This window comes from Ammospiza nelsoni, chromosome 30 (genome assembly GCF_027579445.1).
Source record: "Ammospiza nelsoni isolate bAmmNel1 chromosome 30, bAmmNel1.pri, whole genome shotgun sequence".
Classification (NCBI taxonomy): Eukaryota; Metazoa; Chordata; class Aves; order Passeriformes; family Passerellidae; genus Ammospiza; species Ammospiza nelsoni.
In genome coordinates, this window is record NC_080662.1 from 656,743 (window position 1) to 726,547 (window position 69,805).

A 69,805-nucleotide genomic window follows, 5' to 3' on the forward strand; every position below is an offset into this window, starting at 1 on the left:
GCAGCTTCTCAGGAGCGAAGAGCTTCCTCCCCTGCCTTTTCTCACTCCTGAGCAGCGCCCAGCAGTTCCTGTGGTCACCAAAGCCTGCCCCAAATCCCCAAACTCCAAAGCCTGACCTGTTCCAAGGAAACCAGAGGAGAATATAAATCAATGTACACTCACCTCTCCTTCCACAAACAGCACCCCAGGCTCCACGGCAGGCAGGGGAGCTCACAGCGAGCACCAAGCCCGCTGAGGGAGCCCCTGGTGCCTCCAGCCGAGCTTTTATTGCTGCAGGGATCCCAAATTCCCCGCGGGGCACACCAACAGCCCCAATCCCCTAAATGCCAACACCTGGGGAGCTCAGAGGGGCTGTCAGGGGATGCGATGCGCTGTGCCAGGCTTTCCAGCTGTGCGACTCGAGGCTGACACTCAGCGGCCAAGAGGATTTCTTTCTTCCCTGGGCTGCTGTAATTGTTCAGAGATTTGAGCAACAGGAATCCCAGCCTTGCTTTGTGTCAGGGACAGAGCTGTTCTAAATCCCACAAAGGAGACTCCCCTTCCTCTAAAAAAGAGAAATTCGTTGTTTTTCACTGATTTCTATCTGCCTTTTGTGCCCCATAGGTTTTTAGTGAGCAGCATCTTTCCCCAGGCAGGGAAGGAAGGTCCAAACTGTGAATTCCCTGTTTGTACCACACACACCCAGCTCTCTGGCTCTGCTGGGATGAAAAGAGCAGTGAAAGGGCAAATATGGGACAAAATATTTTCGTGGAGGTGCTCTTAGATGAAAAAAGGGTAGAGTAATGACAAACAGGCCAGAGTTATTCCATGATGAAGGAATTTAATTGATAGCTCTGCTCACCAACTGATCTGTTCCAGCACCCAATCCTCAGGAAGGAATCTCTTGGAAGAAGAGATGCCAGGGAATGATTCCAGCAGGGCTGGATTTGGGCAGCAGCTCAGGAAAGGCAGGAATTACACAAAGTTATCGTTGTGGCAGTAGGTGAGGGCCAAATATTGGAGGACGTCGAGCTTGAGGCACGATCCAAGATTGAATTGGGGTCCTTCAAACACAAGGAAAGGAAAACAATGACCATGAGACAAAGATGCTGTTAGGTGGTCTGGGTCAGGGCAGCTCTGAGCTGAAGGACAGAGGTGCTTGGAAACACCCTTTTTATTAACTGGGCATTTCACGGGGGGCCAAAACACTCTGAGCCCAAAATTAAGCCCCATTAAGCTGTAAGGGTTTGGTTTGGATCATTTTTGGGGGCTGTGACCCCACCCTGGCCCAGTCCTGATTGCAGAGATGTCAAACCCTTTGTACAACTGCTGAAGCCCCTGCGTGCTGTGGGTTCTGAGGTGCAAGAGCAGCAGTCGTGCATTGAACAAATGTTCAGAGACAGAATTCCTCTGCTTGCGCTCACCCTGAACTTCATAGGCCACATAAGTTGAGAGCCCTCTGCACGTGGAGATGTCTGGTCCATAAGATTCCAGGTCACGGATGGCTCTCCTGATGAGGGTGAAGGTGATCTCCTTGCTAGGGGGTCTTGGGTGCCTCTGGTTCTAAAGAGCAAACACCAGCACTCAGCAAGTTCAGTGCCCTGCTCTGCTCAACTCCAGGCACACTCCTCGTTTTAGTTGTTATAAAATAATAATAACAACAACAATAACAATAGCAATAACAATAACGTTGTGATAATGTAAACAATGTAAACAATGTAATAAGAATAATCTAACTGAGCTACAACACTGGCCAAACATGTAAACCCTCCACTGGAAGCATCTGAACAAGGGTATTCCAATTTTCAAAAGCTGAAAGTCACATTGTTGTAAAATGTCATTGAAATTGATAAAACTATCTAATTAATGGTGTGACAAATCTGGTCTTTAAAGTATGTGTTGCTTTTGGAAATAGCAAGGTTTCACTTTGCATTAAGTACAACTTTCTAATAACTGTTCCTTTTCAATCTCACCCTGAGGTCTGCAGCCAGCTGGGGAAGTCCATCAAAGCTGGGCATCTCTGTTCTGTTCATTATGGAAATGTAGCAAGCTCTCTCTGGCAGCACTTTGGTGGCCATAAAGCCCTGTAAAATAAAGTTGTTGACCACATGGAGTTTAATCATTAATATTGGAATTTCATACCTATTAAAAAAAGTAAAAATCCGGTTTTTACTGAGTGTTTGAGCTGCTCTGAACAAGCCCCTCCCTGCACTCACTGTGTCATAGTTCCAGATGGTTTTCCAGTACTCATGGTCGGTCTTCTGCTCAATACTTGCCACCAGCCATTTCCTATTGATGGTCATAATTTGGTAGCCTCCACTAATGGAGATTTTCTTGCTTATTTCAGTCTGCTGGTGCTAGAAAAACAAATGAAAGAACACAGGCTTTCAAGTGATTGTCTCCCCAAGGCTTTGGAAAAATGAAAGGTTCAAGGATATCTCATGAAGCAGGGAACATAGAAAGAGCAGCATTGTGGAATTGTTCATTTGTACTCACATTATCAGCAAGGGCTGGAGTCAGGACGAGTCCTAGAAGGACTGCAGTCAAAATCTGAAATGAAAACCAAATACAAAAGTGTAACTGCAGCTCTGGCTGACAAATCTGGTTATGGGAGTCCTCCTTCCCTTTTCCTAATCTGATGTTCAAGGGTCCTCCTTGGATCCTTTTTTTGGTTTCAACCTGGGATTGCATCAGTGCCCCCAAAGGGAGGCAGCCTTGCTTTACCCCAGGGGCTGAGCTCTCCTTCTGGAGGAGCACGATGTCCCCAGAGAAATCCTCAGTGCTCCAGAGAGGCAGGAGCCCTTCTGAGAGATAAAGGAATGGGTTTGAATCAAAGTTTCAGTTCATAAGGTAGAAAAGCATGCATACTTACAGTGAGATGCATCCTGACTGCAGAGCTGATGCTGCTGAAGGCAGAATAAGTGATGTGAGCCTCCCACCTTTTATTTGTTTTCAGAATTAGGTGTGGAAGGGCTGAATGTTGCAATAAAATTATTTTGTCGTTTGTTTGCCTGCTGCATGTCCCTGATAATTATTTCCTGGTGTAACTACTTGATCAATATGAGGATTTTACTTTTGGAAATTTTGATCTGTTGGAGTCTGATGATTATGAGGTAGGAATCTGTTGGTAGGAAAAAAGAATAAATAGGTTTTATTGCCTCCTCCAGCAATGCCACGTGTATGATGTTTCTCCTGCTCAGGCATAACCCCAGTGCCACAGTGGTGTGAACTTCCATTGTGGTGCTCCTGGGAGCTTTTCTTGATGTTCCAAATTCTGGGATAGATTAAAGGAGGTAAGGATTGAGCTTTGTGGATTCCCAGCAGTGTTTCTCTCAATAAAGCACTGGCTGCAGCGGCCAGGTTTTGGGGGATTATTGCCCTTGGAAATCAGATTAAAGGGGAGATGGTCTGTGGCCTCAGAGGGGCGGCTGGGAAGCCCATCTGGGAACTCCAAAGAGCCATCAGTGCCTTTGTGTTGGCTGTACATCCAGGCTTTGCCCCAGCCTGGTTTTCACGGCTGCTCTGGGAGCTCGGAGAGGCAAATGTGGGAGGGACACTGCTTCTGTCAGGAGCATTGGCTCCCTGACCCAGGCGGGGAACAAGGGACAATCACTCAGCCCTGACAGCCTGGGAACATGATCTACCTGGATCACAGCCTGGGTGCAACGGGGCCATTGTTACCAACTGGGACAGGCCAGGGTGGAAATCTCCTGGCAATGAAGGCCAACCATCTCCTGACCCCATCAACAGCAGAGCTAAGGGGCCCTTTGAGCTGCCCTGCACTGCACTGGGCTCCTCAAGCCTCTCCTGTGGACTGGGATGTGTCCTGCAGCTCACAAAGCCTCAGGTTTGCAGTCAAAATCTGATTTCCTGAAGGCTGGGCTGGAATCCCCCACTCCTGGAGACTCAACCCTCACCCACTGCAAAGGCATTTGACCCCTTCCAGTGAACTCAGGGGAATTTTTAACAGGTCCTTTTGCACACACAGATAGAGATGCAAACAGCTCTGGGCCTGTGTGGGTGCATGAGCAGTGATTAGGGTATGAATGTTGCTATCTAGAATCTATATTTCAGTCTTTGTTGTAACTGTAGTAAACACCATTGAATCACCTTGTAAATGAGTCAGTGTTTAAATGCTCTTAAACCCTTTGCACCCTCACCCTTTGCAGCCCTGGGCTCTGTGTGTGCCATTCTGAAGGGCTTTTAATTTGATTTTCCTTTGCAGGTTTCATCTATGCAGTAAGCAACAGACCAACACTTGCCACTGAATTCTGTTAACTTTCACAAACTGATGTTGAAACCTGCTGCTAATTGATGTGCACTCTTGCTTTTTATACATAATATCCCAAAGTTAAATCTGAAAATGGGTTTGCCTTATTGGCAGGTGCCCTGTGTTCACAGAAGCATGACGAGTTTCCTGGGGAAGTGCTCTGATAAGAGGAGGCTTTGATACCTGGCTGATTGAATTCGTGGCATACAGGGAGGTGAGAGAAAAGTGCTCATGGTAAGCTCAGTGTATTGAGCAGCCACCTGTAAAGGAACAACAATGATCATCAGAAGCAGAGCAGAGATTCCCAGCAAACTTGCAGTGATGCTTTGTGCCAGTGTGCACCAGATAATGGACTAAGGGCTGATTTGAGTCTGGCAGAACCTGAGGGATGTGGCATGGCTGGTTCTGGCACTAAAGACAGATTTGTATTCGCCTGGATAACCTGGGGCATCCTGCCATTTTTGTTAGAGAAAAGGAAATAATCGTGATTGTAAAGATTTGAGCAACCTTGCCTCATTCTAGGAGTAGAACAACTCTGCAAATCCCACAAAGGAGACTCCCCTTCCCCTAAAAAAGGCAAATTCAATGCTTTGCCCTGCTTTCTTTCTGCCTTTTGTGCCACCTGAATCAAGATTCTTAATGGGAGGCATCTTTCTCTGAACAGGGAAGGAGGGTCCTAACTCTGAATGCCTTGTTTGTACCATCCACACCCTGGGGCTTGCCCAGCTCTTTGTCTGTGTCCTGTGTTGGGAGCTGGCAATGAAAAGAGCATCAAATGGGGCAGAAGGGAGACAATAAAAATATTTTTGTGGAGGAGTTCTTAGATGAAAAAGGGTAGAGTAATGAGAAACAAGCTGGAGTTAATACATAATGAAGGACTTTATTTGAAAGTTGTGGTCACCAGTTGATGTGTGTCAGCATCTAAATCCCCCAGGCCATCTCTCAAAGGAGATGTGAGGGAAGAATTGCATCAGGGTTTGCCTTGGGCAGCAGCTCAGATCCTCTGTTCTTGATTGAAGAAAGATAAGGTTTTCAGGCCTTGATATTTCCACCACAATAATTCAGATCCACAAGTTTGAGGACATCAAGTGAGATACATGATCCCTGGTTCAGTTGAGGTCCTAGACAAACAACATCAAAAATATTTTAAAAAAAGAGGCACTGGCTAAGATGATTTTAAGTGCTCTGTGCATTCACTGACAGCCCTTAAACCTGGCACATTGCACTTGCCTTTTCAATCCCATTGAGCCCTTTCAGCTGCCAAAGCAACCTTAAAGCAAAGCAAGCACTGAGGACGTGGAACTACTGCTAAGCCAGAATGCAGCAGCTGGAGCCTGAGCTGCAGAATGTTTTCCAAAGGAGGGTTGGAGACCATCAGCTTGGAGAGAGGCTCAGAGTACTTGGATGGTGCCTGAGGATTAACTGCTCTGAGTAAAAGAATTACTTGAATATATTTCAAAAGAATATTGGCTTTGACCTCAATAGAAGAACCTCTGTGATTAAGAAACTGACACAGATTCAGTAGATTCATACACATCTCCATAACAAGAGCTGCTCTTCTACAAGGATGCATGTTCGTTGCTTACTTCGTGTCAATGTCAAGGTGGAAAAGCAGCAATTGTGCATTGGTCATTCCCCAAGGGAAACAAATGCCAGGTCTGTTAGAATCCCTTGGCTTGCACTCACCGTGAACTTCATAAGTCATGTAGGTGGTGAGTCCACTGCACATAGCAAAGACATCTGCTCCATAGGAGTTGAGGTTGCTGACCAATCCATTGGTGACAAAGGTGATCTTCCTGGTAGGTCTTCCCAGGCCAACCTGGTTCTAAACAAAAACCAGCATTCAGCAGGGTCAGTGCCAGGATTGGTTCCTGCTAGGGCTGTTCCTCGCACTGGAAGGATGACTCAGGGCTGGATATTTCAGTCCCAACTGATTTTAGGGACAACTTTCAGTCCCTGGGAGACTGTGGGACCACTGGCAAGCCTTGGGGCAGCTCCAAAGGTGGATGGTTCTGAGGCAGCCAAGGTGCAGGGAGCCTGAGGGGCAGTGGCAGCACAAGGAAAGCGCTGTGAGGAGGAGTGTGGCCACTCTGTGGAGCCAGAGCTCCTTCCAAGGCATTTGCTCAGTCCCTGCCCTCGCCTCTCAGGTTGGCTGGCAGGAGAAGTCTCATCCTGATTCCCTTCTGCCCTACAGAAATGTGAAAATGCGTTTTTTTCCTGCTATTGAAAATGTGGTTTTTTTACAGACTCAGTTCTCAGATTTCAAGGGAATCTTCAGCTTTTAGCAAAGGTGAATCTCCTGAATGCTGAGATAATTTGTATAATGTCTGTGCCAATGTGAATCGCTGAACTTAAACATGGTGTATAGTCCTCTTCAAAAAGTTTGAAAGCTTACCAAAAGATTTTTTCTATAAAATTGAAATATTTTTTTCTCTCTCAATTAGATCTTCTGAAGAAAAATATTTTTCTAGCCTTTGAGAATGAGAATTTATGAAACATACTTAGCAAAGAATTTAAAGTCTGGGTTGCTAAGGTAGTATAAAATATCTATTGAAATAATGATTTGAATAATTGTAAAAATGACCTAACTAATCTGAGACTTGGACTCAAAATTAACCTTCACTAAAGGCATCCAAATGAGAATATTGTAATTTTTGAAAGCCTTCAAATGATGTATCTGAAAAATATCACAGAAAATAACCAATAAAAAGGCTTTTAATTGCCATTTGGTTAAGAGGGTTTTGAAAACAGCAGTGCTTCAGGAAAAAAAAGGAATTTCAAATACAGCACAATGTTCCAAGCAACTGCTGACTTTGAATCTTACCTTGTTGTCTGCAGCAAACCTGACGAGAGCATCAAAGGTGGGCATCTCACTCCTGTTCATGGTGGAAATGTAGCACGTTCTCTCTTGCACCAGTTTGGTTGCAATGATGCCCTGTGCAAATAAAATTTATTGAGCACTTGCAGTTTGGTTTTCCACCCAAAAAGAGGGGATAGACTCTGACTCACAAGAGTAAAAAATGCTGAGAGGTTGCACCCCTAATCCTGGACTCAGGATGGTGACAATACAGAAACGTGCCCTGTCCTTGGGCCAGCTGTGCCAAGAGCCAGGCTCCCAGCAGAGCTTTTGAAGGAGCCCCCTCCCTGCCACTCACCGTGTTGTAGTTCCAGATGGTTTTCCAGGAGAACTGCTCGCTCCTTTGCTGGAAAATCACCTCATGGGTTTGACTGCTGAGGGTCATGTTTTGGAAAACACAGGCACCAGAGAAATGGCAGTTGTGACCTGGAATCTGCTGAGACTGAAAAGCCAAAAGAAAGCAGATGTTCCACCTTTGAAGGGAGACAGTGATCTCCCCAAAGCTTCTGGAAAATCCCTGCTGCCCCCTGGGAAGTGCTGGCACTGCCCTCAGTCTTTTCCAAAGGACCCAGAATCAAGGGTGCAAGCATTCCTTTTTAAGCATTCTGTGAATCGTTGCTGCATCTGACAGCTGCTGTCTGGTGCCTTTAGAGGTTGATGCATGCCAGAGCACTGGCCAGAGGCAATCCATGGTTACATTCCTGAACAGAAACCTCTGCTGACCCATTGCCCTGTTTCAGCATTGGCCCCTCAGCAGAAACTTCTCAAAAGAGGAGATGTCAGGCAAGAAGGGCATCAGGGTTGGCTTTGAGCAGCTTTGAGCCCCCCAAATTGGTTCAAGAAAGGGAAGGGCTAAGGTTTTCTCACCTGTCCATTGCCATGGAAATTACCACTGCAGTACTGCAGGTCCACAACTTGCAAAACATCCAGGGTAATGCATGATCCCAGATTCACCTGGGGTCCTTGCGCACCTGGAAAAGAAAAGACAAAACCCCATGAGGTGGTGCCTAAGACATTGACTGACCTTCTACAGGAGGATGGTGGTGTTGCTCAGAGCCAGCCAGGTTCTGAAGAATTGCTGTTCTGGGAATATTTGAGTTGTATGAGGGACAGATTCTCTTGGAGTCCCCAAAGAGCACTGGCTCTGTGACTGAGCCAGGAATGCTCACCAAGACCTGCTCTTGAACACCCTTAGGGATTTCCTGTGCAGAAATTGGGGCTCTATTGCACTTTGTTCTGAGAGTCCCAAAGGCAGGGCATTGCATGGTGAGGCTGCTGCCAATCCATGGGCCCAGACTCATTAAGATTACTGGAAAGGAGCTGTAGGGTTTGGTTTGGGTAATTTATGGGGGCTGTGACACCACCCTGTTCCAATCCTGATCTGCAAAGATGTTGAAACCTTTGAAGCCCCTGGTTTCTGTCTGACTCGAGGTGAAAATGTAGCAATTGTGCACTGGTGATTCCTCAGGAGAGAAAATTCCTTTGCTTGCACTCACCATGCACTTCATATGCCATGTAGGTGGTGAGTCCACTGCACATAGAGAAGACATCTGATCCATAAGACCTCAGGTTGTTCACCAATGCACTGGCAACAAAGATGATCTTCTTGGTAGGTCTTCCGAAACCAATATGATTCTAAACACGAAATTACAGCAATTAGCCAGATAAGTGTCAGAGCTGTTTTCTGCTAGGCATATTCCCTAGGGGAAAGGCTGTGGAATAGGGAGATGCTCTCTCACACCCCAAAGGCAAAGGGAGTCTGGCCAACAGCAGCTGCAACACCAAGATCTGAGCTGACCAATGCAGTTTGGTACTGAATAGTCTTTGAAGGACTTTGAGATATTGGAATGCAAAGGGAATTAAGGCACTTGAAGGGCTCCTCATGGATAGCCTTGGCCCAGCAAGCTGCAGAGCTCAACCTCATCCTCAGAAAAACTGGAGATGAGAAAGGGGCTGCACCATTCTCTTTCTTCTTTCAGCAAAGCATTCCTCTGAAAAAATCCCACTAGTGTTGAGAGAAAGAAAATCCTGCCACTTGTGACAACATTCTCCTGTCCAGAAGGAAAAAGCAAATGAAAAATGGGGCAGTGAACTCCAGGGTCAGGCATCTGCTACACCTTGGGAACCTTACCTTGCTCTCTTCTGCCAGGTGAGCCAGGTTATCAAAGCGAGGCATCTCATTTCTGTTCATGGTGGAAATGTAGCAGGCGTTCTGCTGAGTGACTTTGGTTACAATGACACCCTGTGAAATAAGGTTATTGAGAATATGCACTTTAGTCTTTCAAGCCTTAGGATTGTAAAAAACCTTTCTTAAAACCGGAATGTGTGCAGGAAATTTCTACTTGAAATTGTGCACTCAAAATGGTCAAAATAAGGAAACAATCGCCATCCCTGGGCCAGCTGTACCAGCAGCCAGACTCCTTGGATGCTTTTGAAGGAGCCCCCTCCCTGCCACTCACCGTGTTGTAGTTCCAGATGGTTTTCCAGGACCCACTGAAGCTCGTTTGTTCAATGATTGCCACACGCCATTGCCTGTTGATGGTCACAATTTGGGACTGGCCACCAATGATGACGACATGTGTTTGGCTGCCCTGTGTGTTGTTGAAGATGCCACCAGGAATCTGCTGAGACTGAAAAGCCAAGGGAAAGCAGATATTTAGCCTTTGAAGAAAGGCAGTGATGTCCCCAAAGCATCTGAAGCCCTCTCTCCATTTGGTTCAAGAAATGTAAGGGTCAGGTTTTCTCACCTGTCCATTGCCATTGCCAGTGCAGTACTTGAGATCCACGACTCCAAGGACATCCAGGGTAATGCAGGATCCCAGATTGACTTGGACTCCTTGGGAAGCAAGAAAGGAAGAAACAAAACCCCGTGAGCTGATGCCTGAGACCGGGGCTGCCATTGAAATCATCAGTCAGCTCTGACCTGAAGGACAGGGGTTCTTAGGGAGACACATTTTATTGCCTGGGAATTACAGGGGAGTCCAGTGTCAGCTGAAACAATCTACACCCCAAAATTCAGCCATCTTAAGCTTCCAGGGAAGGAACTGCAAGGATTTGGTTTGGGTCATTTATGGGGGCTGTGACCCCACCGTGTTCCAGTCCTGATTTGCTAAGATGCTGAAGCTTTTGTATAACTGCTGAAGCCCCTGGTTTCTGCCTGATTCAAGGTGGGAAAACACCAATTGTGCATTGGTGATTCCCCAAGGGAAACAAATGCCAGGTCTGTTAGAATTCCTTGGCTTGCACTCACCGTGAACTTCATAAGTCATGTAGGTGGTGAGTCCACTGCACATAGAGAAGACATCTGATCCATAGGACCTGAGGTTGCTGACCAATCCATTGGTGACAAAGGTGATCTTCTTGGTAGGTCTTGGAAGAAGATACTGGTTCTAAACATCAAATACCATCATTTAGCAAGATCAGAGCTGGGATCTGGTCCCTGCTAGGCATAATCCCTAGGGGAAAGGCTGAGGAAAAGGGAGATGCTCTCTTGTGCCACAGAGGGAAAGGGATTGTGGCCAAGAGCAGCAGACATGCAAAGTTCTGAGCTGACCAATGCAGTTTGATACTGAATAGTCTGTGTAGGATTTTGAGAATTTGCACGTCAGGAGAATCAAGGCCCATAAATGGCTCCTCAGAGAAAGGCTGTGGCAAGCAAACTGCAGAGCTCAACATCCTCAGTAGAAGTGGAGATGAGGAAGGGAATGGTGCAGAAACTTTCAAGTTTCAGCAAAGCATTTCTCTGAAAAATTCCCAAGCCCCACTAATGTTGAGAGAAAGAAAATCCTGCCACTTGTGACAACATTCTCCTGTCCAGAAGGAAAAAGCACATGAAGAATTGGGCCAATGAACTCCAGGGTCAGGACTACGCTACTCCTTGGGAACCTTACCCTGCTCAATTCTGCCAGGTGAGCCAGGTTGTCAAAGCGAGGCATCTCATTTCTGTTCATGGTGGAAATGTAGCAGGCATTCTGCTGAGTGACTTTGGTTACAATGATGCCCTGGAAAATAAAGTTATTGAGAACACGCACTTTAGTCTTTCAAGCCTTAGGATTGTAAAAAAACTTTCTTAAAACCGGAACGCATGCCGGAAGTTTCTACTTGAAATTGTGCACTCAAAATGGTCAGAACAAGCAAACAAGCCCCATCTCTGGGACAGCTCTCCATGCTGCCAGACCCCTTGGATGCTTTTGAAGGAGCCCCCTCCCTGCCACTCACCGTGTTGTAGTTCCAGATGGTTTTCCAGGACCTGCTGAAGCTCCTTTGCTCAATGATGGCCACACGCCATTGCCTGTTGATGGTCACAATTTGGGACTGGCCACCAATGATGACTTGAGTGTTGTTCAATATGTTGCCTTGGGTGTTATTGAAGATGCCACCAGGAATCTGCTGAGACTGAAAAGCCAAGGGAAAGCAGATATTTAGCCTTTGAAGAAAGGCAGTGATGTCCCCAGAGCATTTGAAGTCCCCTCCTATTAGGTTCAAGAAAGGTAAGGGTCAGGTTTTCTCACCTGATCATTGCCATTGCCTGTGCAGTATTTCAGATCCACGACTCTCAGGACATCAAGGGTAATGCAGGATCCCAGATTGACTTGGACTCCTTGGGAAGCAAGAAAGGAAGAAACAAAACCCCGTGAGCTGATGCCTGAGACCTGGGCTGCCATTTAAATCGTCAGTCAGCTCTGACCTGAAGGACCGCAGTTCTTAGGGCAATGCTTTTCCTTGCCTGGGCATTACAGGGGAGCTCAGTGTCACCTGAAATACTCTGGGTCCAAATTTAAGCCTCGTTACGCTTCCTGGGAAGGAGCTGTAAGGGTATGGTTCATTATTCAGGGGCGGTGACCTCATCCTCTTACAGTCCTAATCTGCAAAGATGCTGAACCCTTTGTGCAACTGCTCAAGCCCCTGGTTTCTGTGGGTTTTGAGGTGGAAGAGCAGCAACTATCCATTGGTCATTCCCCAAGGAAAACAAATGCTAGGTCACTTAGAGACAGAATTCCTTTGTTTGCACTTACCATGAAGTTCATAAGTCATGTAGGTGGTGAGTCCACTGCACATAGAGAAGACATCTGATCCATAGGACCTGAGGTTGCTGACCAATCCATTGGTGACAAAGGTGATCTTCTTGGTAGGTCTTCCAAGACCAAACTGGTTCTAAACATCAAATACCAGCATTCAGCAAGATCAGAGCTGGGATCTTGTCCCTGCTAGGCATATCCCGTAGGGGAAAGCTGTGAAATACGGAGATGCTCTCTTGCACCCCAGAGGAAAGGGAGTCTGGCCAAGAGCAGCTGCAACAGCAAGTTCTGAGCTGACCAATGCAGTTTTGTACTGAAATGTCTGTGAAGAACTTTGAGATCTTGGCATGCCAAGAGAATGAAAGCCCTTGAAGGGCTTCTCAGTGAATGGCTTTGCCCAGGAATCTGCAGAGCTCAAGATTCTCAGACAAAGTTGAACTTGGGGACAGAGTATTGCAGCCCCTTTATTTTTTCAGCAAAGCATTCTTATGAAAAATTCCTAAGCCCCACTACTGTTGAGAGGAAGAAAATAGTGCCACATGTGAAATTCTTGCCCTCTCCTGCAGATACAATCACACGGAGATATTTCCCAGATAAATCCAGGGTCAGGACTACGCTACTCCTTGGGAACCTTACCTTGCTCTCTTGTGCCAGGTGAGCCAGGTTATCAAAGAGGGGCATCTCATTTCTGTTCATGGTGGAAATGTAGCAGGCGTTCTGCTGAGTGACTTTGGTTACAATGATGCCCTGAGAAATGAAAATATTAAAAAATCGCACTTCGGTCTTTCACTCATTGGAATTGGAGAAAACCCTCTGTTACAACAGAAACAATTTCCAAGCATTCCTACCACAAATTTTGCACTCAACTCGGCCAGAATAAGGAAACAATCCCCATCCCTCTGCCAGCTCTGTCAGGAACCAGTCTCCTCATATGCTTTGTGAACAATCTCCTCCCCGCCACTCACCGTGTTGTAGTTCCAGATGGTTTTCCAGGACCCAATGCCAGCCTTTTTCTCAATGATGGCCACACGCCATTGCCTGTTGATGGTCACAATCTGGGACTGGCCACCAATGATGACGAGGTGTGAGTTGCCCTCGCCACCGGGAATCTGCTGAGACTAAAAAGCCAAGGGAGAGAAGATGTTCTACCTTTGAACGGAGACACTGATATCCCCAAAGCTTCTGAAAAATCCCTGCTACAGTGGAAGAAGTGCAGCCCCCTGGGAAGTGCCATCCCTGCACTCAGTCTTTTCTAAAGGACCCAGAATCAAGGCTGTGGTGTTGGGCAGAGGGTCTAAGGAGGACTGGCCACAGTTCATCCATGCTCAGACTCCCGGATGGAGTCCTGTCCTGACCGATTTTTTTGTTTCAGCATCTGCACCCTTGAGCAGGAACATCTCAAAAGAGGAGATGCCAGGAAAGAAGGGCATAAGGGTTGGCTTTGGGCAGCAGCTCAGGTTCCCCCCCCATTTGGTTTAGGGAAGGCCAGATTTTGTCACCTGATCATTGCCATTTCCAGTGCAGTATTTCAGATCCACGACTCTCAGGACATCGAGGGTAATGCATGCTCCCAGATTGACTTGGTGTCCTTACAAAGCAAGAAAGGAAGAAACAAAACCCCATGAGTGAATGCCTGAGACCTTGGCTGCCATTGAAATCATCAGTCAGCTCTGGCCTGAAGGACAGGGGTTCTTAGGGAGACACATTTTATTGACTGGGAATTACAGGGCAGCTCAGTGTCAGCTGAAACACTCTGGCGCCAAAATGTAGCCGCCTTATGCTTCCAGGGAAGGAGCTGTAAGGATTTCATTTGGGTCCTCTATGGGGGCTGTGACCCCACCGTGTTCCAGTCCTGCTTTGCTAAGATACTGAACCCTTTGTAGAATTGCTGAAACCCCTGATTTCTGCCTGATTCAAGGTGAGAGAACACCAATTGTGCATTGGTCATTCCCCAAGGGAAACAAATGCCAGGTCTGTTAGAATTCTTTGGCTTGCACTCACCATGAACTTCATAAGTCATGTAGGTGGTGAGTCCACTGCACATAGAGAAGACATCTGATCCATAGGACCTGAGGTTGCTGACCAATCCATTGGTGACAAAGGTGATCTTCTTGGTAGGTCTTCCAAGACCAAACTGGTTCTAAACATCAAATACCAGCATTTAGCAAGATCAGAGCTGGGATCTGGTCCCTGCTAGGCATATTCCCTAGGAGAAAGGCTGAGGACCAGGGAGACACTCTCTTGCATCCCAAAAGGAAAGGGATTGTGGCCAAGAGCAGCAGACATGCAAAGTTCTGAGCTGACCAATGCAGTTTGGTACTGAGTAGTCTGTGTAGGATTTTGAGACTTTCCATGTCAGGAGAATCAAGGCCCATAAATAGTTCCTCAGAGAAAGGCTGTGGCAAGCAAACTAAAGATCTCAACATCATCAGAGCATGTGGAGATGAGGAAGGGAATGGTGCAGAAACTTTCAAGTTTCAGCAAAGCATTTCTCTGAAAAATTCCCAAGCCCCACTAATGTTGAGAGAAAGAAAATCCTGCCACTTGTGACAACATTCTCCTGTCCAGAAGGAAAAAGCACACGAGGAATTGGGCCAATGAACTCCAGGATCAGGACTACGCTACTCCTTGGGAACCTTACCTTGCTCTCTTGTGCCAGGTGAGCCAGGTTATCAAAGAGGGGCATCTCATTTCTGTTCATGGTGGAAATGTAGCAGGCGTTCTGCTGAGTGACTTTGGTTACAATGATGCCCTGAGAAATGAAAATATTAAAAAATCGCACTTCGGTCTTTCACTCATTGGAATTGGAGAAAACCCTCTGTTACAACAGAAACAATTTCCAAGCATTCCTACCACAAATTTTGCACTCAACTCGGCCAGAATAAGGAAACAATCCCCATCCCTCTGCCAGCTCTGTCAGGAACCAGTCTCCTCATATGCTTTGTGAACAATCTCCTCCCCGCCACTCACCGTGTTGTAGTTCCAGATGGTTTTCCAGGACCCAATGCCAGCCTTTTTCTCAATGATGGCCACACGCCATTGCCTGTTGATGGTCACAATCTGGGACTGGCCACCAATGATGACGAGGTGTGAGTTGCCCTCGCCACCGGGAATCTGCTGAGACTAAAAAGCCAAGGGAGAGAAGATGTTCTACCTTTGAACGGAGACACTGATATCCCCAAAGCTTCTGAAAAATCCCTGCTACAGTGGAAGAAGTGCAGCCCCCTGGGAAGTGCCATCCCTGCACTCAGTCTTTTCTAAAGGACCCAGAATCAAGGCTGTGGTGTTGGGCAGAGGGTCTAAGGAGGACTGGCCACAGTTCATCCATGCTCAGACTCCCGGATGGAGTCCTGTCCTGACCGATTTTTTTGTTTCAGCATCTGCACCCTTGAGCAGGAACATCTCAAAAGAGGAGATGCCAGGAAAGAAGGGCATAAGGGTTGGCTTTGGGCAGCAGCTCAGGTTCCCCCCCCCCATTTGGTTTAGGGAAGGCCAGATTTTGTCACCTGATCATTGCCATTTCCAGTGCAGTATTTCAGATCCACGACTCTCAGGACATCAAGGGTAATGCATGCTCCCAGATTGACTTGGTGTCCTTGCAAAGCAAGAAAGGAAGAAACAAAACCCCATGAGTGAATGCCTGAGACCTTGGCTGCCATTTAAATCATCAGTCAGCTCTGGCCTGAAGGACAGCTGGTGACATTTAGAGTGACACTTTTACTGACTGGGAATTACAGGGGAGCTCAGTGTCAGCTGAAACACTCTGGCCCCAAAATTAAACCTTCTAAAGCTTTCTGGGAAGGAGCTCTGAGGATCATTTATGGGGGCTGTGACCCCACCCTGTTACAGTCCTGATCTGATAAGATGTTGAACCATTTGTGCAATTGCTGAAACCTCTGGTTGCTCTCTGAATCAATGTGGAAGAACACCAATTGTGCATTGGTCATTCCCCAAGGGAAACAAATGCCAGGTCTGTTAGAATTCCTTGGCTTGCACTCACCGTGAACTTCATAAGTCATGTAGGTGGTGAGTCCACTGCACATAGAGAAGACATCTGATCCATAGGACCTGAGGTTGCTGACCAATCCATTGGTGACAAAAGTGATCTTCTTGGTAGGTCTTCCATGACCAAACTGGTTCTAAACAAAAACCAGCATTCAACAGGATCAGTGCTGGGATGTGGTTGTGGCTGGGCACATTCCCCAGGGGAAAGCCTGAGGAATAGGGAGACGCTCTCTCCACATCCCAAAGGGAAAGGGAGTCTGGCCCAGAGCAGCAGCCATGCAAAGTTCTGATCTGACCAATATAGTTTGGTATTGAAAAGCCTGTGAGGGACTTTAAGATCCTGACATGCCAAAAGAATTAAGGACCTCATAGAGCTGCTCAGAGAAAGTGTTTTCAGCAAGCTCCACAGCTCAATATTCTCAGGGAAATCCAAAATCAGAAAAAGAATGTACAACCCTTTTCCTCTTTCAGCAAAGCATTCCTCTGAAAAAATCCCAAGCCCCATTAGTGTTCAGAAAAAGAACATCCAGCCACTTGTGAGCAACTCATCCTGTCCAGAAGTTGAAAGCACATGAAGAAATGGATCAATGAACTCCCAAGTCAAAGCCCCACTACTCCTTGGGAACCTTACCTTGCTCTCTTCTGCCAGGTGAGCCAGATTCTCAAAGCTGGGCATCTCATTTCTGTTCATGATGGAAATGTAGCAGGCGTTCTGCTGAGTGACTTTAGTTGCAATGACGCCCTGTAAAAGGAAATCATTGAGTACTTGGATTTCATTTTTTCATGTCCTGATATTGGAGAAAACCTTTTGTTAGAACAGAAGAGCAGGCCAAGAGTTCCTACCCAAAATTTTGCACTCAATACGGTCAGAATAAGGAAACAAGCCGCATCACTGGGACAGCTCTCCCTGCTGCCAGTCTCCTCATTTGTTTTTTGAACAAGTCACCCATGCCACTCACCGTGTTGTAGTTCCAGATGGTTTTCCAGGACCCACTGAAGCTCGTTTGTTCAATGATTGCCACACGCCATTGCCTGTTGATGGTCACAATTTGGGACTGGCCACCAATGATGACGACATGTGTTTGGCTGCCCTGTGTGTTGTTGAAGATGCCACCAGGAATCTGCTGAGACTGAAAAGCCAAGGGAAAGCAGATATTTAGCCTTCGAAAAAAGACAGTGATGTCCCCAAAGCATCTGAAGGCCCCTCCCACTTGGTTCAAGAAATGTAAGGGTCAGGTTTTCTCACCTGTCCATTGCCATTGCCAGTGCAGTACTTGAGATCCACGACTCCAAGGACATCCAGGGTAATGCAGGATCCCAGATTGGCTTGGACTCCTTGGGAAGCAAGAAAGGAAGAAACAAAACCCCATGAGCTGATGCCTCAGACCTGGGCTTCCATTGAAATCGTCAGTCAGCTCTGACATGAAGTACAACAGTTCTTAGGGAGACACATTTTATTGCCTGGGCATTACAGGGGAGCCCAGTGTCACCTGAAACAATCTACACCCCAAAATTCAGCCTTCTTAAGCTTCCTGGGAAGGAGCTGTTAGGGTTTGTTTTGGGTCATTTATGGGGATTGTGACTCCACCCCGTTACAGTCCTGATCTGATAAGATGTTGAACCATTTGTGCAACTCCTGAAGCCCCTGGTTTCTGCCTGACACAAGGTGGGAGAACACCAATTGTGCATTGGTCATTCCCCATGGGAAACAAATGCCAGGTCTGTTAGAATTCCTTGGCTTGCACTCACCATGAACTTCATAAGTCATGTAGGTGGTGAGTCCACTGCACATAGAGAAGACATCTGATCCATAGGACCTGAGGTTGCTGACTAATCCATTGGTGACAAAGGTGATCTTCTTGGTAGGTCTTCCATGACCAAACTGGTTCTAAACAAAAACCAGCATTCAACAGGATCAGTGCTGGGATGTGGTTGTGGCTGGGCACATTCCCTAGGGCAAAGGCTGAGGAATAAGGAGATAGCTCCACAGCTCAATGTTCTCAGGGAAATCCAAAATCAGAAAAAGAATGTGCAACCCTTTTCTTCTTTCTTGCAAAGCATTTCTATGGAAAATTCCCAAACCTACATACTGTTCAGATAAAGAAAATCCAGCCACTTGTGACTAAGTCATCCTAACCAGAAGGTGAAAGCACATGAAGAAATGGATCAATGAACTCCCAAGTCAAAGCCCCACTACTCCTTGGGAACCTTACCTTGCTCTCTTCTGCCAGGTGAGCCAGATTCTCAAAGCTGGGCATCTCATTTCTGTTCATGATGGAAATGTAGCAGGCGTTCTGCTGAGTGACTTTAGTTGCAATGACGCCCTGTAAAAGGAAATCATTGAGTACTTGGATTTCATTTTTTCATGTCCTGATATTGGAGAAAACCTTTTGTTAGAACAGAAGAGCAGGCCAAGAGTTCCTACCCAAAATTTTGCACTCAATACGGTCAGAATAAGGAAACAAGCCGCATCACTGGGACAGCTCTCCCTGCTGCCAGTCTCCTCATTTGTTTTTTGAACAAGTCACCCATGCCACTCACCGTGTTGTAGTTCCAGATGGTTTTCCAGGACCCACTGAAGCTCGTTTGTTCAATGATTGCCACACGCCATTGCCTGTTGATGGTCACAATTTGGGACTGGCCACCAATGATGACGACATGTGTTTGGCTGCCCTGTGTGTTGTTGAAGATGCCACCAGGAATCTGCTGAGACTGAAAAGCCAAGGGAAAGCAGATATTTAGCCTTCGAAAAAAGACAGTGATGTCCCCAAAGCATCTGAAGGCCCCTCCCACTTGGTTCAAGAAATGTAAGGGTCAGGTTTTCTCACCTGTCCATTGCCATTGCCAGTGCAGTACTTGAGATCCACGACTCCAAGGACATCCAGGGTAATGCAGGATCCCAGATTGGCTTGGAATCCTTGGGAAGCAAGAAAGGAAGAAACAAAACCCCATGAGCTGATGCCTCAGACCTGGGCTTCCATTGAAATCGTCAGTCAGCTCTGACATGAAGTACAACAGTTCTTAGGGAGACACATTTTATTGCCTGGGCATTACAGGGGAGCCCAGTGTCACCTGAAACAATCTACACCCCAAAATTCAGCCTTCTTAAGCTTCCTGGGAAGGAGCTGTTAGGGTTTGTTTTGGGTCATTTATGGGGATTGTGACTCCACCCCGTTACAGTCCTGATCTGATAAGATGTTGAACCATTTGTGCAACTCCTGAAGCCCCTGGTTTCTGCCTGACACAAGGTGGGAGAACACCAATTGTGCATTGGTCATTCCCCATGGGAAACAAATGCCAGGTCTGTTAGGATTCCTTGGCTTGCACTCACCGTGAACTTCATAAGTCATGTAGGTGGTGAGTCCACTGCACATAGAGAAGACATCTGATCCATAGGACCTGAGGTTGCTGACTAATCCATTGGTGACAAAGGTGATCTTCTTGGTAGGTCTTCCATGACCAAACTGGTTCTAAACAAAAACCAGCATTCAACAGGATCAGTGCTGGGATGTGGTTGTGGCTGGGCACATTCCCCAGGGGAAAGCCTGAGGAATAAGGAGATAGCTCCACAGCTCAATGTTCTCAGGGAAATCCAAAATCAGAAAAAGAATGTGTAACCCTTTTCTTCTTTCTTGCAAAGCATTTCTATGGAAAATTCCCAAACCTACATACTGTTCAGATAAAGAAAATCCAGCCACTTGTGACTAAGTCATCCTAACCAGAAGGTGAAAGCACATGAAGAAATGGATCAATGAACTCCCAAGTCAAAGCCCCACTACTCCTTGGGAACCTTACCTTGCTCTCTTCTGCCAGGTGAGCCAGATTCTCAAAGCTGGGCATCTCATTTCTGTTCATGATGGAAATGTAGCAGGCGTTCTGCTGAGTGACTTTAGTTGCAATGACGCCCTGTAAAAGGAAATCATTGAGTACTTGGATTTCATTTTTTCATGTCCTGATATTGGAGAAAACCTTTTGTTAGAACAGAAGAGCAGGCCAAGAGTTCCTACCCAAAATTTTGCACTCAATACGGTCAGAATAAGGAAACAAGCCGCATCACTGGGACAGCTCTCCCTGCTGCCAGTCTCCTCATTTGTTTTTTGAACAAGTCACCCATGCCACTCACCGTGTTGTAGTTCCAGATGGTTTTCCAGGACCCACTGAAGCTCGTTTGTTCAATGATTGCCACACGCCATTGCCTGTTGATGGTCACAATTTGGGACTGGCCACCAATGATGACGACATGTGTTTGGCTGCCCTGTGTGTTGTTGAAGATGCCACCAGGAATCTGCTGAGACTGAAAAGCCAAGGGAAAGCAGATATTTAGCCTTCGAAAAAAGACAGTGATGTCCCCAAAGCATCTGAAGGCCCCTCCCACTTGGTTCAAGAAATGTAAGGGTCAGGTTTTCTCACCTGTCCATTGCCATTGCCAGTGCAGTACTTGAGATCCACGACTCCAAGGACATCCAGGGTAATGCAGGATCCCAGATTGGCTTGGAATCCTTGGGAAGCAAGAAAGGAAGAAACAAAACCCCATGAGCTGATGCCTCAGACCTGGGCTTCCATTGAAATCGTCAGTCAGCTCTGACATGAAGTACAACAGTTCTTAGGGAGACACATTTTATTGCCTGGGCATTACAGGGGAGCCCAGTGTCACCTGAAACAATCTACACCCCAAAATTCAGCCTTCTTAAGCTTCCTGGGAAGGAGCTGTTAGGGTTTGTTTTGGGTCATTTATGGGGATTGTGACTCCACCCCGTTACAGTCCTGATCTGATAAGATGTTGAACCATTTGTGCAACTCCTGAAGCCCCTGGTTTCTGCCTGACACAAGGTGGGAGAACACCAATTGTGCATTGGTCATTCCCCAAGGGAAACAAATGCCAGGTCTGTTAGAATTCCTTGGCTTGCACTCACCGTGAACTTCATAAGTCATGTAGGTGGTGAGTCCACTGCACATAGAGAAGACATCTGATCCATAGGACCTGAGGTTGCTGACTAATCCATTGGTGACAAAGGTGATCTTCTTGGTAGGTCTTCCATGACCAAACTGGTTCTAAACAAAAACCAGCATTCAACAGGATCAGTGCTGGGATGTGGTTGTGGCTGGGCACATTCCCCAGGGGAAAGCCCGGGCAATAGGAAGATGCTCTCTTGCACCCCAGAGGGAAAGGGAGTCTGGCCCAGAGCAGCAGCCATGCAAAGTTCTGAGCTGACCAATACATTTTGTATTGAAAGGCCTGCAAAGGTCTTTAAGACCCTGACATGCCAAAAGAATTAAGGACCTCATAGAGCTGCTCAGAGAAAGTGTTTTCAGCAAGCTCCACAGCTCAATGTTCTCAGGGAATTTAGAACTCGGTACGGTAATGTGCAATCCTTTTCCTCTTTCAGCAAAGCATTCCTCAGAATAAATCCCAAGCCCCATTAGTGTTCAGATAAAGAAAATCCAGCCACTTGTGACCAACTCATCCTGTCCAGAAGGTAAAAGCACATGAAGAAATGGATCAATGAACTCCAGGGGCAGGTCTCTGCTTCTCCTTTGGAACCTTACCTTGCTCTCTTCTGCCAGGCGGGCCAGATTATTGAAGCTGGGCATCTCATTTCTGTTCATGATGGAAATGTAGCAGGCATTCTGCTGAGTGACTTTGGTTGCAATGACGCCCTGTAAAATAAAATTATGGAGCACTCTCACTTCCTTCTTTCAAGCCTTGGGATTGAAAAAAAATCCTTTCTTAAAAGAGGAATGATTGATGGGATTTCCTACCCAAAATTTTGCCCTCAAAGTGGTTAGAATAAGGAAACAAGCGCTGTCCCATGGGTCAGCTCTACCTGCAGTCAGTGTCTTGTGAACAAGTCACCCATGCCACTCACTGTGTTGTAGTTCCAGATGGTTTTCCAGGACCCAGTGAAGCTCCTTTGCTCAATGATTGCCACACGCCATTGCCTGTTGATGGTCACAATTTGGGACTGGCCACCAATGATGACCTGAGTGTGATTGAAGATGTTGCCCTGAGTGTTGTTGAAGATGCCACCTGGAATCTGCTGAGACTAAAAAGCCAAGGGAAAGAAGACATTTCATCTTTGAGCAGAGACACTGATGTCCCCAAATCTTCTGAAAAATCCCTGCTACAATGGAAGAAGTTCTGCTCCTGGGAAGCCTCAATTTTTTCCACAGGACCCAGAATCAAGCTTTGGCAGTGGGCAGAGGCCCTAAAAATTCTTTTCATGGATTCAGTGATTCATTGCTGCGTCTGACAGCTGTCATCAGGCGGCTTTAAATGTTGATGCATGCAAGAGCACTGGCCAGAGGAAATCCTTTCTCAAAGGTCTTGGATGGAAATCTCTGCTGGCACATTGCTCTTTTTCACCATCTGCACCCTCAAAAAGGAACCTCTCAAAAGAGGAGATTCCAGGCAAGAAGGACAACAGGGCTGGCTTTGGGCAGCAGCTCTGGAAACTCCAGCATTTAATACATGAAAAGGAAAGGGCTAAGGTTTTCTCACCGGGATATTGCCATTCCAGTTGCCATTGCCACTGCAGTAATCCAGCTCCACAATTCTCAGAACATCCAGGGTAATGCATGATCCCAGATTCACCTGGGGTCCTTGCAAATCTGGAAAAGAAAAGACAAAACCCCATGAGGTGGTGCCTAAGATATTGACTGACCTTCTACAGGAGGATGGTGGTGCTGCTCAGAGCCAGCCAGTTTCTGAAGAATTGCTGTTCTGGGAATGCTTGAGTTATATGAGGGACAGATTCTCTTGGAGTCCCCAAAGAGCACTGGCTCTGTGACTGAGCCAGGGATGCTCACGAAGACCTTCTCTTGAACACCCTTAGGGATTTCCTGTGCAGAAATTGGGGCTCTATTGCACTTTGTTCTGAGAGTCCCAAAGGCAGGGCATTGCATGGTGAGGCTGCTGCCGATCCATGGGCCCAGTCACATGGGCTGTGACATTCTGGAAGAATCCTACCATGTGTAGTTCATTAACCCTGGGGAATGGGATCATTGCCCCAGGGGAGAACTTACAGGGGAGGAAACCACTTGGTTTAGCACAAGGCTTTGGTGGCTGCCTGGGTCAACTCCGCAAGCTTTGTTCTGAAGGACAGCAGTTCTTAGGACAACCCTTTTTCTTGTCTGGGTGTTTCAGGGCAGTGCAGAGTGAGCCAAAACACCAGGCCCAAATTTATACCCCACTAAGCTTGCTGGAGAGGTTTAGTTAAGGGTTAAGGGTTTAGTTTGGATCATTTATGGGGGTTGTGACCCCACCCTGTTCCAGTCTTGATCTGCCAACGTGCCAAACCCTTTGTGCAACTGCTGAAGCCCTTGGTTTCTGTCTGGCCCAAAGTGGAAGAGCAGCATCTGTGCCTTTGTCATGCCCCAGGAGACAAAAAGGCCAGGTCAGTAACACTCAGAATTGCCATGCTTGCACTCACTGTGAACTTCGGTAGCCATGTAGGTGGTGAGTCCGCTGCACATAGCTGAGATTTCTATTCCATAGGAGCTGAGGTTTGTTACCAGTCCATTGGTGACAAAGGTGATCTTCTTGCTAGGTCTTCCAAGACCCATCTGGTTCTAAACAGCAAATTCCAACATTCAGCAAGATAATACAGAATAATGTAACTGCAAAATATTACCAAAAGTCTCAGCAATAAAATGTCTTATTATTTACCCATTGGTTAAGAAGGTTTGTAAAATAGTCTCAGACAAAAAATTAATATCAACTACAGTAAGATATTTTGAATCTTACCCCATTCTGTGAAGCCATGTGGGCCAGATTCTCAAAGCTGGGCATCTCATTTCTGTTCATTACAGAAATGTAGCAGGTGTTCTGTTGCACCAATTTGGTTGCAATGATACCCTGTAAGAAAAAGTTATTAATCACTTGCAATTCAGTTTTTTAAGTCTTGGGACTGGAGAAAACCCTTTGTTAAAACAGGAACAGATGCCAAGGGTTGCTGCCCCAGATCATGGGCTCCAGATGTACAGAATAAGGAAACAATCCCCATTCCTGGGCCAGCTCTACCAGGAGCCAGTCTCCTCACATGCTTTGTGAACAAGCCTCCTCCCTGCCACTCACCGTGTTGTAGTTCCAGACGGTTTTCCATGAGAACTGGTTGCTCCTTTGTTCAATAACCACCACACGTGTCAGACTGCTGAGAGTTAGATTTTGGAAAACACCACCAACAGAGACCTGGCAGTTGTTGCCCGCCTGCTGAGACTGAAAAGCCAAGGGGAAGAAGATGTTTAGTCTGAAGGGAGGCAGTGATGTCCCCACAGTGTTAGAAAAATCCCTGCTACATTGGAAGGGCTGCTCTCTGCTAAGTGCCATCACAATCTGTGATTGGCCACTAGTGATGGGGACCTCGGTTTCTACCCCAAGGATGACTTGTTGATTTTCAATTATTTGCTGAGACTCAATTAAAAAATGAGACATGTTTAGATTTTCAAGCTAGTCAGTGATCTCCTAAAATTTTAACAAAAATCTTTGCTAGACTAGAATAAGTTCTACCACATAGAGAGTGCCAGAGTTTCATCTGTCAGAGAAGATTTCAATTTGTTTCCTCCAAAGGGGTGGTGAAAGAAAAAGGATATCTCATGAAGCAGGGAACATAGAAAGAGCAGCATTGTGGAATTGTTCATTTGTACTCACATAATCAGCAAGGGCTGGAGTCAGGACAAGTCCTAGAAGGACTGCAGTCAAAATCTGAAATCAAAAACAAATACAAAAGTGTAACTGCAGCTCTGGCTGACAAATCTGGTCATGACAATCCTCCTTTTCTTTTCCTAATCTGATGTTCAAGGGTCCTCCTTGGATCCTTTTTTTGCTTTCAACCTGGGATTGCATCAGTGCCCCCAAAGGGAAGCATCCTTGCTTTACCCCAGGCTGCTCAAAGTAGACACATTCAACACTTGCTCTTTCAAGAGCTGAACCTCAAGTTGTTTCTCAGAGCTGTGCAGGCACACACAGGTATTTCACAAGAGTGAGGAGAAAGCTTTTCCATTTCTTCTGCTCTGGCATTACAGGGAAGGGCTTGATGCCCCAGTGCAGTGCTCCAGTGGTGCAAAAGCATTGACAATAAGCCCTTCTGAGAGATAAAGGAATGGGTTTGAATCAAAGTTTCAGTTCATAAGGAAGAAAAGCATGCATACTTACAGAGAGATGCATCCTGACTGCAGAGCTGATGCTGCTGCAAGTAGGAAGAACAATGTAAACCCTCCACCTTTTATATGTTTTCAGAATTAGGTGTGGAAGTAGTGAATGTGGCAATAAAATTATTTTGTGATTTGTATCCCTGCTGCATTTCACTGAAAATTATTTCCTGCTGTAACTACTTGATAAACACGGGGATTATACTTCTGCAAATTTCGACCTGATAATTATCAGATAAACCTCCATTTCTAGTAAAATATTAAATATGCTTTGCAGTAACTTTCTGACATGTACTAATTACTTCTGAAACTTTACATCAAACTTACAATCAGAGATAGCCTTGGCTTTAAGCAAACAGAAAAACCCACTTTCACTTAGTCTGAATAAATAAAAGCCTTTGCACTTTCCAGATTGCACTTTATGTTCTTTGTAACCATAGAACCCACAAAAACACGTGCCCCAAGTACAACATGGCCACTGAAAACTGTTTTACCAGAATCACAGAGGACCCACAAGAATCATCAGGTCTAGCTCCTGGGCCTGAACAAGAACAGTCCCCAGGAGTCCCACCTGGTAATATTGTCCAAACACTCCTTTGTGGGGGAATAGAATGTGACAAAATAAAGATAGTGCAGAAGGTAATCTCACTGCTGAGGAGTTGCAGCTGTACTAATTACCAGAGATTAGGAGCAGGCCTGCCCTTAACAGGCCACACTGAGTCCAATGAGGATGAGTGCTATAAAAGAGGGGGTTAGCTGGGTAAGGAGGGAGCTGGGGATTGTTGCTTGTGTTGTGAAGAGAGCTGCAGGTTGTTGGCTGTGCAGAAGAAAGAGTCAGTGCTGTGAGGAACTGCCCATGAGAAATCACTGAGGAGGTATGGGACTTTTGCAATGCAATGACAACACTCCTTGAGCTCCATCTGGCTTGGTCCTGTCACAACTTTTCTGGGAGCCTGTTCCAGCTCCCAAGCACCCTCTGGGTGAAGAACATTTTTCTAATATCCAACCTAAACCTCCCCTGACCCAGCTCCAGCCATTCCCTTGGGTCATGTCACTCATTACAGACAGGAGAGATGGGAGAGCTCCTTCTCCATAGCTCCTTGGAGGATGTTAAAGAGCTCCATCTCCCCTCAGCCTCCTCCACCACATACCCTCAGCTGTTCCTGCCATGGCTTCTCCTTGAAGCCATCCTCATAGCCCAATGCCAAGTTTTCAGTTTCATTCTGTGAGCATCCTGGCTCTATGGCACTGAAGCTACTCAGCTGCAAGCCAGTTTTAAAAGGCAATACGGTTAGGTGTGGGAGATTATGCATAAAAATGAGGTCTAAATGCTGTTGCGTGTGCAGTATGAAATTGAATGCTTGTCTCAGTTTCACTATGTGAATCAGCAAGCCTGAAGCAGTATTTTTGGGACGTACAGCTACATCAAACGGGCATTACATATGACAGGCTGCTTTATAAGCAGCAATGCCGGTGTGGATTTATGAGAGGCGAACTGTGCTTTCCCTCCCTCGCTGCTGCCCGACGAGAAACACCGAGAAAACCCCTATGCTGCCCGCATGGAATTCACCCTTTGCTCAAGGAACAAACCTTCATGCTTTTGCTGCAGTGTGGGACAGCTTAAGAGGGCCGGAGGGAGTGGGGCTGAGGCAGCGTCGGGCCATGAGGGGAGCGGAAAAAGGGCGGGAAAGGCCCTCAGAGGCGGCGACACCTCAGTGGACCCAGCAGAGTGTCGCTGGCACGTTTATGTCCTTGCAGCTTGGTTATTTTACAATTCTTAAGGTAAATTTGACTCACAAGAGCGGCGCTGGCACATTTATGTTGTTGTAGCTTGGTTAATTTACAATTCTTGAGGTAATTAGGTGGTGGGGGGAGGAGACGAGCACGGGTGGGAGGAAAAAGGGCGGGAAAGGCCCTCAGAGATGACAGCGCCTCAGCGGACCCGGCAGAGCTTCGCTGGCACATTTATGTTGTTGCAGCTTGGTTATTGTACAATTATTGAGGTAATTTTTACTCACAAGACGGGTATTAGGCCTGCTGGTGGTGCGTCCAATCAGAATATCTATTTTGTGTAAAAAAAAAAAAAAAAACCTCGGAAATCTGGTTCTTTCAAAATCGCCAATTTGTCTTAAAATACATGAGGGAATTAAAACACCTGTATTAGATTGTGTGGTGGCATTTTAATTATACTCAAGTCACTCTTGGGCATTTTTTGTTCACAGTTTTTCAGGTGTTAACTTTATATTCTGTCTGCCGTAGGATGAGCAGAAAAACAGATTTAAGATTGGATAAAATCCTGACACTTTGTTACACTGAGTGGATTGCTTATGGGTTGTGCTCACAATTTAAATTCAAATGAAGCTCAGGCCTCACGCCTTGTTGAGAGAGATCTTTTCTGGCTCGAGTAAGCGACTCCAATCTTCTACACTCCTAATATTTCTAGACCTGTGTAGTTAAATAGACATTTTGTGAGTTGCAGTGTTGATGTCTCCTGAGCCTCACTGGAGTCTTTGCTGTCATGTCCATATTTAGAAATCTCTTTTTCAGTCTTGTTCTTTTCTTGATCAGTCAAAACCTAAATCAATTTAAATTCTCTACTTAATGGCATGACAATGCTTATTTCTAAAATAAACTATTGCAATTTGTTGGTATGTTGGTAAGATGTTAAAATAAAAACACCATAGTTATGCTGATCTCTATAAAAACAGACTTTAGTTCACCTGATTTTAAATGGTTAATGTAGAAGATATAGCAAAGTAATAGGCAGTTAATTTATCTTAACTTTCAAGTGTGAATTATCTTGCTCTAATAAGTTTGAGCCTGATAAGAACTTTGATCCTGAAAAAAAAAGAAAAGCTGATTAAACTGAGAAAATAAGAGAACATTGTAGTGGAATTTTTTCCAACTTTGTGTTGGAAATTTACCAGGAAAAGTCACTTAAGAACAGAACTGCATCATTCTAAACGTATATAGCAAGCGCTTGTTTATTTTGGAACTCCAGGGCTGTCAGTAGCAGACTCACCAGGAGCTGGCCCTGTATTTTCCATGGGCTCAAGCTTTGGAGTCTGTTCCTGGAGATAATGAAGTGATTCTCTCTGGCTGACAATTGGTAGGGCTAGGTCCCTGAGCATCAAAGAAACAAAGCCAGAAAACAGCATTTAGGAAAACCAGCACAGGAATTCAGAACCTGTACACACTTCTTTGTTATGGGCGAAGGGGTCATTCCTGGGAATGCAGCTTTTGAAGGAACTTTTAGAGCAACTCAGCCCTGCTGAGAAAGTTTCTTCAGTTCTTGGAGCCTTTTCTCTTGCTCCTGTGTGTAGGAATATGTGCGTTTCACTGACAATCTTTTGCCCCACTTTCAACCATCCTACCTTGTCTCCTGAAGGTGGTGTAGGAAAGGGTTTGCCAAGCCAAAGCCTCTTGCTGGTTGTAGCAATGATGCAAGTGTTCTTTGAGAAAACCTTGGTTGCAACGTAGCCCTGTTAAACAAAAACCCCTTTTTGTTGCAAACAATATATGGGGAAAGAGAAGCGCGTTGCTAGAGAGAGGTGCTGGTTAGAAGAAAGGCTTCCTACAGTGCAAATAGTCATGGGGAAAGAAAAATATTGGTCCTTTCAATTATATTGTTTAGGCAAATGTGTCATGGAGGCCGACAAGAGACTTTGCTAAAAGGTAAATTGCCTCCTCCAGTAATGCCACGTGTATGGTGTGTTCTGCTGCTGAGGGCAGGTGAAGGAATTTGCTGCTGAAAAGCTAATGCAGCACACAGTGTACCAGGAGGAGTTACAAGGCTGAAGGAGCATGTTTTAAAGCATCTCCTCTGAAATCTGTTGAAGTTTTATAGAATCAAAGAATCAACCAGGTTGGAAAAGACCTTTGAGGCCATCGAATCCAACCAATGACCTGACACCTCCTTGTCAACCAGACCATGGCACTGAGTGCCACATCTGGTGTTTTCCTAAACCCTTCCAGGGACATTGACTCCACCACCTACCTGGGCACCCATTCCTATGCCCATCATGCTTTCTGTGAGGAAATTCCACCTAATGTCCAGCCTACATTTCCCCTGGTGCTGAGGCCTCTTGTCCTATTGCAAGTTACCTGGGAGTAGAGATCAACCCCACCTGGCTGCATTTTTTCAGGGAGTTGTAGGGGGTGGTAAGATCTCCCCGGAGCCTCCTCTTCTCCAGGCTAAACACCCCCAGGTCCCTCCACACAGGGCTTGTGTTCCAGACCCTCTGTCAGCCCTGTTGCCGTTCTCTGGACACACTCCAGCATCTCAACTTCCTTCCCTTTTATGGGAAATGATAGGTGTACTTACAGGGAACTTCATTTGGATGGCAGGCCCGGCCAGCTCTGCTGCTAATTGATGTGTACTCTTGCTTTTTATACATAATATCCCAAAGTTAAATCTGAAAATGGGTTTGCCTTATTGGCAGGTGCCCTGTGTTCACAGAAGCATGACGAGTTTCCTGGGGAAGTGCTCTGATAAGAGGAGGCTTTGATACCTGGCTGATTGAATTCGTGGCATACAGGGAGGTGAGAGAAAAGTGCGCATGGTAAGCTCAGTGTATTGAGCAGCCACTTGTAAATGGAAAAAGAAATTATGCGCAGGAACAGAGCAGAGATTCCCAGTAAACTTGCAGTGATGCTTTGTGCCAGTGTGTCAAAGGACTCAGCCTGAAGTTGTGCCTCTGACCAAAAGCACCATTCAAAGCAAGGGGGTGGTAATCTTGCTGTGTTAAAAATGTTACGTGATTCCTTAGAGATCACAAGGTTGGTTCTAAATCATAGGGATTGCTGAGTTCTTTTGCTGCCCTTCCTTTCTGAGCTCATTCAGGATCTGATTTCTTCTTGTCAGACATGGCTTTAATCTTACAGAGCCTCTTCAGGAGAGTAGCACCTGATCATGGACTAAGGGCTGATTCGAGAAAGGGACCTGAAACTAGAGGTAGCAAATCATGTGTGAGGGAGGAGCAGTGACATGGGGCATTTTATATCCCCTGTTATTGAGGAAGTAGATTTTAATTTTTTCTGAATTTGATATAGAGAGCCATGGCCCCGGAGCCTGTAGTAATTTGGATTTGCTTTTTTGCTGTGCCTTTTCCAGGTTCTGGAAGCAGCACTTCGAGCAGAGCTCACTTCCCAACTCCCCAGTTGTTTATATTTGACAGCAGTTCTGCCCGTCCCCCTGTGCTGATTGTGCCCTTGGCTGCAGTTCAGGGTGGGTTTGCACACTAAAGCTTCCTCTGCAGTGCTAGACTGGCCTGATGGGGACTCAATGTCTCTCTGATCTAAGTCTCTGAACACTCTTCTCCTCTGCCATCCATTGCCAAGGATCATTATTGCAGCTGTTCCTGGAAAAGCCAGGGAATCTTACTTGGTTTGGGAAGGGGAGGCCCAGCTGTCACTTGTGCTGCTCTGGGCCACGCTCTGTCCTTGTGCTCCTGCCCAGTGCCTTGCTGGAGCTCTGTGAGTGCCCAGGAGGTGCAGCAGTCTGCCAGCACTGTGAGCAGGGCACTCAGCTTTTCATGTTTCACATCCACCTCATACTTCACTCCAGGTGTCAAACACAGTGAATGAAAGTAATAAACTACCAAGGGGGTAGATTTATAGGCCTTCTAATCAGACTGATTTGTGGATGCCAACTGCAGACAGGTTATGTCCTTAGCTTCCAATATACCAAATACACATCAAAGTCTTATTTCCTATATTATGTGTGTTTTGTAAGAAAGTGCTCTTTTAGCCTCTGGAAATTCCATAAATTGAACCCTCCTCAAGAAAGGCAAGACAAACCAAGCTGTACAATCCTCCTCCCTTCAGTGTCATTAGCCATGAGTTGGAAAGCAGTTTTGTCCCCAGCTTCCACCGATCCAAGCCAACTTGGCCATTACAGAAATGCATCACGCTTGGAACCCTGACCCTCCACATCTTCCATCAGCTTCTGAGTGCTGGAGCAGTTTGTGTAGCAAATGCACAGCTCAGACACTTGCCATTAAGCACAGCTTATGTAACTAGTGACAGCAGTACCAGGGAAAAGGGCAGGTACTCTATGGGGCTCTGGATAAAAGCCCCTGATTTCTTTCAGTACAGGTTTGTCTCTGTGTCCTTTTCAAAGCTCTGCTCAAGGCATTCTTTTTCTATGGTAAATTCTTGTCCCACTGTGCAGAAACCTCCCAAGGGTAAGAAAATTCCCGATTTCACCCTTTCCTCAAATTCTAGTTTCGTTCTGTGTCCACACATTTTCATGTGTTTTTTCTGCTCCTTGCTGTCTAGCAAGAGTAAAACTGATGAAATTATTTCTGGTTTCATCCTTGAAGCTGGAGCTTGAGGGTTTTCTTTTAACTATGGAATGTGATTAATTCTGTCCTTGAGCCACAGTTTTCTAGGCTATGTCACACTGCCTTTATCTAGAGCATGGCCTGCCCACCTGAGTGCAAATGGGAGCGTGCAGAATTATGTTGGTTTTTAGAGGTGTTGCTTCACTCTTTACCTTTTCTCCCACTACCTGCTGATTCCCTGATAAAGTAAATATTTATGCAAAGTACCTGGAGAAAAGCCCCGTGTGTCACCCATGAGAGTTCATTGTGATCATATAACCTCAGCGTAACTTGATTGAATCGTCCTTTTACATGTTTAAATTTCTGTTTGTTAATCAGACTTGAACTGAAATGCTGCAATTTTACTTTTCACTCGATGCTGAGGGTTCTCCTGTTTACCTGGTTTTTAGTGGATGACTAGTGGTTTTTACTGTCAGATAATGGGTCAGGTTTTTCTGGCATTTTTATAAGTTAAGAGGAATTCTGTAACTTTATAATATAGCAGTAGATAGCGATTGACATTTTGTCAAGTGCTCTTGTCAGCTCAGCAGAAACATGACTCTATTCCTAGCTTGATTTGTGTCCACTTCATGCTACTGAACACTGGGAGGATCTCATAGAGAGAATCTGGAATTTGCTGTTGGGAAAGAGACATGTTCCTGGCAGCAAAAATGGAAGAAGTCATTCATTTTGAAGGTAGCATTACTGCATTAAGGAAGAAATCTTTTTCTTTTTTTTTTTTTTTTTTTGCATGTCCATGTCTGAACTAAAGGCGTTTGGGAGGAGATGAGTGGGAATCTTAACACTGTCCCAAGGGATCAACAGTTGTGTTTATACTGTGTATGAATCTTTGGAGCACATTTTCATCCACGTCAGTGTTCAAGGCAATGCCCTGGAGCCAGTTTTTGCTGTGCACTGGAAAATGGAGGGCTCTATAAGAACAACATGGTAAGTTCCACAGAGACTCCCCTTCCCCTAAAAAAGGCAAATTCAATGCTTTGCCCTGCTTTCTTTCTGCCTTTTGTGCCACCTGAATCAAGATTCTTAATGGGAGGCATCTTTCTCTGAACAGGGAAGGAGGGTCCTAACTCTGAATGCCTTGTTTGTACCATCCACACCCTGGGGCTTGCCCAGCTCTTTGTCTGTGTCCTGTGTTGGGAGCTGGCAATGAAAAGAGCATTTGAAGGGCTCAAATGGGGCAGAAGGGAGACAATAAAAATATTTCCATGGAAGTTTCAAAGATGATTGAAGGGTAGAGTAATGAGAAACAAGCCAGAGGTCATCTATGCAAGAGGTTTTTAATTGAAAGCTCTAGTCAACAAATTATCTGTTTCAGCTTCTGAACCATGAAGAACAAAACTCTTGAAAGAAGAGATGTCAGGGAAGAACAGTATCAGGGTTGGCTTTGGGCAGCAGCTCTGAAGGCTGGATCTTGGTTCAAGAAATGTAGGATTTTCCGAGCTGTCCATTGCCATGGCAGTACTTCAGCTCCACAAGTCTCAAGACGTTGAGTGCAGTGCATGAGGGTTGATTGTATTGGGGTACTTTAAAAAAACAAAGAAAATATTACAATTAGTTCAGGGGGAAGATATTCTTAGGTAATCAATAAGAGCTCATTTTTGTTGCTTGAAGGGAACTAGGTTGTCCATAGGTGCTGTATAAGAAATCATTGAATGGACAAAGAATCTCTTTGAAGTCATGAAACAACACTGGGTCTATAATACAGAAATGAGAGAACAATGGTGCTTAGAGCTACCCTTTCTCTTAGTGTAGGCATTGCAGAGGATATCAGTGTGTAAAATCCTACACAATAACTGAAGCCACCTTAAACTTCACAGAAAGGGGTAGTAGCGGTTTAGATCAGGTCATTTAAGGAGGCTGAGACTCTGCCCTTGTTTCAGTCCTGAGCTTTGGAGATGTCAAACCCTTTGTGCAAGTGCAGAAGCCCTTGGTTTCGGTGCAGCTCAAAGTGGAAGAACAGCAATTGTGCATTATTCATTCCCCAAGGGAAAATAAGGCCAGGTCACTTAGAGACAGAATTCCTTTGTTTGCACTCACCGTGAACTTCATAAGTCATGTAGGTGGTGAGTCCACTGCACATAGCAAAGACATCTGCTCCGTAAGAACTGAGGTTGCTGACCAATCCATTGGTGACAAAGGTGATCTCCTTGGTAGGTCTTCCAAAACCGCCAATCATGTTCTAAACATCAAACACCAGCATTCAGCAAGCTCTCGGGATCTGGTCCCTTCTAGGCCTAGCACTGCAGTGATGACTCAGGGCTGGGTGTTTGAGTCCAAACTGCCTTTAGGAACACCTTTTAATCCCCTGGGGGCCTGTGGGACCACTGGCAAGCCTTGAAGGCAGCTGCAAAAGCAGAGCTCGTTCTAAGGGAGTCAAGCCTTGAGGCAAGCCATGATCTATAGCTAAAGCTGAATCTTTTAGCTTGCCTTTACTAATAACACTCTGCTGGTTTTCTTCTGCACCCCAGTTGTTCTTGTTCTTTAAAGCCTTGATTTTTTTAAGGACTCAGTTCCGAATCTTCAGTGGAAGCCAGTGCCTACCAAAGGTGAGTATGCTAAATGCTGATACTATTTTTAAAATGTCTGTTAATTTAGTGGGTGGAGCTCATGCTAACATGGTAGTTATTTGCTAACATTTTGAGAAATTATTTAAATTTTCCAGTTTATTGGGATATTTGTTCTTAATCAACTACACGTAAACCAAAGAAATTAAGTTTTTTACCATGCAAGGAGTGGAAGATTATAAAGGGTAACTTACCACACGTCTACATTCTTGGGTCATAAGAGAGTATTAAAAAGAGGTCTGTATAAAAACTCATTGCAAACTATGTGAAAATTACCCAGGATATCTACAACATTAATTAAAAATGAGAAATCTTCACCTTAAAGAGCTTGTTCTTATTGTTAAACCTTTTAAAATAAAATGTAATTCAAAATAAATTGAACTACATAATTAAGTGTGATAGAAATCACTTCTAAACACCTAATGGTTTAAAAGGCTTCAAAAATAGTAGGCTTCCACATCTGTTTACTTTCAAATACTGAGCAACATTCCAAGTAACTCCTCCATTAAATTCTTACCCTCCTCTCTGCAGCCACTCTGACAAGTGCAGCAAAGGTAGGCATCTCACTCCTGTTCATGGTGGAAATGTAGCATGTTCTCTCTGGCATCACTTTTGTTACAATGATACCCTGTAAAATAAAATTGTTCAGTGCTCGCAATTCAGTTTTTTTCCAACTGTTTAATATTTGAATTAAGTTTGTATTGACACAATAGGAAATGCTGAGAGTTTCTACCCAGTATCATGGACTCAGAAGTGTAGCATAAAGGTGACAATCACAGTCACTGGGCCAGCTGTATGAGCAGCCAGTCTCACTGTACACTTTTTGAAGCCCCCTCTGTGCCACTCACCGTGTTGTAGTTCCAGATGGTTTTCCAGGACAAATGGTTGCTCTTTTGCTCCATAATTGCCTTCTGTGTTTGGCTATTGATGCTTATGCTTTGTGAGACACCAGAGATGGAGATATGGGAGCCCCCACCAGAGATGGAGATGTGGGAACCTCCATCAGTGATGATTTGTTGGTTGTTATCTGACTGTTGAGATAAGAAAGCCACACAAAATATTTTAAGACTATGCAAGTACCTAGGTCTCACAACATATATTTACAAAAAATCCCTGCAAGAAAAGAATAAGTGCTCTGGTATAGGGAGGGATGGCAGTAGAGATGTATTTTAAAATGAGGAAGAGATATTTAAAATGAAAAACAAAAAACAAGGCTGTGGCATTCGGCAGAGGCCAAAAGAATTCGTTTCATGGATTCAGTGGAGCATTGCTACATCTGACAGCTGTCATCTGCTGCCTTTAGAGTTTGATGCATGCTAGAGCACTGGCCAGAGGAAATTTACACTCAAGGGCTTGGATGGAAAGCTCTGCTCTCTCATTGATCTCTTTCAGAATCTGCACCCTCTCAAAAGAGGAGGTGCCTGGCAAGAAGGCCATCATGTTTGGCTTTGGGCAGAAGCTCAGGATCGGCACATTTGGTTCAAGAAATCTAAGGGCTAAGGTTTTCTCACCGGGAAATTGCCATTCCAATTGCCATTCCAGTTGCCGTTGCCATTCCAAATGCCATTCCAGTTGCCGTTGCCGTTCCACTGGTTGTTCCACTGGTTGTTCCAGTTATTGTTGCCGATGCCATTCCAATTGTCGTTCCAGATGCCATTGCCATTCCAATTGTTGTTCCAGTTGTTGTTGCCGATGCCATTCCAATTGTCATTCCAGATGCCATTGCCAATGCCATTCCAGTTGTTGTTCCAGTTGCCATTCCAATTGCCATTCCACTGGTTGTTCCAGTTGCCATTCCACTGGTTGTTCCACTGGTTGTTCCAGTTGCCATTCCACTGGTTGTTCCACTGGTTGTTCCAGTTGCCATTCCACTGGTTGTTCCACTGGTTGTTCCAGTTGTTGTTCCAGTTGCCATTCCACTGGTTGTTCCACTGGTTGTTCCAGTTGCCATTGCTACTGCAGTACTGCAGCTCTACAACTCTCAGGACATCCAGGGTAATGCATGATCCCAGATTCACCTGGAGGTCTTGGAAAGCTGGAAAAGAAGAGGCAAAATCCCATGAGCTAATGCCTAAGACCTTGGCTGGCGTTCTGCAGGGAGGTTTCTTTGGCTTTTGGGGTGGAAGAGCAGCATCTGTGCCTGAGTCACACCCCATGGAAAATAAGGCCAGGTCAGTAACACTCAGAATTGCCATGCTTGCACTCACTGTGAACTTCGTAAGCCATGTAGGTGGTGACTCCGCTGCACATCGCCGCAATCTCAGTTCCATAGGAGTAGAGGTTGTTGACCAGTCCATTGGTGACAAAGGTGATCTTCTTGGTGTGTCTTCCAAACATGCCAATCAGGTTCTAAACATAGAAAAACAGCAGTCAGCAAGCTCTTTGCTGGGCCTGGTTCCTGCTAGGCCTATTCGGAGCTTGGGGAGGAGGATTCTGGGCTTGTGTTTGATTCCCAACTGTTTGATTGCCAACTGGGACATCTTTTAATCCCCTGGGGGGGCCTGTGGGACCACTAGCAAGCCTTAAAGATAGCTTCAAAGGCAGAGCTTGTTCTACAGGACTCAAGGTCTAGGGCACTTGAGGGGAAGGGGCAGCACAACAAAAGCTCTGAAGGGCTCTACAGAGAACAGGTGTGCCCAGCAAATTGCACAGCTCATCATCCTCCGGATAAGTGGGGGAGAGAATAATGCCAACCCGTTCTTTTGGCAAACCATTCCTACACTAAATTCCTAACCAGCATTACTGTTCAGTGAAAGGAAAGTCTGCCACTAGTGACTACTTGATCTTCTCCAGAAAGAAGAAGCACAGGAAGAAATGCGTGAGTGATCTCTAGGGTCCAGGAATCTGCTCCTCCTCCTGAACCTTACCCTGCTCTCTTGTGCCAGGCGGGCCAGGTTATCAAAGCGGGGCATCTCGCTTCTGTTCATGATGGAAATGAAGCAGACGTTCTGTTGCCTGACTTTGGTTGCAATGACACCCTGTAAAAGAAAAGTATTCAGCACTCACATTTCTGTTTTTTCTGTTAAGGTTGGGATAAATTCATCATGGAAATCATAATGAATTCTGAGTGTTAGTGTCCCAAAATGTGGACTCCTAACACTCAGAATGAAGGAAGAATCGGCATCCCTGGGCCAGCTGTACCAGCAGCCAGACTCCTTAGATGCTTTGGAAGGAGCCCCCTCCGTGCCACTCACCGTGTTGTAGTTCCAGATGGTTTTCCAGGACCCGCTGATGTTCCTTTGCTCAATGACGGCCACACGCCATTGCCTGTTGATGGTCACAATTTGGGAGTGGCCACCAATGATGACCTGAGTGTGATTGAAGATGCCGCTGGGAATCTGCTGAGTCTGAAAAGCCAAGGGAAAGCAGAGGTTTTGCCTTTGAAGGAAGACAGTGACATACCCACATTTTCTGAAAAATCCCTGCTGCAATAGAAGAAGTGGTGCCTCCCTTGAGAGTGCCAGCACTGCACTCAGTTTTATCCAACGGACCCAGAATCAGGGCTGTGGCAGTGGGGAGAGACCAGAAGAATTCTTTTCATGGATTCAGTGAATCATTGCTGCATCTGACGGCTGCCATCTGCTGCCTTTAGAGGTTGATGCATGCTAGAGCAATGGCCAGAGGAAATCGCCGCTCAAGGGCTTGCTTGGAAACTCCTGCTCACCCACTGTTCTTTCAAGGCATCTGAACCTTCAGGCAGGAAGCTCTCAATCAGGAGATGCCAGGCAAGAAGGGCATCAGGTCTGGCTTTGGGCAGCTGATCAGGTTTCCCCCCATTTGGGTGAAGAAGTCTAAGGGCTAAGGTTTGCTCACCGGGAAATTGACACTGCCATTGCTATTGCAGTACTTCAGCTCGACAGCACTCAGGACATCCAGGGTAATGCAAGATCCCAGAGTCACCTGGGGTCCTTGGAAAGCTGGAAAAGAAAAGACAAAACCCCATGAGCTGATGCTTGGCTGAAAACCTTGGCTGACCTTCTACAGGAGGGATTCTTTGCGTTTTGAGGTGGAAGAGCAGCATCTGTGCCTGAGTCACACCCCAAGGGAAAATAAGGCCAGGTCAGGAACACTCAGAATTGCCATGCTTGCACTCACTGTGAACTTCGTAAGCCATGTAGGTGGTGAGTCCGCTGCACATAGCCGTGATGTCTATTCCATAGGAGTTGAGGTTGCTGACCAATCCATTGGTGACAAAGGTGATCCTCTTGTTCGGTCTTCCAAAACCACCGATCAGGTTCTAAACATCAAAAACCAGCATTCAGCAAGCTCAGGGCTTGAGGCATGTTCCTCTGCAATGATGACTCAGGGCTGGGTCTTTGATTCCCAACTGCATTTCAGAAGGCCTTTAAATACCCTGGAGGGCCTGTGGGACCACCAGCAAGCCTTGAAGGGCAGCTCTAAAGGCAGAGCTCATTCTAAGGGCATCAAGGTGAATGGAACTTGAGGGGAAATGGCAGCGCAAAGAATGCCTTTAAGGACTCCACAAAGAACGGGTTTGCCCAGCAACCTGGACAGCTCAACATCCTCTGGGAAAGTGGAGGAGGGAATAATGCAGCCCCTTTATTTTGGAAAAGCATTCCTACAACAAACTCCTAATCTGCATTACTTTTGAGAGAAAGGAAACTCTGCCACAAGACACAACCTGATCCTGCCCACAAAGAAGCAGCACATGAAGAAATAGCACAATGATTTCCAGGGCCAGGAACCTGCTGCTCCTTTGGAACCTTACCCTGCTCTCTTGTGCCAGGTGGGCCAGGTTATCAAAGCGAGGCATCTCATTTCTGTTCATGATGGAAATGTAGCAGGCATTCTGTTGCCTGACTTTGGTTGCAATGACACCCTGTAAAAGAAAAGGATTCAGCACTCAAAATTCAGTTTCTTCCAAGTATTCATGTTGGCATAATGTCGGGGTGGAAACCATAATGAACCCTGAGTTCCACTGCCACACACTGTGGACTCCAAACGTTGTGGATAAAGGGAAAATCGCCATCTCTGGGCCAGCTGTACCAGCAGCCAGACTCCATGGATGCATTTTGCTCCATGCCACTCACAGTGTTGTAATTCCAGATGGTTTTCCAGGACCCGCTGAAGCTCCTTTGCTCAATGACAGCCACACGCCATTGCCTGTTGATGGTCACAATTTGGGAGTGGCCACCAATGATGACTTGAGTGTTGTTGAAGATGCCACTGGGAATCTGCTGAGACTAAAATGCCAAGAAACAAAAGATATTTTGTCTTTGAAGGAAGACAGTGATGTCACCGAAGCTTCCAAAAAACCCTTGCTACAATGGAAGAAGTGCTGGCCCTGAGGTCATTCCCATTGGTTCCCCCACTCTTTTCTAAAGGACCCCGAATCAAAGCAGTGGCAGTGGGCAGAGGCCATAAGAATTCTTTTCATGGATTCAGTGAATCATTGCTGCATCTGCAGCTGTCATCTGCTGCCTTTACAGTTAGATTCCTACTAGAGCACTGGCCTGACGAAATTGATGCTCAAGGGCCTAGATGGAAAGCTCTGCTCTCTCACTGCTCTCTTTCAGTGTCTGCACCTTCTCAAAAGCGGAGGTGCCTGGCAAGAAGGCCATCATGTTTGGCTTTGGGCAGAAGCTCAGGATCGGCACATTTGGTTCAAGAAATCTAAGGGTTAAGGTTTTCTCACCGGGAAATTGCCGTTCCAATTGCCGTTCCAGTTGCCATTCCAATTTCCATTGCCATTCCAATTGTTGTTCCAGTTGTTGTTGCCAATGCCATTCCAGTTGTTGTTCCATTGGCCATTGCCGTTCCACTGGTTGTTCCAGTTGTTGTTCCACTGGTTGTTCCAGTTGCCGTTCCACTGGTTGTTCCAGTTGTTGTTCCAGTTGCCATTCCACTGGTTGTCCCACTGGTTGTTCCACTGGTTGTCCCACTGGTTGGTCCAGTTGCCATTCCACTGGTTGTTCCACTGGTTGTTCCACTGGTTGTTCCAGTTGCCGTTCCACTGGTTGTTCCAATGGTGGTTCCAGTTGCCATTCCACTGGTTGTTCCACTGGTTGTTCCAGTTGTTGTTCCAGTTGCCATTCCACTGGTTGTTCCACTGGTTGTTCCAGTTGCCATTGCTACTGCAGTACTGCAGCTCTACAACTCTCAGGACATCCAGGGTAATGCATGATCCCAGATTCACCTGGAGGTCTTGGAAAGCTGGAAAAGAGAAAACCCCATGAGTTGATGCCTACGACCTTGGCTGACGTTCTGCAGGAAGGTTTCATTGGGTTTTGAGGTGGAAGAGCAGCATCTGTGCCTGAGTCACACCCCATGGAAAATAAGGCCAGGTCAGTAACACTCAGAATTGCCATGCTTGCACTCACTGTGAACTTCGTAAGCCATGTAGGTGGTGACTCCGCTGCACATCGCCGCAATCTCAGTTCCATAGGAATAGAGGTTGTTGACCAGTCCATTGGTGACAAAGGTGATCTTCTTGGTGTGTCTTCCAAAAATGCCAATCAGGTTCTAAACATAGAAAAACAGCAGTCAGCAAGCTCACTGCTGGGGCCTGGTTCCTGCTAGGCCTATTCGGAGCTTGGGGAGCAGGACTCTGGGCTTGTGTTTGATTCCCAACTGTTTGATTGCCAACTGGGACATCTTTTAATCCCCTGGGGGGGCCTGTGGGACCACTAGCAAGCCTTGAAGATAGCTTCAAAGGCAGAGCTTGTTCTACAGGACTCAAGGTCTAGGGCACTTGAGGGGAAGGGGCAGCACAACAAAAGCTCTGAAGGGCTCTACAGAGAACAGGTGTGCCCAGCAAATTGCACAGCTCATCATCCTCCGGATAAGTGGGGGAGATAATAATGCCAACCCGTTCTTTTGGCAAACCATTCCTACACTAAATTCTTAACCAGCATTACTGTTCAGTGAAAATCTGCCACTAGTGACTACTTGATCTTCTCCAGAAAGAAGAAGCACATGAAGAAATGGGTGAGTGATCTCTGGGGCCAGGAATCTGCTCCTCCTAGTGAACCTTACCCTGCTCTCTTGTGCCAGGCGGGCCAGGTTATCAAAGCGGGGCATCTCGCTTCTGTTCATGATGGAAATGAAGCAGGCGTTCTGTTGCCTGACTTTGGTTGCAATGACACCCTGTAAAAGAAAAGTATTCAGCACTCACATTTCTGTTTTTTCTGTTAAGGTTGGGATAAATTCATCATGGAAATCATAATGAATTCTGAGTGTTAGTGTCCCAAAATGTGGACTCCTAACACTCAGAATGAAGGAAGAATCGGCATCCCTGGGCCAGCTGTACCAGCAGCCAGACTCCTTAGATGCTTTGGAAGGAGCCCCCTCCGTGCCACTCACCGTGTTGTAGTTCCAGATGGTTTTCCAGGACCCGCTGATGTTCCTTTGCTCAATGACGGCCACACGCCATTGCCTGTTGATGGTCACAATTTGGGAGTGGCCACCAATGATGACCTGAGTGTGATTGAAGATGCCGCTGGGAATCTGCTGAGACTGAAAAGCCAAGGGAAAGCAGAGGTTTTGCCTTTGAAGGAAGACAGTGACATACCCACATTTTCTGAAAAATCCCTGCTGCAATAGAAGAAGTGGTGCCTCCCTTGAGAGTGCCAGCACTGCACTCAGTTTTATCCAACAGACTCAGAATCAAGGCTGTGGCAGTGGGGAGAGACCAGAAGAATTCTTTTCATGGATTCAGTGAATCATTGCTGCATCTGAGAGCTGCCATCTGCTGCCTTTAAAGGTTGATGCATGCTAGAGCACTGGCCAGAGGAACTCCCCGCTCAAGGGCTTGCTTGGAAACTCCTGCTCACCCATTGCTCTTTCAAGGCATCTGAACCTTCAGGCAGGAAGCTCTCAATCAGGAGATGCCAGGCAAGAAGGGCATCAGGTCTGGCTTTGGGCAGCTGATCAGGTTTCCCCCATTTGGTTCAAGAAGTCTAAGGGCTAAGGTTTGCTCACCGGGAAATTGACACTGCCATTGCTATTGCAGTACTTCAGCTCGACAGCACTCAGGACATCCAGGGTAATGCAAGATCCCAGAGTCACCTGGGGTCCTTGGAAAGCTGGAAAAGAAAAGACAAAACCCCATGAGCTGATGCTTGGCTGAAAACCTTGGCTGACCTTCTACAGGAGGGATTCTTTGCGTTTTGAGGTGGACGAGCAGCATCTGTGCCTGAGTCACACCCCAAGGGAAAATAAGGCCAGGTCAGTAACACTCAGAATTGCCATGCTTGCACTCACTGGTAACTTCATAAGCCATGTAGGTGGTGAGTCCGCTGCACATAGCCGTGATGTCTATTCCATAGGAGTTGAGGTTGCTGACCAATCCATTGGTGACAAAGGTGATCCTCTTGTTCGGTCTTCCAAAACCACCGATCAGGTTCTAAACATCAAAAACCAGCATTCAGCAAGCTCAGGGCTTGAGGCATGTTCCTCTGCAATGATGACTCAGGGCTGGGTCTTTGATTCCCAACTGCATTTCAGAAGGCCTTTAAATACCCTGGAGGGCCTGTGGGACCACCAGCAAGCCTTGAAGGGCAGCTCTAAAGGCAGAGCTCATTCTAAGGGCATCAAGGTGAATGGAACTTGAGGGGAAATGGCAGCGCAAAGAATGCCTTTAAGGACTCCACAAAGAACGGGTTTGCCCAGCAATCTTGACAGCTCAACATCCTCTGGGAAAGTGGAGGAGGGAATAATGCAGCCCCTTTATTTTGGAAAAGCATTCCTACAACAAGCTCCTAATCTGCATTACTTTTGAGAGAAAGGAAACTCTGCCACAAGACACAACCTGATCCTGCCCACAAAGAAGCAGCACATGAAGAAATAGCACAATGATTTCCAGGGCCAGGAACCTGCTGCTCCTTTGGAACCTTACCCTGCTCTCTTCTGCCAGACGGGCCAGGTTATCAAAGCGAGGCATCTCATTTCTGTTCATGATGGAAATGTAGCAGGCATTCTGTTGCCTGACTTTGGTTGCAATGACACCCTGTAAAAGAAAAGGATTCAGCACTCAAAATTCAGTTTCTTCCAAGTATTCATGTTGCATAATATCAGGGTGGAATCCATAATGAACCCTGAGTTCCACTGCCACACACTGTGGACTCCAAACGTTGTGGATAAAGGGAAAATCGCCATCTCTGGGCCAGCTGTACCAGCAGCCAGACTCCATGGATGCATTTTGCTCCATGCCACTCACAGTGTTGTAATTCCAGATGGTTTTCCAGGACCCGCTGAAGCTCCTTTGCTCAATGACAGCCACACGCCATTGCCTGTTGATGGTCACAATTTGGGAGTGGCCGCCAATGATGACTTGAGTGTTGTTGAAGATGCCACTGGGAATCTGCTGAGACTAAAATGCCAAGAAACAAAAGATATTTTGTCTTTGAAGGAAGACAGTGATGTCACCGAAGCTTCCAAAAAACCCTTGCTACAATGGAAGAAGTGCTGGCCCTGAGGTCATTCCCATTGGTTCCCCCACTCTTTTCTAAAGGACCCCGAATCAAAGCAGTGGCAGTGGGCAGAGGCCATAAGAATTCTTTTCATGGATTCAGTGAATCATTGCTGCATCTGCAGCTGTCATCTGCTGCCTTTACAGTTAGATTCCTACTAGAGCACTGGCCTGACGAAATTGATGCTCAAGGGCCTAGATGGAAAGCTCTGCTCTCTCACTGCTCTCTTTCAGTGTCTGCACCTTCTCAAAAGCGGAGGTGCCTGGCAAGAAGGCCATCATGTTTGGCTTTGGGCAGAAGCTCAGGATCGGCACATTTGGTTCAAGAAATCTAAGGGTTAAGGTTTTCTCACCGGGAAATTGCCGTTCCAATTGCTGTTCCAGTTGCCATTCCAATTTCCATTGCCATTCCAATTGTTGTTCCAGTTGTTGTTGCCAATGCCATTCCAGTTGTTGTTCCATTGGCCATTGCCGTTCCACTGGTTGTTCCAGTTGTTGTTCCACTGGTTGTTCCAGTTGCCGTTCCACTGGTTGTTCCAGTTGTTGTTCCAGTTGCCATTCCACTGGTTGTCCCACTGGTTGTTCCACTGGTTGTCCCACTGGTTGGTCCAGTTGCCATTCCACTGGTTGTTCCACTGGTTGTTCCACTGGTTGTTCCAGTTGCCGTTCCACTGGTTGTTCCAATTGCCATTCCACTGGTTGTTCCAATGGTGGTTCCAGTTGCCATTCCACTGGTTGTTCCAATGGTGGTTCCAGTTGCCATTCCACTGGTTGTTCCAGTTGCCATTCCACTGGTTGTTCCACTGGTTGTTCCACTGGTTGTTCCAGTTGCCATTGCTACTGCAGTACTGCAGCTCTACAACTCTCAGGACATCCAGGGTAATGCATGATCCCAGATTCACCTGGGGGCCTTGGAAATCTGGAAAAGAGAAAACCCCATGAGTTGATGCCTCCGACCTTGGCTGACGTTCTGCAGGAGGTCTCATTGGGTTTTGAGGTGGAAGAGCAGCATCTGTGCCTGAGTCACACCCCATGGAAAATAAGGCCAGGTCAGTAACACTCAGAATTGCCATGCTTGCACTCACTGTGAACTTCGTAAGCCATGTAGGTGGTGACTCCGCTGCACATCGCCGCAATCTCAGTTCCATAGGAGTAGAGGTTGTTGACCAGTCCATTGGTGACAAAGGTGATCTTCTTGGTGTGTCTTCCAAAAATGCCAATCTGGTTCTAAACATAGAAAAACAGCAGTCAGCAAGCTCTTTGCTGGGGCCTGGTTCCTGCTAGGCCTATTCGGAGCTTGGGGAGGAGGACTCTGGGCTTGTGTTTGATTCCCAACTGTTTGACTGCCAACTGGGACATCTTTTAATCCCCTGGGAGGGCCTGTGGGACCACTAGCAAGCCTTGAAGATAGCTTCAAAGGCAGAGCTTGTTCTACAGGACTCAAGGTCTAGGGCACTTGAGGGGAAGGGGCAGCACAACAAAAGCTCTGAAGGGCTCTACAGAGAACAGGTGTGCCCAGCAAATTGCACAGCTCATCATCCTCCGGATAAGTGGGGGAGAGAATAATGCCAACCCGTTCTTTTGGCAAACCATTCCTACACTAAATTCCTAACCAGCATTACTGTTCAGTGAAAATCTGCCACTAGTGACTACTTGATCTTCTCCAGAAAGAAGAAGCACATGAAGAAATGGGTGAGTGATCTCTGGGGCCAGGAATCTGCTCCTCCTCCTGAACCTTACCCTGCTCTCTTGTGCCAGGCGGGCCAGGTTATCAAAGCGGGGCATCTCGCTTCTGTTCATGATGGAAATGAAGCAGGCGTTCTGTTGCCTGACTTTGGTTGCAATGACACCCTGTAAAAGAAAAGTATTCCGCACTCACAATTCTGTTTTTTCTGATTGTTAAGGTTGGGATAAATTCATCATGGAAATCATAATGAATTCTGAGTGTTAGTGTCCCAAAATGTGGACTCCTAACACTCAGAATGAAGGAAGAATCGGCATCCCTGGGCCAGCTGTACCAGCAGCCAGACTCCTTAGATGCTTTGGAAGGAGCCCCCTCCGTGCCACTCACCGTGTTGTAGTTCCAGATGGTTTTCCAGGACCCGCTGATGTTCCTTTGCTCAATGACGGCCACACGCCATTGCCTGTTGATGGTCACAATTTGGGAGTGGCCACCAATGATGACCTGAGTGTGATTGAAGATGCCGCTGGGAATCTGCTGAGTCTGAAAAGCCAAGGGAAAGCAGAGGTTTTGCCTTTGAAGGAAGACAGTGACATACCCACATTTTCTGAAAAATCCCTGCTGCAATAGAAGAAGTGGTGCCTCCCTTGAGAGTGCCAGCCCTGCACTCAGTTTTATCCAACGGACCCAGAATCAGGGCTGTGGCAGTGGGGAGAGACCAGAAGAATTCTTTTCATGGATTCAGTGAATCATTGCTGCATCTGAGAGCTGCCATCTGCTGCCTTTAGAGGTTGATGCATGCTAGAGCAATGGCCAGAGGAAATCCCCGCTCAAGGGCTTGCTTGGAAACTCCTGCTCACCCATTGCTCTTTCAAGGCATCTGAACCTTCAGGCAGGAAGCTCTCAATCAGGAGATGCCAGGCAAGAAGAGCATCAGGTCTGGCTTTGGGCAGCTGATGAGGTTTCCCCCATTTGGTTCAAGAAGTCTAAGGGCTAAGGTTTGCTCACCGGGAAATTGACACTGCCATTGCTATTGCAGTACTTCAGCTCGACAGCACTCAGGACATCCAGGGTAATGCAAGATCCCAGAGTCACCTGGGGTCCTTGGAAAGCTGGAAAAGAAAAGACAAAACCCCATGAGCTGATGCTTGGCTGAAAACCTTGGCTGACCTTCTACAGGAGGGATTCTTTGCGTTTTGAGGTGGACGAGCAGCATCTGTGCTTGAGTCACACCCCAAGGGAAAATAAGGCCAGGTCAGTAACACTCAGAATTGCCATGCTTGCACTCACTGGTAACTTCATAAGCCATGTAGGTGGTGAGTCCGCTGCACATAGCCGTGATGTCTATTCCATAGGAGTTGAGGTTGCTGACCAATCCATTGGTGACAAAGGTGATCCTCTTGTTCGGTCTTCCAAAACCACCGATCAGGTTCTAAACATCAAAAACCAGCATTCAGCAAGCTCAGGGCTTGAGGCATGTTCCTCTGCAATGATGACTCAGGGCTGGGTCTTTGATTCCCAACTGCATTTCAGAAGGCCTTTAAATACCCTGGAGGGCCTGTGGGACCACCAGCAAGCCTTGAAGGGCAGCTCTAAAGGCAGAGCTCATTCTAAGGGCATCAAGGTGAATGGAACTTGAGGGGAAATGGCAGCGCAAAGAATGCCTTTAAGGACTCCACAAAGAACGGGTTTGCCCAGCAACCTGGACAGCTCAACATCCTCTGGGAAAGTGGAGGAGGGAATAATGCAGCCCCTTTATTTTGGAAAAGCATTCCTACAACAAGCTCCTAATCTGCATTACTTTTGAGAGAAAGGAAACTCTGCCACAAGACACAACCTGATCCTGCCCACAAAGAAGCAGCACATGAAGAAATAGCACAATGATTTCCAGGGCCAGGAACCTGCTGCTCCTTTGGAACCTTACCCTGCTCTCTTGTGCCAGGTGGGCCAGGTTATCAAAGCGAGGCATCTCATTTCTGTTCATGATGGAAATGTAGCAGGCGTTCTGTTGCCTGACTTTGGTTGCAATGACACCCTGTAAAAGAAAAGGATTCAGCACTCAAAATTCAGTTTCTTCCAAGTATTCATGTTGGCATAATGTCGGGGTGGAAACCATAATGAACACCGAGTTCCACTGCCACACACTGTGGACTCCAAACGTTGTGGATAAAGGGAAAATCGCCATCTCTGGGCCAGCTGTACCAGCAGCCAGACTCCATGGATGCATTTTGCTCCATGCCACTCACAGTGTTGTAGTTCCAGATGGTTTTCCAGGACCCGCTGAAGCTCCTTTGCTCAATGACAGCCACACGCCATTGCCTGTTGATGGTCACAATTTGGGAGTGGCCGCCAATGATGACTTGAGTGTTGTTGAAGATGCCACTGGGAATCTGCTGAGACTAAAATGCCAAGAAACAAAAGATATTTTGCCTTTAAAAGAAGACAGTGATGTCACCAAAGCTTCCAAAAAACCCTTGCTACAATGGAAGAAGTGCTGGCCCTGAGGTCATTCCCATTGGTTCCCCCACTCTTTTCTAAAGGACCCCGAATCAAAGCAGTGGCAGTGGGCAGAGGCCATAAGAATTCTTTTCATGGATTCAGTGAATCATTGCTGCATCTGCAGCTGTCATCTGCTGCCTTTACAGTTAGATTCCTACTAGAGCACTGGCCTGACGAAATTGATGCTCAAGGGCCTAGATGGAAAGCTCTGCTCTCTCACTGCTCTCTTTCAGTGTCTGCACCTTCTCAAAAGCGGAGGTGCCTGGCAAGAAGGCCATCATGTTTGGCTTTGGGCAGAAGCTCAGGATCGGCACATTTGGTTCAAGAAATCTAAGGGTTAAGGTTTTCTCACCGGGAAATTGCCGTTCCAATTGCCGTTCCAGTTGCCATTCCAATTGCCATTGCCATTCCAATTGTTGTTCCACTGGCCATTGCCATTCCACTGGTTGTTCCAGTTGTTGTTCCACTGGTTGTTCCAGTTGTTGTTCCACTGGTTGTTCCAGTTGCCATTCCACTGGTTGTTCCACTGGTTGTTCCACTGGTTGTCCCACTGGTTGGTCCAGTTGCCATTCCACTGGTTGTTCCACTGGTTGTTCCAGTTGCCATTGCTACTGCAGTACTGCAGCTCGACAACTCTCAGGACATCCAGGGTAATGCATGATCCTAGATTCACCTGGGGGCCTTGGAAAGCTGGAAAGGAGAAAACCCCATGAGCTGATGTAGAAAACCTTGACTGATGTTCTGTTGGAAGGTTTCTTTGGCTTTTGAGGTGGAAGAGCAGCATCTGTGCCTGAGTCACACCCCAAGGGAAAATAAGGCCAGGTCAGTAACACTCAGAATTGCCATGCTTGCACTCACTGTGAACTTCGTAAGCCATGTAGGTGGTGACTCCGCTGCACATCGCCGCAATCTCAGTTCCATAGGAGTAGAGGTTGTTGACCAGTCCATTGGTGACAAAGGTGATCTTCTTGGTGTGTCTTCCAAAAATGCCAATCAGGTTCTAAACATAGAAAAACAGCAGTCAGCAAGCTCTTTGCTGGGGCCTGGTTCCTGCTAGGCCTATTCGGAGCTTGGGGAGCAGGACTCTGGGCTTGTGTTTGATTCCCAACTGTTTGACTGCCAACTGGGACATCTTTTAATCCCCTGGGAGGGCCTGTGGGACCACTAGCAAGCCTTGAAGATAGCTTCAAAGGCAGAGCTTGTTCTACAGGACTCAAGGTCTAGGGCACTTGAGGGGAAGGGGCAGCACAACAAAAGCTCTGAAGGGCTCTACAGAGAACAGGTGTGCCCAGCAAATTGCACAGCTCATCATCCTCCGGATAAGTGGGGGAGAGAATAATGCCAACCCGTTCTTTTGGCAAACCATTCCTACAATAAATTCCTAACCATCATTACTGTTCAGTGAAAGGAAAGTCTGCCACTAGTGACTACTTGATCTTCTCCAGAAAGAAGAAGCACATGAAGAAATGGGTGAGTGATCTCTGGGGCCAGGAATCTGCTCCTCCTCCTGAACCTTACCCTGCTCTCTTGTGCCAGGCGGGCCAGGTTATCAAAGCGGGGCATCTCGCTTCTGTTCATGATGGAAATGAAGCAGACGTTCTGTTGCCTGACTTTGGTTGCAATGACACCCTGTAAAAGAAAAGTATTCAGCACTCACATTTCTGTTTTTTCTGTTAAGGTTGGGATAAATTCATCATGGAAATCATAATGAATTCTGAGTGTTAGTGTCCCAAAATGTGGACTCCTAACACTCAGAATGAAGGAAGAATCGGCATCCCTGGGCCAGCTGTACCAGCAGCCAGACTCCTTAGATGCTTTGGAAGGAGCCCCCTCCGTGCCACTCACCGTGTTGTAGTTCCAGATGGTTTTCCAGGACCCGCTGATGTTCCTTTGCTCAATGACGGCCACACGCCATTGCCTGTTGATGGTCACAATTTGGGAGTGGCCACCAATGATGACCTGAGTGTGATTGAAGATGCCGCTGGGAATCTGCTGAGTCTGAAAAGCCAAGGGAAAGCAGAGGTTTTGCCTTTGAAGGAAGACTGTGACATACCCACATTTTCTGAAAAATCCCTGCTGCAATAGAAGAAGTGGTGCCTCCCTTGAGAGTGCCAGCCCTGCACTCAGTTTTATCCAACGGACCCAGAATCAGGGCTGTGGCAGTGGGGAGAGACCAGAAGAATTCTTTTCATGGATTCAGTGAATCATTGCTGCATCTGAGAGCTGCCATCTGCTGCCTTTAAAGGTTGATGCATGCTAGAGCACTGGCCAGAGGAAATCCCCGCTCAAGGGCTTGCTTGGAAACTCCTGCTCACCCATTGCTCTTTCAAGGCATCTGAACCTTCAGGCAGGAAGCTCTCAATCAGGAGATGCCAGGCAAGAAGGGCATCAGGTCTGGCTTTGGGCAGCTGATCAGGTTTCCCCCCATTTGGTTCAAGAAGTCTAAGGGCTAAGGTTTGCTCACCGGGAAATTGACACTGCCATTGCTATTGCAGTACTTCAGCTCGACAGCACTCAGGACATCCAGGGTAATGCAAGATCCCAGAGTCACCTGGGGTCCTTGGAAAGCTGGAAAAGACAAAACCCCATGAGCTGAGGCTTGGCTGAAAACCTTGGCTGACCTTCTACAGGAGGGATTCTTTGCGTTTTGAGGTGGACGAGCAGCATCTGTGCCTGAGTCACACCCCAAGGGAAAATAAGGCCAGGTCAGTAACACTCAGAATTGCCATGCTTGCACTCACTGTGAACTTCGTAAGCCATGTAGGTGGTGAGTCCGCTGCACATAGCCGTGATGTCTATTCCATAGGAGTTGAGGTTGCTGACCAATCCATTGGTGACAAAGGTGATCCTCTTGTTCGGTCTTCCAAAACCACCGATCAGGTTCTAAACATCAAAAACCAGCATTCAGCAAGCTCAGGGCTTGAGGCATGTTCCTCTGCAATGATGACTCAGGGCTGGGTCTTTGATTCCCAACTGCATTTCAGAAGGCCTTTAAATACCCTGGAGGGCCTGTGGGACCACCAGCAAGCCTTGAAGGGCAGCTCTAAAGGCAGAGCTCATTCTAAGGGCATCAAGGTGAATGGAACTTGAGGGGAAATGGCAGCGCAAAGAATGCCTTTAAGGACTCCACAAAGAACGGGTTTGCCCAGCAATCTTGACAGCTCAACATCCTCTGGGAAAGTGGGGGAGGGAATAATGCAGCCCCTTTATTTTGGAAAAGCATTCCTACAACAAGCTCCTAATCTGCATTACTTTTGAGAGAAAGGAAACTCTGCCACAAGACACAACCTGATCCTGCCCACAAAGAAGCAGCACATGAAGAAATAGCACAATGATTTCCAGGGCCAGGAACCTGCTGCTCCTTTGGAACCTTACCCTGCTCTCTTGTGCCAGGTGGGCCAGGTTATCAAAGCGAGGCATCTCATTTCTGTTCATGATGGAAATGTAGCAGGCGTTCTGTTGCCTGACTTTGGTTGCAATGACACCCTGTAAAGAAAGGATTTAGCACTCAAAATTCAGTTTCTTCCAAGTATTCATGTTGGCATCAAATCAAGGTGGAAACCATAATGAACACTGAGTTCCACTGCCACACACTGTGGACTCCAAACGTTGTGGATAATGGAAAAATCGCCATCTCTGGGCCAGCTGTACCAGCAGCCAGACTCCATGGATGCATTTTGCTCCGTGCCACTCACCGTGTTGTAGTTCCAGATGGTTTTCCAGGACCCGCTGAAGCTCCTTTGCTCAATGACAGCCACACGCCATTGCCTGTTGATGGTCACAATTTGGGAGTTGCCAGCAATGATGACCTGAGTGTGATTGAAGATGCCGCTGGGAATCTGCTGAGACTAAAAACCAAAGGGAAAAAAAGATATTTTGCCTTTGAAGGAAGACAGTGATGTCATCGAATTTTCCAAAAAACCCTTGCTACAATGAGAGGATTGCCGGCCCTCAGGTAATGCCAATCACTTTTCTCCATGTTTTCCAAAATACCCAGAATCAAAGCAGTGGCAGTGGGCAGAGGCCATAAGAATTCTTTTCATGGATTCAGTGAATCATTGCTGCATCTGCAGCTGTCATCTGCTGCCTTTAGAGTTTGATTCCTACTAGTGCAGTGGTATGAGGAAATCCATGCTCAAGGGCCTGAATGGAAAGCTCTGCTCTCTCATTGATCTCTTTCAGCATCTTCATCCTCTCAAATGAGGAGATGCCTGGCAAGAACGGCATTAGGATTGGCTTTGGGCAGCAGCTCAGGATCCCCCGATTGGTTCAAGAAAGCTAAGGGCTAAGGTTTTCTCACCGGGAAATTGCCGTTCCAGTTGCCATTCCAGTTGCCATTCCAGTTGTTGTTCCACTGATTGTTCCAGTTGTTGTTCCAGTTGCCATTCCACTGGTTGTTCCAGTTGCCATTCCAGCTGTTGTTCCACTGGTTGCCATTCCACTGGTTGGTCCAGTTGTTCCAGTTGCCATTCCACTGGTTGTTCCAGTTGCCGTTCCACTGGTTGTTCCACTGGTTGTTCCAGTTGCCGTTCCACTGGTTGTTCCAGTTGCCATTCCAACTGTTGTTCCAGTTGCCATTCCACTGGTTGGTCCAGTTGTTGTTCCAGTTGCCATTCCACTGGTTGGTCCAGTTGTTGTTCCAGTTGCCATTCCACTGGTTGTTCCACTGGTTGTTCCACTGGTTGTTCCACTGGTTGTTCCACTGGTTGTTCCAGTTGCCATTGCTACTGCAGTACTGCAGCTCTACAACTCTCAGGACATCCAGGGTAATGCATGATCCCAGATTCACCTGGGGGCCTTGGAAAGCTGGAAAAGAAAAAATCCCATGGGCTGGTGCCTAAGACCTTGGCTGACGTTCTGCAGCGGGGTTTCTTTGGGTTTTGGGGTGGAAGAGCAGCATCTGTGCCTGAGTCACACCCCAAGGGAAAATAAGGCCAGGTCAGTAACACTCAGAATTGCCATGCTTGCACTCACTGTGAACTTCGTAAGCCATGTAGGTGGTGACTCCGCTGCACATAGCCATGATGTCTGCTCCATAGGAGTAGAGGTTGCTGACCAATCCATTGGTGACAAAGGTGATCCTCTTGTTAGGCCTTCCAAAACCACCAATCAGGTTCTAAAAAGCAATAACTATCTTTCAGCAAGCTCAATGCCAGGATCTGGTTCTTGCTTGTTCTGTTCCTAGCAGTGGGATGATACCTCATGGCTGGGTGTTTGGGTCTAATTTTTTTTTTTAGGGACATCTTTTAATTCCCTGGGGGGCCTGTGGGACCCCTGGCAAGCCTTGAAGGCAGCTCCAAAGGCAGATGGTTCTAAGGCCATCAAAGTGCAGGTAGCCTGAGAGGAGTGGCAGCACAAGGAAATCACTGATGTGGAGAAGAGGCGTGTGGCCGCTCTGTGGAGCCAGAGCTCCTTCCAAGGCATGTGCCCTGTTATTTCCCTTGCCCCTCTTGGGCACCCAGGCTGTCAAATGGAAAGCCAGCATGAGTAGTCTTATCCTGCAGCCCATTCTAACCTGGAACCACAGAGGGCAGCAGCAAGTTTGGGCAGATACATTTCCTGTCAGACTATTTTCAAATGGTGCTTAGGGCCCCTCACTGAGAACTCTGGGTGCTCAAGTAGGACACTTCTTTCTGAAAGCCCCCTGTGAGCTTCATTTCAAATCCTTTCTCCTTTCCTCCTGGAGTGCTTTGTTGCCCAGTCCAAGGCATTGCCTGCTTTCTGGCACTTTCCTCTGAGACCCTTGGTTCCCTCTGCCCTCTCAGCTAGAGCCAGAGGCCTCCTGTTGTGGCTCATCCCATGAATGTGAGAGAAAACCTGAGGAATGGGGAGATGTTCTCTCGCGCCGCAATTAAAAAGGGAGTCTGGCCGTGAGCAGCTACAAGGCTAAGTTCTGAGATGACCCATGGATATTGGTAGTGAAAAGTCCATGAAGGACTTTGGGATCCTGCCTTGGCAATAGGATTAACGCCCTTGAAGGGCTCCTCAGAGCAAGGGTTTGCCCAGCAAGCTGCACAGCTCAGTATCCTCAGAGAGAGTGGAGCTGGGTGAGGGAATAACACAGTCCCTTTCTTTTGGAAAAGCATTCCTACAATTAATTCCTAATCAGCATTACTGTTGAGAGAAAGAAAACTCTACCCCTGGAGACAACCTGTTCATGTCCAGAAAGAAAGAGCTCATGAAGAAATGGACCAGTGCTCTCTGGGGCCAGACCCTGCTACTCCTTTGGAACCTTACCCTGCTCTCTTCTGCCAGACGGGCCAGGTTATCAAAGCGGGGCATCTCATTTCTGTTCATGGTGGAAATGTAGCAGATGTTCTGTTGCGTGACTTTGGTTGCAATGACACCCTGTGAAATGAAAATAATTTAGTGCTCAAAATTCTGTATCTTCCTGCAGTTTACACTCGATAAAGTCAGGATGGAAAGCATAACAAATTCTGAGAGTTTCTACCCTGCATTGTGGACTCCAAACATTCAGAATAAAGAAACAATTGCCATCCATGGGCCAGTTTAACAAGCAGGCAGTCTCCTTGGATGTATTGAAACAAGCCCCATCCTTGCCACTCACCGTGTTGTAGTTCCAGATGGTTTTCCAGGACCCGCTGATGCTCGTTTGTTCAATGATTGCCACACGCCATTGCCTGTTGATGGTCACAATTTGGGAGTGGCCACCAATGATGACCTGAGTGTGATTGAAGATGCTGCCTTGAGTGTTGTTGAAGATGCCACCTGGAATCTGCTGAGACTAAAAAGCCAAGAGAAAGAAAGAAGACATTTCATTTTTGAAGGGAGAGTGATGTCCCCAAAGCTTCTGAAAAATCCCTGCTTCAGTGGAAGAAGTGCAACCCCTTGGGAAGTGCCAGCCCTGGGCTCAGTCTTTTCTAATGGACCCAGAATCAAGTGGCAGTGGGCAGAGACCATAAGAATTCCTTTCATGGATTCAGTGAATCATTGCTGCATCTGACGGCTGCCATCTGCTGCCTTTAGAGGTTGATGCATGCTAGAGCAATGGCTAGAGGAAATCCACACTCAAGGGCTTGCTTGGAAACCACTGCTCACCCATTGCTCTCTTTCAGCATCTGCACCCTCAAGCAGGAACCTCTCAAGAGAGGAGATTCCAGGCAAGAAGGGCATCAGGGTTGGCTTTGGGCTGCAGCTCAGAATCTCCCCCATTTTCTTAATGACAAATAAGGGCTAAGGTTTTCTCACCTGTCCATTGCCATTCCAATTTCCATTCCAATTGCCAGTGATATTCCAATTGCCATTCCAGTTGCCATTGCCATTCAAATTGCCATTCCAATTACCATTCCAATTGCCGTTGCCAATGCCATTCCAGTTGCCATTGCTATTGCAGTACCTCAGATCCACAGCTCTCAAGACATTGAGGGTAATGCAGGATCCCAGATTTGCTTGGAGTCCTTGGAATACAAGAAAGCATGAAACAAAACCCCATGAGCTCATTCTAATGACCTTGGCTGCCCTTCTACAGGAGGGTGGTGGTGTTGCTCAGAGCACACACAGGTATGAAGAATTTCTGCTCTGGGAATGTTTGATCTGTATGAGGGACAGATTCTCTTGGAATCCCCAAAGAGCACTGGCTCTGTGGCTCAGCCAGGAATGCTCACCAAGACCTGCTCTTGAACACCCTTAGGGATTTCCTGTGCAGAAATTGGGGCTCTATTGCACTTTGTTCTGAGAGTCCCAATGGCTGGGCATTGCATGGTGAGGCTGCTGCCGATCCATGGGCCCAGTCACATGGGCTGTGACATTCTGGAAGAATCCTACCATGTGTAGTTCATTAAACTCTGGGGAATGGGATCATTGCCCCAGGGGAAAAATTACAGAGGAGGAAAACCACTTGGTTTAGTGTTGTGAAGCACAAGGGTTTGCCAGCTGCCTGGGTCAACTGATTAGCAAGCTCTGACCTGAAGGACAATGGTTCCTAGAATAACCCTTCTTCCTGACTGCGTATTACAGGGAAGCTGAGGTGTGGGCCAAAACACTTATTAAGCTTCCCAGAAAGGCAAAGTAATGTTTTGGTTTGTGTCATTTATGGGGGCTGTGACCCTGCACTGTTCCAGTCTCGATCTGCCAAGGTGCCAAACCCTTTGTGCAACTGCTGAAGCCCTTGGTTTCTGTCTGCCCCAAAGTGGAAGAGCAGCATCTGTGCCTGAGTCATGCCCCAGGAGACAAAAAGGCCAGGTCAGTAACACTCAGTATTACCATGAATTCACTCACCATGAACTTCATAAGCCATGTAGGTGGTGACTCCGCTGCACATAGCCGCAATCTCTATTCCATAGGAGTAGAGGCTGTTGACCAGTCCACTGGTGACAAAGGTGATCTCCTTGGTAGGCCTTCCAAGAACACCAATCAGGTTCTAAACATCAAAAACCAGCATTCAGCAAGCTCAGTGTCAGGAGCTGGTTCCTGCTTGAGATATTCCTAGCTCTGGGAGGATGACTTGGGGCTGGTTGATTCCCAACTGCTATTAGGGACAATTTTTAATCCCTTGTGGCTTGTGGGACCACTAGCAAGCCTTGAAGGCAGTAGCAAAAGCACATGGGTTGCCCAGCAAGCTGCAGAGCTCAACGTCCTCAGAGAAAGTGAAGTTGGGTGAGGGAATAATGCAGCCCCTTTCTTCTTTTGGCAAAACATTCCTACAAGAAATTTCCAATCTACATTACTGTTGAGTGAAGGGAAATCCTGCCACTAGACATAACCTGATCCTCTGCAGGAAGAAGAAGCAGAAGGGGAAATGAGCTAATAAACTCCAGGGCCAGGAATGTGCTACTCCTTTAGATTCTTACCCTGCTCTCTGCCGCCAGTCGGGCCAGACTATTAAAACTGGGTATGTCAGTTCTGTTCATGATGGAAATGTAGCAGGTGTTCTGCTGTGTGATTTTGGTTGCAATGACACCCTGTAAAATAAAAGTATTTAGCATTCAGAACTCAGTTTCTCCAACTGTTGAGGTTGCAAAGTTGGGATGGAAGCAGTAACAAATACCAAGAGTTTCTACCCCACGTTGTTTACTTCAGATATCAGAATACAGAAACAAGCCCCATCCCTGGGTCACCTTTTTGACAATCCCACTCCCATCCACTCACCCTGTTGTAGTTCCAGATGGTTTTCCATGATAAAGTTTGGCTCTTTTGCTCGATGATTGCCACCCTTGTTTGACTATTGAGCTTCACGCCTTGTGAGATACCGGTGATAGTGATTTGAGAGTCTCCACCAAAGATGATTTGCTGGTTTCCATTTGTCTTCTGAGACTGGAAAACCAAATGGAGCACTTTTAGATGGCAACATTAGTCAGTGTTGTCTCCCTTGCTTTTAAAAAACCCTTGGTACAATAGGAAAAGTTCTGTGCCCCCCCTCTAAGAGCCAGAAGTGGCCTCAGTATTTTCAAACAGACCCAGAATCAAGGCATTGGCATTGAGCAGTAGCTGTAAGAATACTTTTCAAGGATTCCATGAATCATTGCTGCATCTGACACCTGTGATTTGGTTCCTTTAGAGTTTCATCTGTTTGAGAAGACTTCAATTCTTTTCCTTCAAAGTGTTGGAGAAAGAATCAAGGAGATTTCATGAAGCAGGGAATAGAGGCAAAGTAGCCATGCATGTAGAAATTGTTCATTTGTACTCACGTAATCAGCAAGGGCTGGATTCAGGACGAGTCCTAGAAGGACTGCAGTCCAAATCTGAAATGAAAACCAAATACAAAATGTAACTGCAGCTCTGGCTGACAAATCTGGTTATGGGAGTCCTCCTTCCCTTTTCCTAATCTGATGTTCAAGGGTCCTCCTTGGATCCTTTTTTTGGTTTCAACCTGGGATTGCATCAGTGCCCCCAAAGGGAAGCATCCTTGCTTTACCCCAGGGGCTGAGCTGCTCCTTCTGGAGGAGCACGATGTCCCCAGAGAAATCCTCAGTGCTCCAGAGAGGCAGGAGCCTTTCTGAGACATAAAGGAATGGGTTTGAATCAAAGTTTCAGTTCATAAGGTAGAAAAGCATGCATACTTACAGTGAGATGCATCCTGACTGCAGAGCTGATGCTCCGGCAGGTAGAAAGAGCAGTGTGAACCCTCCACCTTTTATATGTTTTCAGAAATCATAGTAAAAATGCTGAGTGTGCAATAACATTATTTTGTCATTTGTTTCCCTGTCATTTGTCCCTGAAAATTATTTCCTGGTGTACTTGATAAACATGGGGATTGTACTTTTGAACCTTTTGACCTCCTGAGTCTGATAGTTATCAATAGGAATCCATTTGCAGTGAAAAATTAAATATGTTTCTAGTATTTTTCTAACATGTACTATTTACTTTTGAAAATTCACATCAAACTTAAGACCGGAGATATCCTAGGGCTTAAACAAGAACATAAAAAGCTTTGCATTAGACAAAATATGTGAAAGCCTTTTTACCTTCCAAAATATACTGTATGTTATCAGGTCACCATAGCACCCACTAAAATGTGGCACTGAGGGTTGAGGCATCTGTGCCTCTGTGGACTTGTCAAAGCAGCCCTGAGACATTTACACCGTTCCAGCTTTATTGATTTACAGTTGTTGGCAGATTTTTCCTCTTAAGTGCATGAAGTTAAAGCAGTTTTGTGAGCAGCTGCACCTTGCTGGCAGTGTTTTACTCTCCTGGGGACAGTATTGCAGCAGGCATTGTAGGAGGTATAGCACCATTTTCTTCCAGTATTGATGAATAATTACTCAAGGCAGCATGTGAACTCTCCCTGAGAAGTTGTACTGGAAGAGGTTTAAATGCCAAAATTGGGATTTTGCAAGAACATTAGTTTTGCAACTTGTCTTTGGAATTGCTTCTGCTTTTTCAAAGGATTTGTAAAAACACAACACAGACCAGTGTAGGTTGATGATAAATTTTACTGAGACTCAACAGCTTCCATACAGAGCAGAAGAAATATAAATGATTGAAAATATGATCAAGAGAAGATTATCAAGGAGAAAAATCTTTCTAATGGGTACACAGTTCTATGAATTTTCTTCTGCAGACTTTGTCAGGAGTAACCACAGTAATAACAGGCAGCTCATTAATGTTAAATTTCAATCATGAAATATCTCACTCCAAGAAGCTTCATCCTGATGAGAAGTTCGATCCCCTTAAAAAGTTTGATCCTGAAAGAAGAAGAAAAAACCAATTAGATTTGAACTGAGAAAATATGAAGGTAAAAATGTAGCTGAAATGCTTCCAACTAGTTGCCTAAAAATTCCAGATTGATGTCAAGAGCTAGAGCCCAGAACCTTCCTGAGAACGGCCGGGCTCCAGGTCACTCAGGAGAGTGACAGACCTGCATTTCCCGAGCTGTGTGTGCATGGATGTATACAAAGCCACAGCAAACACAGGATCTCAGTCAGTGACATGCTCATGTTTGCTTGAATCTTTTGTACTTCTGTCAACCTGTGCGCATTTTGGAGCTCCAGGGCCGTCAGTAGCAGACTCACCAGGAGCTGGGTAAGCGAGGTAGGAGGGGATTCCTCTGCACAGGGCTTGGATGCGTTTCCCATACGGGCTCAAGCTCTGGAGTCTGTTCCTGGAGATAATGAAGCGATTCTCTCTGGTCGGCAGCTGGTAAGGCCCAAGTGCCTGAGCATCAGAGAAACAGCCAGAAAACAGCATTGAGGAGAACCAAAACTGGAGTTCAGAACTGGCAAAGAATATCGAGAGCAGCCTGCCAAGAAGCACCTGGTGGGTGAGAGGCTGGGCATGACCCACCAAGGTGCACCAACAGCCCAGGAACCCCTCAGTGCTTGGCTGACCCCAGCATGGGCAGCAGCTCCAGGGGGATTCTGCCCCTCTGATCAGGTGAGACCCATCTGCAGAGCTGCCCCCAGCCCTGGGGCCCAGGAAGGACCTGGAGCAGCTGGAGAGAGCCCAGAGGAGACACCAGCATGATCAGAGGGATTGAGCAGCTCTCAGGTGAGCAAAGGGTGAGATGATTTGGATTGTTCATGCTAGAGGAGAGAAATTTCAGGTGACCTCATCCTGGCCTTCCAGTACCTGAAGGAGCCAGCAGAAAAGACTGGACGAGACTATTAACAAGGGTCTGGAGTGAAAGGACAAGGAGAAATGGCTTCCCACTGCCAGAGGGCAGGGTTAGATGGGATACTGGGAAGAAATTCTTCCCCATGCGGGTAGGGAGGCCCTGGCACAAGTTGCCCAGAGAAGCTGTGGCTGCCTCCTCCCTGGTAGTATCCAAGACCAGGCTGAACAGTAATTGGTGTTGTTCCTGGGCAATGCAACTTTTGAAGGAACTTTTAGAGCGACTCAGCCCTGCTGAGAATGTTTCTTCAATTCTTGGAGCCTTTTCTCCTGCTCCTGTGTGTAGGAACAAATGCTTTTCACTGACAATCTTTTGCCCCACTTTCAACCACCATCCTACCTTGTCTCCTGGAGGTGGTGTAGGAAAGGGTTTGCCAAGCCAAAACCTCTTGCTGGTTGTAGCAATGATGCAAGTGTTCTTTGAGAAAACCTTGGTTGCAACGTAGCCCTGTTAAACAAAAACCCCTTTTTGTTGCAAACAATATATGGGGAAAGAGAAGTGCGTTGCTAGAGAGAGGTGCTGGTTAGAAGAAAGGCTTCCTACAGTGCAAATAGTCATGGGGAAAGAAAAATATTGGTCCTTTCAATTATATTGTTTAGGCAAATGTGTCATGGAGGCCGACAAGAGACTTTGCTAAAAGGTAAATTGCCTCCTCCAGTAATGCCACGTGTATGGTGTGTTCTGCTGCTGAGGGCAGGTGAAGGAATTTGCTGCTGAAAAGCTAATGCAGCACACAGTGGCCAGCAGAAACAATCCCAAGGCTGAAGGAGCACATTTTCAAGCATGTCATCTAAAATACAATGAAATTTTTTTTATGTTTTGGTGGTTTTTAGAAAGTGTTTGTCTCTCTTGCCATTTTTCTTGTGCCATGGTGGCAGCTACTTACAGTCTCGAAGTCCCAGATGGTTTTCCAGGGCTCAGACCCATCCCTTGGGTTTGTGCTGACCGTGATCCCAGAGTGGATTGAGTTTTCACTGGGCTGCCCATTAAAGTTGTTCTCCATGTTCTGATTTTTGGAAAAGATTAAAGAGGTAAGGATTTAGCTTCCCGGATTCCCAGCAGTGTTTCTCTCTATAAAGCATTAGCTGCAGTAGCTGTGTTTTGGGAAATCACTGCTCTTGGAGATGAGGTTAAAGAGGAGATGATTTCTTGGCTCAGAATGAAGATGGGAAGCCTTTACTTTCTAAGTAATCAAAAGTATTCCTTACTGTTCTTTTCCCCGCGGGATCTTGCTGGCACCAGATTACTTACAGTATTCTACTGTATTTTGTGGTCAGATCAATCATGTTAATATTTATTTCTCTCCACATCATTTATTTCAGTGTTTATGCTTATCTGAGGACAGACTTCCCTGATTCCATGTATGGTAACTTTCTTTCCCCCCTTGATACACCAAGCATGGAAATAATTTCTTAGTTATCGTTGAAAAATTAAAACACAATTTTCTTCTAAGTATCAGACTTTAAAAAGCAGCTTCACTTCCAGAAACCCATTTCTCAGAGGTAAGAGCTAAAGCCAGTTGTTCTTGTGGCAGTGGTGAGTAGCTGTGTGTAGCTCTATACTTACAAGGTTGGCAAGAGCAGGAGCCAGGAAAACTCCAAGGAGAGAAGCAATCACAACCTGAAATGAACATTTGGAATTCAAAACTTGTCAAGATCATCAAGACGTCAAATTATTTGCTGTCTTAAAATAATTTTGGCTTCCTGTTTACTGTGTGTACAGACTCAGCACTTTCTGCAGTGGGGTGCAATTGAAGAGGATTGAAATATGCAGGAGAATTATTTGTTGATGATTTCACAGAACACATGCATAGAAATGGCTCTTAGCCCCAGCACTGCACCTTGCCCAGGCAAGAAGGGAGTTCTGAAAACTTGCCCAGCCCCAATTCAATAACTTATTGGAAAAAATGTGCTCTCAAATATTTTCTAAGTAGGAGTGAGCTTTTCACCTCGAGCTTTTGATGTCAGACATGGAGCAGATCTGAGAAATGTCCATGTGCACCTGTTGTGAAGAACTGGAATATGGGTGCACATTCCAGCTCTGTGCCTGGAACACAGCAGCAAAGGCACCTGAGCATCTTCACAGTGATCTCATCCTCCAAATACTGGACTAACAGTCTAAAGGGAGGCACAGGCACTTCTGTTCAGAAAACTGGGACATCAAACATTTGTTACCCCTTTATAAAGCCACAGAGTTTCAACAACCGACAAGCTTGCTGTGCTCGGGTTTGTCCGAACCACTGCTGAAAACTTTTGGAGAAATTTCCTATTTATGATGAAAAATTCTTTTCAGATAACTATTGTGAACAATTATTCTCTTGAAGACAATCCTGTGAGCATTGAATTGGTCCCAGATTTTATCTCCTTCAAAGGAGGATTTTGATGAAAAAGGTCCAAGTCGGACTCAGAGTATTTAAAAGTAATGCTTGGGAATTTTCCCTGCACCAGTTTCAGGCTGCTGTATATACCTCAGTGTCACCATCCTGCACTTGGAGTCTCTCGTGTCACACTCTCAGCAAACAGCTGAGCCCTAACTTTATGTGACTTGCTGAGACTGTTGGTTTGCCTCTGAGTGGTGAAGGAGAGAATCTTGTCCTGTGGACGTGTCACGAGTGTGTGTCGCCCCTGGAACAGAGCACTTCTCTCTTTCATGTTTGAGCATGTGGAGCTCCATCCCTGCCAAATGGAAGATTTCTCCCCTGCAGTCCCCACCCCTTTGGCATTTTCCCTTTGAAAATGCCCTTTGGCATTTTCACTTTGTCAGAAATCACTAAGAGTTCACTCAGTGCCAAGAAAAGCTCAAAACTATTTAAAAGCTGCCCAGACTTAAGAGTTTTATGAGAAAGTGATAGGTATACTTACAGGGAACTCCATTTGGATGGTAGGCCCAGCCAGCTCTGCTGCTAATTGATGTGTACTCTTACTTTTTATACATAATATCCCAAAGTTAAATCTGAAAATGGGTTTGCCTTATTGGCAGGTGCCCTGTGTTCACAGAAGCATGACGAGTTTCCTGGGGAAGTGCTCTGATAAGAGGAGGCTTTGATACCTGGCTGATTGAATTCGTGGCATACAGGGAGGTGAGAGAAAAGTGCTCATGGTAAGCTCAGTGTATTGAGCAGCCACTTGTAAATGGAAAAAGAAATTATAAGCAGGAGCAGAGCAGAGATTCCCAGTAAACTTGCAGTGATGCTTTGTGCCAATGTGTCAAAGGACTCAGCCTGAAGTTGTGCCTCTGACCAAAAGCACCATTCAAAGCAAGGGGTGGTGATCTTGCTGTGTTAAAAATATTAAGTCTCTGTTTGTCAGATGTGGCCATGAGTCTTCACAGAGCCCCTTCAGGAGAGTAGCATCTGATTATGGACTAAGGACTGATTTGAGAAAGGAACCATAAATTTGAGGTGGCAAGGTTCACTGAGGGATCCTGAGCCACAGCTTTGTAAGATAAGCCTCACTCTGCCTGAGGACTGGCCAGGGTGAAGTTAGAGGGGTTCAAACCCTTCTTAGACAGCTCCTTCCTTCAGCTACCTCATATTGGAGGGTGCCTCTAGGACTGTGGTGCTTGGGTTTAGACACATACCTGCTGATTTCAGGGGTGTTCCTGGGAGATGTGTGATGAACTGTGGACAAAAGGTCTCCAAAAAGCAAGGCGTGCCTGTTGGAATTATATCAAAGGCTTTGCCTGAGACAACCAGCTTGGGCTGTGTCACAATCACATTAATTAGGCAAATGCTTTTCAGAAATTAACCTTTAGTTTTTGTCCTTGTCTGATAGGACCAGCAGAGTTCAGTCAGTGCAATGCAAGGTGCAGATCATGGCTATTGTTGTAGTTTTCCTGCAGTAAACAACTGCTGCTCTCCCCTGCTGCTCTGCCCTTACCTGTGCCTCAGCACTTGGATGCTGAGGGAAATAGGAGCTGCTGCTTCTCAAGTGTTCTTCAAACAAAATTGCTACATGAAGGCATAAGCACTGAGGAAAAGGTAAATTACCCTTTTATTTTAAACTTGTGGTGCCTGAACCCTGTTAGAGTCCTGCTGTGAAATACTTGACTGTTGAAATCTATTCTGAGTATTTCTGACATACCTGAAATCTTAAGATAAAGAATCTTTTGAGAAGAAGGGACAGAGCCAGCTTTAAAGAGAAGTGCAACATCAGCCTAATTAGTCTAACTGGGTTTAGCAGAATTTTATATCTGTTTATGTGTTTTCTGATATATTGCTTAGCAGCACAGCATTGTTACACTTGAGATAACATTTTCTCATGTGGACTTAGGTGGCATAAAGCAAATGTGTACAATTTCCTTTTTTTCTTTTTCCATTGAGGCCTGTTTGCTGAGAGATATTTCTGTACAATCTCCTTCTCCTTTTTTTTCTGATAAGAGAAATTACAGAAATGTGTTTGCTGTTAGTTTGAGTTCTTGTTTTATTGGGAGGGAACCAGCCTTGATTATGACCTTCCAGCAGCAAGCAGAGTGTGATTCATCCAGGTGCCAGCCCTGGCTGGTGCAGGATAGCAGATGAGGAGGAGTCCAGGCAAGGTCAGAGTCCCCTGGGAGCACCAGAGAACATTCTCAGGGCGACATCCTGGCCGTTGGCATTCTCACAAAACACAGAAATCAGTGGGGATTCTGAGGGGGAATCCCCGTCCTGCCTTCTGTTTGTGACCTTGTGCACAGCACAGAGCCTCTGGGCTTTGGTGTCACTGCCTGGCGAGCTGGGCAGGCCAGAGGTGCCCCAGGCTGTCCTGTGAAGCACAGCTCCTGTTCCCAGCTCTGTCACTATTTCAGTCCATGTTCCTCTGGATTTTGGTGTCACTGCCTGGCGAGCTGGGCAGGCCAGAGGTGCCCCAGGCTGTCCTGTGAAGCACAGCTCCTGTTCCCAGCTCTGTCACTATTTCAGTCCATGTGCTCTGCCCATGGGGAAACTGCTCAGAAATGAGCAGCACCTCCTGCCAGGAGTCCCTGCACACAGAATGGAATGGAATCATAGAGTCCCACAAAGGTTTGAGTTGGAAGGGCATTAAAGATCCTCCAGTTCCAGCCCCTGCCATGGACAGGGGTGCCACTCACTGTCAGGTGGCTCAGGGCTCCATCCAATATTTTCAGTGACAGAAATGGCTGAAGAATTGCTCTGTTTGTTGGCTGACATTGAAGCCACCATGGCACAGGTGTTTCTTCCCAGCCTTTCTCTGCAGACTATCAAACAGGCTGTTAGAGACTGTGTTTCAGAAGACAAAATGCAGTTTGTGTGAATAAATAAATAGCAGTGTTATTCCCGATGACATTTAATTCTAGACAATATCCTGTTAAATATTTAAAAAAATAGAATCAGCAATACTAAAGTTTAAACCAGTGAATAATGGCCATTTGCAGAGTGATTGATTTACTGAGACTTACTGAGTGCTTTAAATATATCTGGGTCAGGTTATCTGTGCCAACCCAAAATTCAGATAGGAGGCTTACGACATGTAGATATGGACTTGTTCGAGTCATGAAGGAAAGTTCTGTCAAGTGTTTCCCACACCTCCTGCAAGATATAAAAGTTGAAGGTCTCTGGGATTTCCTTGCCTTCTTACCTTCTGCGCCTCTTGCTCTCATTTGAAAGAAAAATGAAGAGATTTGTGAGTATATACATTTCTGTTGGACTTTTAATATTTAATAATGTAAGTTCCTCATTTTTAAAAACAAAAGGATAGAGAAGATGCTCAAGTAAGTGGTACAATACAGTGGCACAATAATATGATCTTGGGTAGAAAGAGGAGAACTTGCGTTTCTTGGGTCAGCAAAGTCAGTGGAAGCCTCACTTGAGCAAAGAATGCAGAATTTGGTACAGTTCAGAAAGGGAGTTTGGTTATGATTAAATGATTGCAGTTATAGAGGCAAATCAAGAGGTAACATGGCATCAAGGAGGGACTTGTGAAAATTGCAGAAACGCCATGGTTAAGTTATTCTGCTTTTTCAGCTACAGGCAAAGGAGAGCCTGATAGCAAATACTTGACAATGAGGAACTGCAGTTGTTTTCAGCTAATATACATGCTAAGTGGGGGATTTTTCAAACTGATGCTCAGCTCCTTCCCTCAGTTCATGGACTGGGTGTTTTTATGGCACTGCCTGGTGTTTCTGACAGTGAGAATTCTGCTTCCTTTTACAGGCTGCAGCCCTCATTTGCCTGGGAGTCTTTTGGGCTCAGACTTCTGCATTGAACGTGAGTAGAGGGACGAGCCTTGTCCTGCACATGGGTATTTAAAGTGTGTTGGATCCCTGGGCAGGGGGAATAGAACAGGAAGAAAACCACAGTAAAAACTAAAACCAACAAGTTGTTTATTGTCAAGTGTAGAGAAAAAGAGCTTTTGCCAGAGGTTCTGTACAGGTGCAAAGTAACGAGTCAGGGGGACAGAGCCCCCTTAGCTCAGTCAAACATTTGGAGACTGGAGCAGTCCCTGCCAGTCCCTGCTGCCCAGAATGACTGGGATGTCCCATGCAGGTTTTCCCCAGCCTGCAGAAGGGCCTGTTTTATAACTCACCTCCATCTCAAGAGCCTCCTCAGACTGCTCCAGGGTTCTTAAGGGAATTGGTATTTACATGAGCATAAAGCATTGGGGGTTGTTGTGCCTGCTAAAGATGGAAGCCAGGTGATGAACACTGATTCTGTGCTTTTTACCAAAGACCTTTGTGCTGCACGATCCCATCAGCAACTATGTCACTGGCACCATGACCATCCACAGCGAGGAGCAAATCGTCGATGTCCACGTGCGCTCCGGCGTCTACTCCTCTGACACCATCTTTGACTACACACATGTGAGTAAATCCAGGGATCCATCTTTGACTACACACATGTGAGTAAATCCAGGGATCCATTTTTGACTACACACATGTGAGTAAATCCAGGGATCCACCCCAAATTAACCCCTGAGGATGTTTTTAAAATCAGAAATTATTTTAGAGTATTCTCACCACATCTTGTCCCTGAACACTGTTTCTTTGAGGACTCCCAGCACCTTTCCTCCTCCCTTCTTCCTCCCTTCTTCACCTGTACAATGGGGCAGTTTAGAAGACTTGTAATGAGACTTGTGGTGGCAGTTCCTGGAAGTGAAGAAGGTCCCTGGGCTGGAGGTGGGGATGGACTGCCAGCACTCATGGGCAGCAGGAATCTGTCAGAAATGATGCTTCCAGTCTCAGGGACAGGCACCAGGACAGGCTGGCTCCATTCCCCAAAGGAGAGAAAGGAACTGCAGTCATCCCACAGCAGAACCTCTGCAGCCACTAGCTGTTCCTTCCAGGTTGCCCCAAAGAGTAGAGAGCACCAGCTAATGTCAGCATTATTTAAATAATTTCTGATGATTTAACCTCCACTCTTTCCATCCCAGGGGTACATTGCCACCAGGTTGTTCTCACGAAATGCCTGCTTTATCATGAAAATAAAGAAGGAAATCATCCCAGACCTGCAGGAGATTGGACGTCTGGCTTTTGAGAGAGAGGTGACTGTGGGGAACCCTCTGCTGGCAAGGGAGGGGTGGGAGCAGTGTGCTGTGAGAGGGACCCTCCACTCGGCCCCCAAGGCAGCTCAGGAATGACTTGTGCTGTCCTAGCAAGGATGCAGCTGCTCTGACAAGACACAGCTTGAAGGGAATATCATGCAGAGCATTCTTTTAAGATAAGGAAACATCATGGCTCCCCTGCAGTTTTACAGAGGGTTGTTCAGGTGTCTCAAGCTGTACAATCCCCTGTTCTTGGCACTGATGTCATTTGGCCATTTCCAAGTGATCACAAGATAAGTTCAGGCAAACTTTCCCTTTATTCATTGTCCTGCTGATAATTTGACCTTGACATTGCTTGAAATTTATTTCTTTTCAGAACAGAAAGTAGAGATCAAATTACTTTGATCAGATTTTGACTTCCTTATTCAGGCTGAGGTTTCAGAAGGAGACTGGAAGTATTGCCTGGAGGTGAACTGGAGTTCTGGCCCAGTAGCAGATTTACAGCAAAACCTGGTGCCAATAATGTAACTTATTATGGCAGCAATAGAGCTCAGGCTTGCTGTGTTGGCACAATTAATATCCAGTGAATTTTGTTACTGAATAGATTGAAATTATTTTTTAATTTAAAAGCATGAAGCTCCTTTATCTAATGTTCTTTTGTGAGGCACAGGAAGGTAATTTTGGGTTTGGGAGCCTTCGCAAAGGGCGTGCCAGTAGAGAGAAGCTAAAGCTACACTTCTGATGGTGTTTAACCTTTTCTTCTCAGACCATGAGGGATGTATACTCTCCCAATAATGTGTGGGCCCTGTTCCAAGCTGGCAACTCCAGGCTGGGGCATCTTAAAGACTGGGTTCTCTACGGGAAGCACATTGAGAATCTCTGCACAGGGCTGCCTCTCTACGAGCTGGTGGCCACCGAACGTAAGTCACAGGCCAGGGCATTGTGGCACTTCCTCCCCCTTGAACCCAAATCCTCCTGCTACCCTGGAGCTGTGCAGGCATTTCTCCCCCTTGAGCTGCACCACAAATGTTCTGCATGGTTCTGAGACAAACAGAAGCCTTGAATGGGGCCATAGTTGGGGGTTGAGATTTGTGTGTTTGAGACTTTTCCTAGCTGGATACAGGGATCCCATCGGGTAAGGAGATACTGAGATATATACTGATATAAATACTGATACCATCTTCCTTTTCTTGTGATTTTTTAGCACTAACAAATGACGATGGCTGTGCCAGTGCTGGCATTCCAAGCATTTTGGGACTTAAAATCTGTGAAGAACTCATTGCAAATGAATATTGACATTTCTGTTGCAAGGAAATGCCTTTTTGCATGTTTTAGTGATGGTAACCATGTTCTCCAGCTGGAACAGAACTTGGGTATGAGGCTCAACCTGCCTATGCAAAGCTTTGATGCATAACAAGCCTATGACATACAAATAAATAGAAAGCTTTAATAAATAAATAGAATGCTTTGTCTGTTTCTTCTACCCAACATCAGAACACAATGGCAGTGGGCCTTGTGAGTTGCCCTGCAGAAAAGACAAATTTCCCCAAATTTCCCCCTTGGTCCATTCCTGTGCTGGGGCTGCAGCATGGCCCAGACATTGGTTTGTGCTTCATAAAGAGAAGAAACAGAACCAGATTAGATTTTTCCAGTGGAGAACTTCACTTTGGCATCAGCATCCAGGTGTTGGCTCACCTTGTGTAGCGTGGCTGGGGGAGGGAGCAAGGAGCTGAATGAAGGTAAAGGGGGGGAGCAGATCCACACGTTTGCAGAGCAGCTTGAATGCTGCAGGGCCAGTGGGAATTTGCAGCACTTTGAGTGAGTGCAGAGATTTTCCAGCCTGGCCAGAGGACACTGCCCCAGCCCTAAGAGATTTGTGCTTGCAATAAAGTTTTCCTTTCACACAATGGCATAAAGAGCTGGGACCACTTGGTGAGTGTCCCAGGTGTGCTTTGTGCCAGGAGCTGATGGAAATCCAGGATGGGGCCACCTGCCTGCTCTGGGGCAGATCCCAGAGGATGGCTGAGCTCTCTCAGCCTTCCCTCCAGGCTCTGGAAGGGCTGTGTATGTTTAGGGGATGAACACTGAATGTTTACTGTTTATGGGAGCCTTGAGTGGCTGCCAGAGGGCAAGAACTGGCCCCAGGTCTGCAGTTGGTAATTTTCAAATCACGCTCCTGGTCAAACCATTGGCTATTTAATAAAAGAGCATTTCATCACATGGTGAAGCTTTTCTTTTAGATTAATTGTATTCATGACAGGCTGCAGGTTCTTGTGGTCCAAAAAAATGTTTCTAGAGGGTCAAACTTTGTTAATTAAATCCAGGAATAGTTGGATTTGTGGACCCTGCAACCAGCCTCAATACCTCATTATCTGCACCTCTCGGGGTGCAGCCCCCAACAAGAGAGGAGGAAGCACAGGAAGACCCATAAACGACACAACCCATGTGGTCATGCTCTGATTCCCA

At 46.4% G+C, this 69,805-nt stretch overlaps 3 protein-coding genes across 3 annotated transcripts; 1 reads left to right on the top strand and 2 right to left on the bottom strand.

Moving 5' to 3' along the window:
• Positions 1–954: 954 nt before the first annotated feature.
• On the bottom strand, positions 955–2,863 carry LOC132085290 (gastrokine-1-like). The gene is made up of 6 exons (XM_059490665.1): positions 2,852–2,863; positions 2,476–2,529; positions 2,196–2,336; positions 1,953–2,063; positions 1,404–1,536; positions 955–1,043 (listed from the first exon to the last, which is right to left on the bottom strand). The coding sequence occupies exons 1-6, from the start codon at positions 2,861–2,863 to the stop codon at positions 955–957; spliced, it is 540 nt and encodes a 179-aa protein (XP_059346648.1).
• A 2,418-nt stretch (positions 2,864–5,281) lies between these two features.
• LOC132085291 (uncharacterized) lies at positions 5,282–29,297 on the bottom strand. Its single transcript, XM_059490666.1, has 43 exons — positions 29,274–29,297; positions 26,428–26,538; positions 24,777–24,830; positions 24,204–24,344; positions 23,874–23,984; positions 23,560–23,698; positions 22,629–22,729; positions 21,997–22,110; positions 21,677–21,787; positions 21,043–21,181; positions 20,540–20,628; positions 20,253–20,384; positions 19,925–20,035; positions 19,461–19,599; positions 18,958–19,046; positions 18,671–18,841; positions 18,343–18,453; positions 17,879–18,017; positions 17,376–17,464; positions 17,089–17,220; positions 16,761–16,871; positions 16,125–16,263; positions 15,631–15,719; positions 15,095–15,241; positions 14,766–14,876; positions 14,126–14,264; positions 13,624–13,712; positions 13,090–13,236; positions 12,761–12,871; positions 12,122–12,260; positions 11,618–11,706; positions 11,325–11,501; positions 10,997–11,107; positions 10,357–10,495; positions 9,854–9,942; positions 9,566–9,697; positions 9,238–9,348; positions 8,603–8,741; positions 7,974–8,068; positions 7,405–7,548; positions 7,074–7,184; positions 5,936–6,074; positions 5,282–5,370 (listed from the first exon to the last, which is right to left on the bottom strand). Exons 1-43 carry the CDS (start codon positions 29,295–29,297, stop codon positions 5,282–5,284), a joined length of 5,034 nt encoding a protein of 1,677 aa, XP_059346649.1.
• Positions 29,298–65,437: 36,140 nt separating this feature from the next.
• GKN2 (gastrokine 2) lies at positions 65,438–68,784 on the top strand. The gene is made up of 6 exons (XM_059490968.1): positions 65,438–65,482; positions 66,013–66,066; positions 66,528–66,659; positions 67,229–67,339; positions 68,106–68,259; positions 68,544–68,784. The coding sequence occupies exons 1-6, from the start codon at positions 65,471–65,473 to the stop codon at positions 68,633–68,635; spliced, it is 555 nt and encodes a 184-aa protein (XP_059346951.1). The 5' UTR covers positions 65,438–65,470; the 3' UTR covers positions 68,636–68,784.
• Positions 68,785–69,805: the final 1,021 nt, after the last annotated feature.

Excerpts from the sequence above, each read along its gene's own strand:
- LOC132085290 (XM_059490665.1), bottom strand. Across the intron at positions 2,337-2,475 it reads CTCCAGCCCTTGCTGATAAT|CACCAGCAGACTGAAATAAG; the intron begins GTGAGTACAAAT and ends TTGTTTTTCTAG. Across the intron at positions 1,044-1,403 it reads TGTGGCCTATGAAGTTCAGG|GACCCCAATTCAATCTTGGA; the intron begins GTGAGCGCAAGC and ends TTGTGTTTGAAG.
- LOC132085291 (XM_059490666.1), bottom strand. The coding sequence starts at position 29,297 with ATGGGCATAGGAATGGGTGCCCAG. Across the intron at positions 18,842-18,957 it reads CTGGCAATGGCAATGGACAG|TCTCAGCAGATTCCTGGTGG; the intron begins GTGAGAAAACCT and ends TTGGCTTTTCAG. Across the intron at positions 12,872-13,089 it reads CCATCTGGAACTACAACACG|GGCATCATTGTAACCAAAGT; the intron begins GTGAGTGGCGGG and ends TTCATTTCTCAG.
- GKN2 (XM_059490968.1), top strand. Across the intron at positions 66,660-67,228 it reads CCATCTTTGACTACACACAT|GGGTACATTGCCACCAGGTT; the intron begins GTGAGTAAATCC and ends TTTCCATCCCAG. Across the intron at positions 67,340-68,105 it reads GTCTGGCTTTTGAGAGAGAG|ACCATGAGGGATGTATACTC; the intron begins GTGACTGTGGGG and ends TTTTCTTCTCAG.